We start from the raw sequence: 58,740 nt of genomic DNA, 5'->3' as shown, positions 1-58,740 counted from the left end.
TCAAATTACAAGTTTAAAGATGTTATGGTTGTCCTTGTAATTTAGAGGTATGTTTGCAATTTTCTTTAAAAGTATAAATCAGCATTCGACTTTTTGTTAACTTTTTGAGCTGTGACTATTTAATTTTTATACCTAATTTTAAGAAGTCTGTTTCTAACTTTTGTGCATTTTGGCTTTATCTATTTAGTTAGTGTACAAGTTATTGAATTTTCACTTTTTTTTATAATAAGTTTTTGTGGTTAATAATTTAAGGCATCTCGAAGTGACCTATTAAATATACAATGAAAAATTAATTGATTTTTCTAAAAAAAAAAAAGACTTATTAGAAATTTTAAAATGTATAAATTGAATATGCATATGTATAACTTTAGAGTGTGTTTGGGACGAGAACTATCTTAAGACTATAATAATCACCTCAATAAATATTATTTTGTATTCCCAATTAACTATCGTCAACACTATTTCAAAACAATGTTTACTATTTTACATTCATCATTTTTTTTATTCTTTACATCTCAAACACGTAATATTATAACTCAAACAAAAATAATCTACATTCCAACACAAACTATTATAACCCAACTATAATAATAATAACCAACTCCTTATTCCAAATGTCCCATAAATATTTTGAAAACTATTAAAAATCCGGAAGATTTTTCTTTTCACTTTCTTTTGATTTTTGCCCAAAAGATCAACATCATATTATATTTGTAAAAGAAGAAAATTGGAACATCTAACCAATGCGAAACTATGGTTACATAGAGTATAGTGCATTGCATGCAATTTTAATTTTCCTATGATTAATCTTTAAAGTATAGGTACAATTAATAGCCAATTTTCCACTTCTAGAGAGATTAAAGGTCCGTTTGAATTGGTTTGAGAAAAATGTATTTTTCAAACAAATTGTTTTTATTTAAACAATTTTGATAAAAAAAAATGATTAAAATACACTTAAAAAATTATTAGGGTGTGTCCTAAAGTCTCGTGTCCTGTAGTTTGTAAACAATTTTGTAAGAATACTTGTAATGTATAATATATATGATATTTACCTCATTTCTTGACTTTGCACGTTTAGATATTTTTTATTTTACCACAAACCAATAAACTTAATATCCTTGGTTGTCTTTATGTAACTTAAGCATGTATGTAGTGACATACAAGTAGATCATGTCTTAAGTGATGTCTTAAATGACAACCAAAATAGTCTGTAGTATATGGATATAGGAGGGAAACTTTATCCTGTAACACTACAGACGAGGCTCGCTTTGTGGAATTGTTACAAGTGTTGTAACTTGTCACAGATGGTCTGATCCTGATCATTCGTATAGTGGACATGCGAGCAGGGGCGTCCTATTTAAAGAGTTTGTATAAGACCTAACTTCGAAGTGTTAATGTCTCGTCATATAACTCTGTTCATGACTGAGACTTCATTTCACTAGGATGACCATAGGTAATATTGATGGAACTTATGAGGTTCCGTTCATGTCTCGTCATATAATCCTTTTGAGATTTATGTGGCCAAGTCTTAGGTGCCATAGATAGGCATTAGAAGAAACTTTTTGTCTTTTATTCTGAGTTTTGGTTGTTCTAAACATCTTAGTATTTAAGACAAATTTTGCTTTAGTTGGTTTTAACTTATACAAGTTGTTTTCAAGTATAGCAGAACAAATTTGAATACCTTTTCTGAAAATGAACGCTTCATTAATTTCAAAAGATATTTTATACATTTGTTCCAATATACATGTGATAGATATTAAATTATGTCTCATTTTAGGAGCATACAAAACATTTTTAAGTATGATATATCTATCGTTGAAAAACAACTTCAAGTCTCCCACTGCTTCGACTGAGACAACCTCTCCTGTTCCAACCTTGAGGGTGATCTCGCCTTCTTCAAGCTTTTTCCAGGAACTAGTTTCCTAAAAAGAGAAGCAAATATGATTAGTGGCTCCTGAATCCAATATCTAGGTTGAGGTATCATACTCCACTAAACATGTTTCAGCAACTAGTAAATCATATTTACCTTGTACTTCTTTCAAGGTAAGGGCCTAGGACATTCCTCAGTTAAGACAAATCTCAGGTTATCTATTACTAGTGTTGAATTCAGATTTATTTTCCATGTTGAGTAGTTGTCGTCGTTTAGTTTTTCAGAAGCTAATAGTTGAACTAAAGAGCTAGTCATGCTGAAAAGGATAAACATATTCTTTTAGGAAAAAAACTATAATCACAAAGAAACCAATTTAATTTAGCAAAAAAAAAAAAAAAATTAATAATGTACCCTTCATTATTATATTTTGCAACGATATTTCAAAAGTTTAGAGTAACCTCCACCGAAGGGCAGTCGATTATTCCTCTTTTGAACCAAGGCAATCTTGACTAGATGTTAACCCTAGAATAACTCTTTATTCTTATAGCACTTTAGTTATCGCTACTTTGGTCGAGAATTTACTAACACTTGGTAATTTTCGTAAGTGTGACCCTCCATTTTCAGACCTCAAAGATCGAAATCGTTATGCTCCCGAAGTTGGAAAGACAAGAATGAAAACGAACCTGAGAGACCCTATCAATTTCTAGAATTCGCGGAGTTCCAAATCCTATAATACAGCCCTCCGATTGGTAAGGTCGCTCCAGGGCAGACATGCAGGCGCATTATAGGAATCTCACGGTGCGACCTAATGGAAGAGACCATAGGATGTGTTGACACACTTCCTTCTCCCACTTACTATGAACAACTTCCTCTATTCACCTTGGTATTGACTCATGCAAACACTCTCCAAATGGAGTCCGCTCCCAGGGCGGCCCAAAGCCAAGCATGAATCTCACGGTGTGAACTCTTAGGGTTGCTAGAGCTAAAAGTACATTACTTCTCTCCAGCTGAAATGTTCTAAACGGTTAGGGTATAAAATACTTAGCGATACATTTCGGCTAACTTAAACATATCCTAAGTCTAGGTGATTCATCCGAGTATAACTTTTATACTGGATTTTTAACCTACGATGTCTATGTGATAAACAAATTTTATTACCTCACACCGCTCACGCATGCTCATAAAACCGCTTTAACCTAACTCAAACGCTAGCTCGATCTCCAGGTAATAGGTGTTTCGTAAATCGTAAACTTAAAAACCTTCAACTTTAGTCATTTTATCTGACTTTTTGCCAAGATCTTGCCCGGTGATTTTCTTGTAACTTCGGTTTTACAAGATATCGACCTATTTTCTATGAAATTTGGGATTGCTCGATGGTTAACCCTAAGTGAGCATGCATCTTATCTTTATTATAGATTTTAGAAGTCTAGGTTATTTTATAACAATTATAAAATAAATTATAACAATTATAACCCTAGAGCATTCATCTATAACATACATCCATACTCAATGATCATGCTTTAATATAACACTTTATATTAAAAAAAACTTAACATTCATACTATATACATTATAACAATTATAACATATATCAAATGCATGTACATGTTAACCTATGGTGGGATTTTAAATCTATATGGCATATTATATGCACAACAAGATTCAAAAAATAATTAAAGCATACATCAACATGCATAATTAATTAAACACCCTAAAATGGATTAGTTATGACTTTTAAATTAAGCTAACAACTAAATTATTACAATAATAATTTGGTGTAGTACAAAAAATCGCTCTCGAACTAGCTTCAAAACTTTTGAATCAACTCGAACTGGCAAAAAAAAAAACTCCCGAATCGGCCCAAAAATTCCAAAAACTAGGTTGAATGGTCAAACCGACTCAACAGAACCGATCCAGACTGGCTGGTTAACGCTCGCTAGCGCGGTCAACGGAAGCACGCAGGGGGAGGTGTTGACGAAAACTGCACGGACGCGCGGGTTGCGGAGGCGGGCGAACGCGCAAGGCAGCTTCGAACCGGGTCAGATGGAGCTGGCGGAGAAACTGGGTCGGGTCACGAAACGGGCCGGAGTGCTTCGTCGATAGCTGGCGCGCAGGGCTACTCCGAACCGGGTCGGATCTCGGGCTAGCGAGCGGGTCGTCGAGTCTGATGGCTGAAACAGGTCTGGAACAAAAAATTTCCTTCATTTTGAAGCTATCCTCTCTCCCGGAACCGAGTAATTACAACCTAATTTCAACTCTAATGACTCTAACAAAATTACAGACCATTTTTCACACATTAATGCTCATAAACATGTGAGTAATTACAAATTAATACTACAAAAAAAACTTAATTTAATTGCCAAAACCTAAAAACCATTTTAGTTTTCAATCTCAATTTTATCTAATAAAATGATACCCATCACATGCAATTGAGTAAAATTAAAGCATGCTCTGATACTACATGATGGAACAAGAGACATATGCAATGGAATAAGGATCTAATTATTTGCTTCTAATAAAAGGAAAATAGCATGCAAATATAGGGGAAAAAAAGTAAATTAAAAAGGGATATAATACAACGTTTGTAGCTCCCGAAACGCTTCTATCTCCGCTCGAACACGAACCAGACAACCACTAGAGCTGACCTACTATCCTCTGGACTCAGAACCAGGTTGTGGGACCCGATGGATGAAGAAACCGAGAGAGAGAAAGAGATGGAAACAAGAAATAGATTGGTTTTGGTTTTGGTTTTTTTTTCAGCCCAATTTAGAAACTAATTTTTGGCAAAATGTCAAAAGTTTTCTATCCAATTTGAAAGCCCCAAATTTATAGAAAAAAGCCATGCAAAATTTGCATGAAACAAATTCATAGAAACCCAACACCTTAAAATCGACTATCTAAGTGGGTTTGATGTCTCCACTATAAGCCAACACCTAGCCCACTATCTTGTTAGTGGAATTATCCAACAAAAGTTTGGATTTTCCCACTAACATTTTGACTTTTTATGATTTTTTCTGTGTTGACTAATTTTGACCTCCCGAGCATGAATCCGTATTCATTTTCTCAAAATTCAAATCACATTTGAATATAAGGCCGGTTAAAGTTTGACTTTTCAAAGTCAAAATTCAATTATTTGACCTTTTACATCTTTGACCATTTCCATTATTTTCGAGCTTTCGAATATGAACATATTCATATTCTTGATATTTAAATCACATTTAATCATTAAAGCTGGATCTCTAAACTGAAAACCGACCACTATATCACATATACTTTTCGGTTTCTCTCTTTTTACCTAATTCGAATCATTCTATCATACTGTTCTAAGTTTATTCCATATGAGCTAGTAGGGGAACCTAATGGACCTATAGATCATGGGCTCCAACGATCTGAGATTAGCGGGCTAAAACTCTTTTAGACGGAACTAATCAATATTCGTTAACTAACGGGTCATTCCACTATAGCACTCCCCTCATTATAGATGTATTTGTGTCCATATGATATAACCATGATTAGTAAGCTAATCCTTCACAAGTTGTTCATAATCTCGGCTGGGTCATAAAAACCGTTTTACCCCCAAGACTACATCTTGTTCCTTAAGTTCCACTGATCCTCTAATGAACAATTGGTTTAAGGTCCAACCTATAAACCGAACCCCTCTTGGGCCAAGAAGAGGGTGGGGCCCCTTGTTCATGACCTGGATTCAGTACTAAAGGGAACAACCTATCTACTATCCCTATAATGGGTAGGAGTGAATTCCGTCTTGCACCATATGTTCCCAACTATCCACTTGATCTTACCCCTGAAATGGGAGGCTTATTGGGCCAACGATAATGAGCTGCCCTCACCTATGAAGATCTAAGGATAATTTCGAGTGAACAAGAGTTCATAGTTAGCTCAGGATAAAGATTAAGTTACCTAGGTCATCAATTACAAAATAGTCAGTTTTATACATAAAACGGCGTTTAGAACATAAAAAGTGACTATTTCATGGTTCAGTTTTATGTAAACTCTTTACATAGGATGCCCACTTTCATGTCTCCATATGAACGGTTTAGGATCACATCGTTTGTACTAACTGCAAAATAGGCCGCATCCATAGTGTCCCGAGAATAAGCGCCCAACTTATTCATATACTATAACCATTTTGGCTATATATTTGAACTTGATCCCACATTATATCACTATATAAAGTTCAAACTTAAACTTAATAGCCTTGGATCCTTAGTTTATTGGATTCATGTATATAGAATTTAATTTTACTAGATTTTCAATAACAGTTTTATCAAAAACAAAAACAAAATATGTTTATCAATTTACAAACTACGAGTTTTAGGACATAAAATCCAACAAATATGTCCTCAATCCTGAGTGAGTTGGGAACTTTTGCCATTGAGTACGATTCTTTGATTTGCACGTGTGTGAGTGGCCAGAGCGTCGACTCAACCTACCACTTTGGGGATTTTCTAATTTGGGAGCTAGGAACTCAGCTTCACAAGATGGAGTTCACTCTTTCCTCGAAGCAGGGGTAAGTAGATAGATTGCTCTCTTAAGGGCTGATCCTGGCTTGAACGATGTGGCGCCACGCCCCTTCTCATAGCCTGAGAGGTGTTCACACATAGTAAGACTATGTTGTATTGTTCATTAGAGGGAGTGGTACTTAAGGAGGAAGATGTAATTACAGGGGAAAAATGGTAAATTGGTTGCTGTAATTACGAGCATCTGTGAAAGGTCATCGTACTGATGATTGGTTATATCTAATGGACATAGAAATATATCTATAGCAAGAAGAGTTCAACTATCATTCTTTAGTGGAATGTCTGGCAGTTAACGAATGATGGATATCGTGACTAAAAAGTTTAGTCAACTATTCACGTACCGTTAGAGCTTCGAGCCTTAGGTCCATAAGGTCCCACTGGTAGCTTGGATACAAGTTGAGAGTCAGTTTTTGGGTCAGTTTGAAATGTTTAAATTGACAAGAGGGAGTTTGATTATATATGATATAATTGAACTAGTTAATTATATATGATATAATTAACTTTATGTATGAGATACATTAATTTAGAGGAAATTGGATATAAATTTGATTGATAACTAGTGGAGGGAAAATACTATAATTAATGTATAATATTAATTTATATGTTATGAATATGATGTGATCACATTCATTGGACGGTTAAAAGGAAAATGAGGTGTCTCTTCTGTTTTAATAACGGATGAATGAGTTGAAAGATCACTTTGAGATGCATAAATAGCTCATGGTGTGTTAAGCATGAGATGCGCGGACATTGTGTTAAAAAGTATGTCATCGCTTAGAAAATCAATGTCTATACGATAGTGCCTGCACGATCGCTTACCTATATGATATTACTAAGCGATCGCTTAACGATTACACCCGCGCACGCTATTTACTAAACGATCGTTTACCTTTTTTCTAAGTGATCATTTAGTTCCCGATATTTACTAAACGATTGTATAGACGATCGCTTAGTTTTTCTACACGATCGTTTAGAAGATTGCTTACCTTTTTTCCTACACGATCGTTTAGAAGATTGCTTACCTTTTTCCTACACTATCGTATACTTCATCTAAACGATCAAGTATTTTGTCTATACGATGACGAGCTCATCTCTCACTTGCTTAATCGTTGTATACGATCCCTCTTCCTCTTTTCTTCTACCAAATCCGAACAAAGCCCACACTTTAGATTCTCACTCCAAGAATACTGAGGGCTCTGAGTGGTGGTGTCATCTCTATTTTCTTTTGTTCGTGTGGAGACTGTTCGAGGTAGACGATTGAGTATGAATGCATTTTAGTACGTTTGAATGTATATGTGGTAATTCTGTCACAATGAATTGGATAGATCCGCTTCTGCTCGTAGGTACTCTTGAATAAGAGTTCCTTCAAAAACTACTTTGTATGGTTGTCAAACACTCCAATTTCTTTCAAAATGATTTATTTTTTAAATTAAACAATTGAAAGTGTATTTCAAACACATTCTAATATTAATGGACATTTTTTAAAAATAAAATAAAATAAATATTAGACTCTTTTTCTTTTATGGAATTTTTAAAATCATTTTTAATGGGACTTGGATTTATGAGGATATCTGTTGTGGTAAGTCGAGAGGAGAAAGTATGTCAAGCCCAAAAATACTTAAGTGCATTTTGGGTAGCACTTATCTTTATAAATTTCACTAAATTGTTCAATCGTATTTTGTCACATGACAAATTCTTCTTATATTATGAAAGTGAGATGCATAAAGATGGGTGTACAAACTCAAGGTTACTGGTACATACTTGATATCAGTTGAGTTATGTTTGAATAAGTGAATGATTAACGTGATATTAAATATAACTTTTGGAATAAGATGGATATAATATTGAGATTAATACAAATGGTTTCTCATACTCTCTTTCATCTAATTTTTCTGTACTCTCTGGCATTTTGGAGGAATTATGACTTAGAATAATAATACCAAACTGATTTTGGGCTGATTTTTAATAGATTTAAGTGAAAATAGATGTTATAAAAAAACAAAATTAAGTGAAAATAGTTATAAATCAAATTCAATTTACTTATATACAAGTTTATATCTAAATTGATACGATTATTATAGGTATTAGTTTGAAGTCGGGGTTGATAAGATCCTAAATTGTTTTCAAATCTCAAAATTTAGAGGTACACATTATTATTATTATCATTATTATTTTTAAAGGAACAAAGTGGGGAACGAGTCGAAATTTAATATACATGTGCGTGTTATGTATAAAAGGGATGAAATCAAAATTAAATATGACTAAAATATGGTTTAAACTATTCATTTTGATCATTTTGATCAATTTTATTGTTTTTAGTGGTTGAAATTATTTAAGTCGCTTCATTTAACTTGTCTCTTAAGTCTTAAAATAACTTTTGAGCACTGAATCTAATAAAAAATAAAATAAAATAAAATAAACATAGCCTAATGATATAGTGTTTATATTATCGATTTTGAAGCTAGATGTTCGATTCCTCCATCTTGCATATTAAAAAAATAGGATTGAAAGCAAATCAATGTTTTGTTAAAGTATTGGTATTTAATATATAAGTAATTATAATATAATTTAAATGGCAAAGTTATTTTTGTTGTTAGATCCAGATGTTGAAAAGTTGCTCTGTCGTGGAAGAACCACTGCCTTGAAAGCAATTATGATGTGACCTCGGTGCTAATCTATACCGGTTACTCCCCAAGGTTAACACAACGTCCAATTTTAGGCGTGGACTCACTGAAAAATGGATTGAAATCAATGAAAATTATGCTTAGAAAAAGTAGATTTAGAGAATAATACATATGAAGAAAAGACAAAAATTGCTCTATCTCTTTCTTTTCAAAACTAAGAGTTATTTAAAGAAAAGGTTCTTGAAATTAATTTTAAGAACGATTTTAGAATTAATTCTTGGAATTAATCACCAATAATTAATTCATGCATTTTCTTTTGCTATGTTAGTCATTTGCAACAATCCTCCATGAATGAGTAGTATAGAAAACAAAACAAAACAAGAATATTTTATCAAACTTGTTTTCTAAGCAAAGTTAAGATACCAACGTAAACATCAATATCTTGATGATTTGAATTGATGCATAGTGAAATGGGGGTAACAACGTTGTTAGAGAGAGTGAACTACCTCTTGAGCTTTCAATAACTCTGGTTGAGACCCTCACAACACGTTTTACTCCTTAAATTTCCATTGACTCTGCATAAAAACGTTCTATATAAGGCCATGCACATAAAACCTCGGGTCAACGTGAAAGCTCTAGAAAAAGACCCTTAAACCTTTTCATAAAAGGCGACCACACCTTCACAATCACGTTAATTACTTCATCAAGTCTATCGCAATAAACCACTAAAAAAAACTGAGCTATAAGGACTTCACACCTACTCCATACCAAAACCAACTTCATCAAGTTTGTCAAAGACAAACCACTAAAAAACTAAGCTATGAAGATTTTATAATTATCCATCAAGTCCATACCCAGGACCACCCAAAGAAAGGGCTATGGAATTTTTTAAATATTTTAGTTATATCTATTAAGTCCATACTAGGACCACCCAAAGAAAGGGCTATGGACCATCTAGTTTATTACATTAGATCAACCAAATAAAAGAGTCATGGACCATCAAATCTATCTAATAGACCACCCAAATAAAGGGTTATAGACCATTATAAGGATTTGAGTCTCATAATTGTTGAAAATCATAGGATTACTCTCCTTGTTAGGCCTTTGGTTATAAGATCTGCCAAGTTCCTCTCAAACCATACAAACTCCAAGGAGATAATTCATTCTTTCAACAATTATTTCACAGCTCCATATCCGAAGCATTTTGTCATTATGCACACTATTCTTGACAACTCCTACGATAGCTTATGAATCACAATGTAAAGAGACTATTACTGATGCCCCCACAATGGAACATCTCCCAGTAAATTTCTAAGCCACTTTAACCTCTTTTCTTGCTAATTACAAAGCAATAAATTCACCTTCCATGGTAGACCTAGCAATTCAAGTCTGCTTCGCTAACTTCCATGAAATAGCTCCTCTGTTTAGTAAGAACACATATCCACTAGTGAAGCTTACTTAGTCATTAACTGTTACCCAATTGGCATCACAATATCCTTTTAATACGGTAGGAAATTTATCAAAACATAAACAGTATTCAATTGCACCCTTAAGATGCCTCAATAAACAACGAAGAGCAATCAAATAATGTTTATCAGAATTATGTGTATATCTACTCAATCTGTTCACAACATATGCAATATCAAGTTTGATGTAGTTCATTAAAAACAAATGCTTCCTATAATCTTTTCATATTTAGATTGGGAAGCACTATTGCCCTTATTTTTCTTAAGACTCATACTAGCAAGTGCCATCATAAGTATCACCCTTGTTTTTCTTAAGAGTCATACTAGCATCATAAAGTCTTCTTACAGGAACATTATCAAAACAATCAAATCTCTTTAACAGTTTTCAATATGTGATTAATATAAATGAAATCCATTTTCAATAACACCAAGTATCATATTCGCCTCATCTAAATCTTTCATTTCAAATTGTGAGGACATAAAACTTAGTACCATGCCTTACATCTATGTTGTACCAAAGATCATTATATCATCAACATGTAAACAAATAATCGCACAGTCAACTTAAATAATTTCGAGTAGTTTCACGTATTTTAGTCATATGAGATTATGCATAAAAAATACTTGAAGATCCATTTAAACCTAACTGGTTTATTTCTTCAAAATTTTTTTACTAAATGCATGAAGTTCAATTTTGATTTTCTCTTTTCAATATCCTAGATAGGATCAATAAAACAAAAACTTTATACTTTCAATTAATTGAAATTATACCCCCCACCCCTCCTTCCCTATATAACCATTATCATCTTCTTATCTAACCAATATGAGACTTTGGTCGCATTCTCTATTGGGGTTGATACCCTATATCTCGTGGTACTGTAGTTTGTAATTGTATTGTACAAATAATTTATTTATCTAATAAAATAAGAGATATTTTATTTGAAATTTAGTTGCATTAATCCGCAATAACCAATAAACTAAGATCCAAGGTTATCTTCGGTAAATTAAACATGTATATGGAGACTGCAGGTATATCATGTTTAAGTGATAACCTAAACGATATGTAGTAGATGGATAAGGTTGGGTACCTTATCTTGATGACACTACGAATACAACCTGCTTTGTAGTTGTTACAATTGTTGTAAAGTGCTACAAATGATCTGATCCTCATCATTCACGTGGAGACATATGAGCAAGGTATTCTATACAAAGAGTTTGTATAAGACTACGAAGTAAATAGTCTCTCTGTATAACATCGTTGCTAGAAGAGACTTGTGAAGTGAATAGTCCCTCTGTATAACATCGTTGATAGAAGAGACTTACATTTCACCAGGATGACCATAGGTGACTTGATCTTAAATCTTGAGTGAGTTGTGAACTCATGATTATGAAAACGGTCCTTTAATTTGTATGGATGAGATTGACCGGTTTTGCTAACTCAATATGCCTACCATTTCAAGGATTCGTCTGATTGAGGAGCTGAAAACGCAGCTATACTAAAAGGAATTCACTTATTTCCTATAGTTAGGTTAAGTAGATAAATTATTTCCTTAAGAGCTGATTCTGGGCTTGAACAATGTGGTGCCATACCCTTTCATAGCCCAAGATGGGTTCGGTTGTAGTTGGACTATAATTTATTGTGCATTAGAGGGATTAGTGGTACTTAAGGAGTTAAATGTAAGTACAAGGGCAAAATGATAATTTTGGTCCAGCTGTGCTTATGAGCAATTTATGAAGGATCAACGCGTTGTTGATTGGTTATATCCAATGTGTAGGGTTGAAAGCCCTAACACAATGGAAGAAGACATGACCATTATGTTAGGATTGGTGTCCTAATTCTCCCGGAGTCTCGTTGTTTTGTAAAGATACACATTGTTCAATGAATAAAATAAATGTTATTTAATTCTGGAATTTACTCATATCCAATAAACAAAGCTCCTTGGTTATCTTATGTAAACTTAAGCATGTATATGTGATATACAAGTGGATCATGCCTTAAGTGATAACCTAAGTCGGTCTATAGTATAAGGATTAAGGTGGGATACCTGATCCTGGTGACACTACGGATATGACCCACTTTGTAGAGGTTTGCAAATGTTGTAAACTACTACAGATGGTAGATCCTAACCATTCATATGGAGACGTGGAGCGGGGGTGTTCAATACAAAGAGTTTGTATAAGACCTGGACCACGAGATGATGAGACTCTGTATTATAACACCGTTGATATTAGAGACTTACATCTCATCTAAACGACCATAGGTGACATGACCTCAATCCCGAGTGTTTTGGAAACTCTTATCTTTGAGGCGATCTATTGATTAGTATGGGTGAGAGTAGCCAAATTGCCAACTCAACATGCCTACCTTTTTAGGGACTTGTCTGATCTGGGAGCTGGGAACTCAATCCACAAGATGGAATTCACTTCTTTCCTGAAGTAGGGATAAATAGAGAGATTGCTCTGTTAAGGGCTGATTCCGGGGCTTGAACATAGTGGCCACAACTTCTCTTTGGAAGAGAAGACTCAGTCATAATAGGACTATGACTTATGTTCATTAGAGAGATCAATGGTACTTAAGGAGATAGATATAACTACAGGGGCATAACGGTTATTGGCCCAGCTGTACTTACGAGCGATCTGTGAAGGTTGTCGCACTGCTGATTGGTTAAGGTGGACACATAATATATTTGTGGTAAGGAGAGTTCAGCTGCTGTCTCTTATACACATCTAGATGTGTATAAGAGACAGCTACAGGGGCATAACGGTTATTGGCCCAGCTGTACTTACGAGCGATCTGTGAAGGGTTGTCGCACTGCTGATTGGTTAAGATAGACACATAATATATCTGTGGTTAGGAGAGTTCAGATGTCGGTCTTTAGTGGAGTGCCTAGCAGTTAACGGATGGTGGATCCCGTGACTAAAGAGTTTAGTCAATTATTCACGTACCGTTGGAGCTTCGAGCTACAGGTCTGTCTCTTATACACATCTAGATGTGTATAAGAGACAGGTCTGTAGGCAACAGACCGAGCTAAACGATCGTATAGCTTTTGCTAGACGATCGCTGGCCCAAGGTAAACGATCGTGTAGAGTCTGTAGGCGACAGACCGAGCTAAACGATGAGCTAAACGATCGCATAGCTTTTGCTAGACGATCGCATAGCTTTATCTAAACGATTGGGCATCGAACTATACGATAGGTCTCTGCCATCTCCCAGTTGCCCAATCGTGTACGCGATCGTTGTTTCCTCCATTCGTCTGCCTCATACCAAGTCCGAACAGAGCCCACCCTCTGGATTCTGACACCGAGAATACCATGGTCGCCTTGTTGGTAATGTCAGACTCAACTCGACACCGTAGAGGTTTTCTGAAGGCCGTTCGTGGTGTTGTAGAGCCCGTTCGCTGTTGTGGAGGAGATCGTGACCGAGGTGATCGTTAAGGATAAGCACGAAGAGTTCGTGCTGTGTTCGTGCGGTGTTGCAGTCATGGAGATCAGGCGTTCGAGGTTGCTGTTGTTCGATCAGAGTCGCGCAACGAAGCGTGGAGACGCATTTACAAATGTGTGTAGAGTTTTCCTTTATTGCATTTATAGTTATTTATGTTGTAATTTCTGCATTTTAATTGTATAACCGTTTGTATTGAAATCGATTGTAAATATATGTTCATTCATGATTGTAATTTGGAATAGTCTTATTCCGCTGCTCATGGAAATCTCGCTTCCGATTTCCTTCAATTGACATTAGAGTCAGGTTCTCTGATATTCCAAATTACAGATCTGAATTGAACGCATTTGACAGTCGCGGTAGGTTGCTGCATTTGTAGTTAATTGTTTTCTGCATTTGTGGATGAATATGATGAATGTTTCGGGTTTAAATTGGCTTTTTGTTAAAGCTTTCGGTATTACAAAGTGTTAATTGTAAAGTCCCTTTTGTTTTTGGGCGAAATTAACTTTGGAATCGAGTCTGTAATTTGAAAAGTTCAAGTTTATCAAGTTGTTCGTGATGAAGCTTCAGCGCATGGCGATGCAATTCTCAACGAAGAAGAAGACCAAGCATTGGTCAGATCGTGTAGCCTCAGGTAAACGATCGTTGGGATTTAACTAAGCGATCATTTAGGTATTTTTTTTCTAATCGTGTAGTATTTTCTAATCGATCGTTTAGCTAATGCTAAGTGATGGGGTAAATCGTTTACCATATCGCATAGCGTTGGTTGCGCGATCGCGTAGGCACTGGAGGTAGGCAATCGTAGTGGTAGCATCCGATGCTCGTCGTTTAGTTAAGGTACACAATCGTGTAATAACTAAATGATCGTTTGGATTTTTCTAGACGATCGTATAGTAAATGCTAAACGATTGTTTAACTTTGGGAACGCTGGTAAGCGATAGAGCAAAGAGTTTGTTTTATTGTATAGACGATCGCGGGGTGCTTATTACACGATGGTTGGAGAAACGATGCTTTGTCAAGCAGTTCAAGACCCGGTTTGCCTATTTGAACCGGAGACTCCTTGCCTTTATAATAGTTAGATTTCCTTTTGTGTTTTTAAAGTAATTTTACCCGGTTCATCAACTTTGATTACTTATACATGTGATGTATGGTACTTATATACCAAAGTGTTTGTCATATAGTTAAAAACCTAGTTTAGGTTGTGCAATTATTCATGCATCATGTATTATAAATATTATAATATTGCATGAAGAAATTATTTGAAAGCATGCGCATGCATCATGAAATATAAGAGTTATATTTTGCATGTAGTGAGCATTATCATGTATCATCCTTTTATTATAAATGTTATAGTCTAAGGATGAATGGAAGCATGTTTTGTTTGTTTCATTGTTGTTTTGTATAAGTGTTATATAAAAGAAATCGCAATGAATGAACAATGCATTGAGCATGACACTTAGGCTGTTATAATTGTTATGAATGCCTTGCATGCGTTAGCTTAGCATTATAGTTGTTTCCGTTTATAAGTGTTATAAAGGAAATTAGACCTAAAATCAATAATTCAGAATTGCATGCGGACTTAGGGTGAACTCAAGTTTTTTAAAAGGATTTTAAAATTGGATTGAGATAGACCTAAGTTCAAATGTTTCTAAAGAGTTTAGTAACCTAGATTGATCTTTTAAAATTGGTTTAATAGGATTAAATTGGTTGAATAAAAGATTAAATTTGTTGTAAACCTATCTATAAGGGACCTTTTGTCTAAGGTGGGTTCTGGCTAGGCTGGGGTTCTTAAGTTGATGGAAACGTAACACTTCTACCTGAGAACCTACCTGGAAAGGTGAATTGGATAGATTTTCAACAAGCATGCGATGTTTTGGTCAAAGACTCCGTTAAAGAGTTTAATGGATGATGATCAAAAGTTGTTTCACTATCCAAGGTAAAATTTACTCTTGGAAAAACCTAAAAGTCACTTAGTTAAAATCCTTAGCTGTGTTTTTTCTAAGTAAACTAAGCCCTAGGTTATAAAATACTCAGTGGGAGGAAGAGGCATATTAGATACGTCTATGATTCCACTCACGTTTCTCCCTGTATGTTCACACCGTGAGATTCATGCTTGGCCTCGAGATGCCTAAGATGCATCCCCCTTCGGATGGTGTTTACATGAGTCAATATCAAGGTGGACGGAGAAAGTGTTTATAGTAAGTGGGTGAAGGGTGTGTGTCAATACGTCCTATGGTCTCTGTCATTGGTTCACACCGTGAGATCATTCTATAGGCTCTCGTGTCGCCTTCGGAGCGTCCCTCTTCGGATGGGTTTTGTGCAGTTGGTCAATATCAAGGTGAACTCCAGAAATGGATAGGATCGCTTTAGGTTTTGCCCCAATTGTATTTTTTTCCTTCGGATTGGCCTTTTGGGACGAACCTCTAGGGCTTAAAATGGCAGATCAAACTTACGGGAGATTGTTAAGTAAGTTAATGATCTTTTGGCCAAATCAATAATGGCTTGTCGTTATAGGAACAAGAGTTGTTTTGGTATTAATGACTGGTTGAGAACTTCTCAATTCAGAGGGGAGACAACTGAGCTCCCTTCGGCGGCTTTTGTCCTAAATCTTTGAAGCGTCATTGTGAAACTAGATGTCACACAGGGTTCATGTTAGTTTTGCTAAAATATTATTGGATGTTGTTTTGTTTTACAACAGGTATTTGCTTAAAACCTAATGTAGGTCAATGTGTTTTTTCTTTTCAGTAACTCGTTAGTATTTCTGTTTAAAGCTTTTAAAAATGACCGATTACTTACAATGGAAAGAATCGTGTGAAATGAATTTCGTGGCAAACGACCTTCATCCCACTACTCTCCAAAAGAGGAGACAAGACAATAAATATGATTTATTAGTCTTGGAGACATGTCTGGTAGAGAATGATGATTTTGCTTGGATCCTCGATTCAGGTGCTACTAATCATGTCAGTTCGTCTTACCAAATATTCAGTTCTTGGAAAACGTTGCCACAGGGAGAGATGACTCTTCGAGTCGGTGCAGGTAAGGTTGTTTCAGCTGTTGCTGTAGGCAGGCTGAAGTTATTTATTGACAAGAAATGTTATCTGTTACTGGATAATGTTTTTGTAGTTTCTCATATTAAGAGGAACTTGATCTCGGTTTATTGTCTCATTGAACAAGGGTATACCGACTCATTTTCTGAGAATAAAGTGTTTATTTTCAAGAATGGAATGGAGATTGGTTATGGTTCAATGGAAAATAACTTATATGTACTAAGGCCGTTAGTCATAAAAGCCTTGTATAACACTGAAATGTTCAGTACGGCAACAACAGCTAAAAGACCAAAGGTTTCTCCAAAAGAAAATGCCCATCTTTGGCATCTAAGGTTAGGTCACATCAACCTCAATAGGATTGAGAAGTTGGTGAAAAGTGGACTACTAAAGAGTTTAAAAGAAAACTCCTTGCCGATATGTGAATCATGCCTCGAAGGCAAGATGACCAAACAACCTTTTACTGGAAAAGGTTACAGAGCCGGGAAGCCTTGGAGCTTGTACATTCCGACCTCTGTGATCCGATGAATGTTAGAGCTCGAGGTGGGTATGAATATTTCATCTCTTTCATAGATGATTATTCAAGATTTGGGTATCTCTTCCTAATGCAACGTAAGTCTGAAGCCTTTGACAAGTTCAAGGAGTATAAGGCTGAAGTTGAAAACTTATTAGGTAAGAAGATAAAAACACTACGATCTGATAGTGGTGGAGAGTATATGGACATCCAATTCAGAACTATATAATAGAACATGGGATTGCATCCCAACTCTTGGCCCTTGGTACACCTTAGCAGAATGGTATATCAGAAAGAAGAAACAGAACCTTGTTGGACATGGTTCGGTCTATGATGAGTTATGCTCATCTTCTAGACTTGTTTTGAGGTCATGCAGTGAAGACTGCATATTATATCCTGAACAACGTTCCCTCGAAAAGTTTTTCTGAAACACCTTTTGAGTTCTGGAGAGGCCGTAAAGATAGTTTACACCACTTCAGGATTTGGGGCTGTCCGACACATGTGCTAGTGACTAACCCAAAGAAGTTGGAACCGCATTCGAAGGTTTGCCTCTTTGTAGGCTACCCCAAGGAAACGAGAGGAAGATACTTTTATGATCCGAGTGAGAACAAAGTGTTTGTTTCCACAAATGCTATCTTTTTAGAAGGAGACCACATGAGGGATCATAAGCCACAAAGTAAGCTCGTTTTACGTGAGATCTCAAGTGAGACTAACACTGCTGAGGGTTTAACAAGAGTTATTGAACAGACCGACAGATCAACAAGAGTTGTTGAGGTCGGGACGTCTAGTCAACTAGCTCAAGAGTTGAGACTGCCTCGACGTAGTGGGAGGGTTATGAACCCACCGGATCGCTACATGAGTTTGACTGAAATCCAAAATGTCATTACGAATGATGGGATCAAGGATCCATTGTCTTTTAAGAAAGCAAGCTCAGTAGCTTTCCTGGTACTGTATGTAGATGATATCCTACTCATTGGGAACGATGTAGAGTATTTGACTGACATTAAGAGTTGGCAAGCTACCCAGTTCCAAATGAAATTTGGGTGAGGCACAGTATGTTCTTGGAATCTAGATCATTCAGGATCACAAGAACAAATGGTTAGCCCTGTCTCAGGCATCGTACATTGATCAAATGTTGATCAGGTACAGGGTATAAAATTCTAAGAGGGGTTTATTACCCTTCACGCATGGAATCATTCTGTCTAAGGATCACTATCCTAAGACACCTCAAGAAGTTGAGAAGAGGAGACGGATTCCTTATGCTTCTGCTGTAGGAAGTTTGATGTATACAATGTTGTGTACTCGATCCGATATTTGCTATGTAGTAGGGATTGTCAGTCGGTATCAGTCCAATCCAGGATTTGATCACTGGACGACGGTCAAGACGATTCTCAAGTAACTTCGGAGAACGAGGGTCTACATGCTTGTATATGGAGATAAAGATCTGATCCTTATAGAATACAACGTTGTTGATCCCTTTACAAAGGCCCTCACGACTAAAGTGTTTGAGGGTCACTTGGAACTCGGGTCTGTTAGAATATGCGACAATCTTGTCTAGGGCAAGTGGGAGATATACTGGGGTCTGCCCTAGTTTATTGTATATTGTATTGTACATTAGTCTCCCAAGTCATTAGAACAGTGGAGATGTTGGGATTGGTTCTAATTCTCCCGGAGTCTCGTTGTTTTGTGAACATACACATTGTTTCAATGAATAAATAAATGTTATTTAATTCTGGCATTTACTCATATCCAATAAACAAAGCTCCTTGGTTATCTTATGTAAACTTAAGCATGTATATGTGATATACAAGTGGATCATGCCTTAAGTGATAACCTAAATCGGTCTGTAGTATAAGGATTAAGGTGGGATATCTGTATCCTGATGACGCTACGGATACGACTCGCTTTGTAGAGGTTTGCAAATGTTGTAAAATACAGATGGTAGATCCTGACCATTCACGTGGGAACGTGGAGCAGGGGTGTCCTATACAAAGAGTGTGTATAAGACCTGGACCACGAGATGATGACTCTGTATATAACGTCTTTGATACTAGAGTCTTATATCTCACCTAAACGACTATAGGTGAACACGACCTCAATCCTGAGTGTTTTTGGGAACTCTTGCCTTTGAGAGCGGTCCTTTAATTAGTATGGGTGATAGTGGCCAAATTGCCAACTCAACATGCTACCTTTTTGGGGACTTGTTTGCTCTGGAAGCTGGGAACTCAATCTAGAAGATGGAATTCACTCTTCCCAAAGCAGGATAAGTAGAGAGATTGCTCCCTTAAGGGCTGATTCCGGGGCTTGAACATAAGTGGCCACAACTTCTCTTTGAAGAGAAGACTCGGTCATAGTAGGACTATGACTTATGTTTATTAGAGGGATCAGTGGTACTTAAGGAAATAGATGTAACACATGACTAACCGTTATTGGCCCAGCTGTACTTATCGATCTATAAGGGTTTCGCACTGCTGATTGTTAAGATGACACATAATATTTGTGGTAAGGAGAGTTCAGCTATCGGTCTTTAGTGAAGTGTCTGGCAGTTAACGAATGGTGGATCCCATGACTAAAGAGTTTAGTCAGTTATTCACGTACCGTTGGAGCTTCGAGCTACAGGTCCATGAGGTCCCTTTGGTAGCTTAATGGATTTAGTTGAGGATCAGTTCTTGGTATTTATTTGAAATGTATTTTGATTATATGTGATATAATCGGTTTGATGTATAAGATACATCTAATGGAAGATTGATGTAAATGAAATTTACGTTAAGTACCATGGAATAGAAAAAGAACTATGGTTTATATGTTTCATGAGATGAAATATTAAAACTATAGGTTATAAATATAGTATGATAAACTGGTTATCATTTATGTTTATAATAATATTAATTATTAGATAATTAATTCTTTTTCTTTTAAATAACCAAAGTAGTGGGTGGTTATTTGATTATGGTAACTGTGAGTTTAAAAGAAAAATGGTTTCTTATTTTCAAAAAAAGTTTTTACAAACATTTGAAAAGGTTTTTGAGATTTCTCTCGCGAAAAAGAAACTCACGAAGTCGTCAAGTAAATTCAGATTTACTAAACAACGGCTGGACGAGGTAAACGATCATGTAGTGGCGAGCTAAATGATCGTGCAACATTTACTAAACGATCGTGGGCCCAAGGTAAACGATCATGTAGAGTCTGTACGCAACAGACTGAGCTAAACGATAGGCTAGACGATTGCATAGCTTTTGCTAGACGATCACATAGCTTTATCTAAACAATTGGGCAGCGACCTATACGATAGGTCTCCGCCATCTCCCAGTTGCCCAGTCGTGTACACGATCGTTGTTTCCTTCGTTTGTCTACCTCATACTAAGGCCAAACAAAGCCCACCCTCTGGATTCTCACGTGAAGAATACCAAGGTCGCCTGGTGGTGTCAGACTCAACTAGACATTGTCGAAGTTTTCTGGAGGCCGTTCGTGGTGCTGTAGAGGCCGTTCACTGTTGCAGAGGAGATCGTGACCGAGGCGATCGTTGAGGATGAGCGTGAAGAGTTCATGCCGTGTTCGTGCGGTGTTGCAGTTGTGTAGATCAGGCGTTAGAGGTTGTTGTTGTTCGATTAGAGTCACGCAACGGAGCGTGGAGACGCATCTGCAACTATTGTAACATTTTCCCTTACTGCATTTGTCGTTATTCATGCTGTAATTTCTGCATTTGAATTGTATAACCGTTTGTATTGAAGTCGATTGTAAATATATGTTCATTCATGATTGTAATTTGGAATAATCTTGTTCCGCTGCTCATGGAAATCTCACTTCCGATTTCCTTCACATTATTCATCAATAATTTAGGTATTCTGAAATACCAGTACACTAGGAAATTCCAAATAAACACAGAGATAAAAAAATACAGCTTACTGTATTATAAATCCTAGGTTAAGCATGCATAAAATTAATTCTACAGAAAAATGAAAGAAACTTTCATTGAAGACTCGATTAGAAATTACCAATTCTTCTTTGCATTGAAACTCCATAAATACTACCAAAAGAGTTTCCTTTTCTATTCTCTAAGAATTGTTGAGGTATGTGGTTTGTGGGAACCAAAAGTGAATTGGGAAGTTGGAAGAATTTTAGAGAGGGAGAGAATTTTGTATACATAACTCTTCTTGCAAAAAATCACTTGCATAAACATCCACTCTGCGTACGTTGTGCAGGTGTTTTATCAAAGGAGGGAGAGTTTGTGAAACGTGGGAGTCATCTCACGTTTCTATTAACTTCTTCTTCGTAACTGCGTACGTTTATGTTTTTCAGATCTTTGTAAATAATACATCAGCTCCCCTCTTTGTGGGTACCAACCTAGATCTCCCATCTTTCAGAACTTTGTATCTCAATGGTAACCAACCCAAATGTCAAAGTACGAATCATTAAATGTCTTTAGGTCCACATTAAGTCCCTTCGATGTCTTCAAATCCATCAGATCTCTGTCTAGATCCACCTAGATCTCTCTAGGTTCTTGATCAAAATTTTGGGTAATAAAATAAATCTCCTTAATTGCTTTCAGATTGTTAGATATAGATGTCAAAAAGTTGTTGTATTGTGGCAGAACAACTGTCTTGAAAGCAATTACAGTGCAACTTTGGTACTAATCCATGTGCCGATTGCTCCCCGGTTAACATAGTTTCCAATTTCAAATGTGCACTCACCGAAAAATGGATTAGAATCAATGAAAATTATGCTAAGAAAACAGTAAATCTAGAGAAAAACATGTGAATAGGAAAGATAAAAATGACTTTATCTCTTTCTTTTCAAAAGTAAGAGCTATTTAAAGGAAAGGTAAGATCGGTTTCTATAAACAAAAAATCATTTTGAAACTAATTTTAAAACAGTTTTAAAATTAATTAAAATTAATTTTTAGAATTAACCACCAACAATTAATTCATGTCTTTTCTTTTGCTATATTAATCATTCTAAACATTTGTTTAATCTAAAAAAGAATGTTATAATGCAATATCGATAATATTGATAACAAAATTGTTATAAAAAAATTGATGGATCAAATTTTAATTTCAATTTAAATACTATTTCAAGAAAAAAAACCAATTTAAATACAGAGTATAAACAAGATGAATAACATTTGTTTCATAATCATTTTGTCTTTTAAAATTAAGCCTATGAATATTACTTTCATCTCCAAATTTCTTCCTTGGTTATCTATTTTTCACTAATGATTTAAAAAACCAAACCAATTTTTTTAAAACTAAAAAAAGTAGCTTTCAAAAAGTTGTTTTTGTTTTTATAATTTGGTCAAGAATTCAACCATTATACTTAAAACATATGCAAATCATGGTAAGAAATGTTGATGAAATATGCTTAATTTGAAAAAAAATAAAAAACAAAATGATTATTAAATGGAGCATAAATAATGAAGATAGATGGAAAGTTTGATTTCAAGATGAGTAACATACATGTGCGAAAGCATAATTCAACTAGTATAAGATATGTATTAGGTAAGGAAATAAATCTAAAATCAAAGAAGAAATAGCTTAATCAACATTTAGTGGACATCAAAGTAAAAGCAGGTAAACAGAATAGCCATCGGTAGCGAGAGTAAAAAAAATCTAGAGATTTGGTGTTTATGTGTTTCATTGCCATATAATAATTAAAATAATTAAAGAGTAAACATAACAATTAAAAAAATCATGTAATTTTTTAAAATATAAAATTAGTAAAATTATCCAGCTCATTTAAAATATGTCATTCAATTTGTCATGCCAAATTTCATTTGTCTATGATAGTTGTTTACTAACAGTAATGTTAATTAAGGACCATTTAAAATCATTTTTCAAATCTCAATGACCAAATAGATATTAATTCAAAATCTTATCGATAAAAAATGTATTTTACCATAAACAAAAATATTTAAAAAGTTTGAGAAAGGTTAAAGTTAAGAAAAAAGGTAAATAATGTAAATGAGAAAAAAAAAAAGAAAAAGAAAAGTACATGTCGTCTCACAGATAAGGATGAGAATAGGATCGATCCCCGTTCTAGTGGAATCAGGAATATGTAAATATAGGGTGTATCCAAGGTTTAAAATATCGATGTCGACGAAAATATAGAGATCTTAATTTTACAAAAATTTTGATAGAAATATCGATAAAATGTTGAATTCGATGGATATTTCTGGAAAAAATTATAAAAAAACAAAAAATTCAAATTAGCAAATAAATATTTTATTATTTTCAAATATGTAAATATGCATATTACTTATATTATATTTATATTAGTGGTATTTTGATGCTTGTTTTTTTGTGTTTCGTGAATTTTTTGACGATTTAATGGAAATATCGATTTACCCTTCATATTGGTATTGAAATCATGTAAACATGGAAATATCAACATATCGATAAAAATTTAATCTATGGATGTATCCCATGTTTTATTCCGTTCACCATTCTAGTAAACATCATGAAATAAATAGGATCTCATTTTTTTTTTATTTCTATTCCTTGATATTCCCATTTATGCAAACTAAACACCAACTCCATTCAATTACATGGAGATATATTATTGGTTTAGCAATGTTTATTTGAACTTTCAATATTGTACTTAAAGCTTGTCAAATATTGTGTTTAAAGATCTCTAAATTTTAAAAGGTCTAATAGGCCACCAACTTTGAGTTAATATCTTTTAGATCCCTAGCATATTTAAAATCTTTAAAAATTAATTGATTTATTTGGCAAAAAAATTGCTTATAGAACTTTTCACTTTTCTGTGTCTTATAAACTTATAAATATATCAAATATCAAATTATACCATAACTTATTAGATTTAAGTTAAAAATTTAAAAATCTCTACTAAAAGTTGAAAATTAAAAAAAATGAAGAATTAAAAAAAATGAAGAAGGAACGTAGTTAAGTCAAAATATACCAATAGTCCTATCACGTATTTATTGTAAGGGATTGTTTAAGAAACTGAAATATAATCAGATTTATTGGAATTAACTGAATGTTGGAATACGTGAAAAATCGAGTATAAATAAAAATGACATCATAAAGTGTAAAAATAGAAAAGAAGATTGGATTAAAAACAGAATGAATATTATAAATTGAGATCAAAACTTTTAATTCAAACATAAATTTTAGATTAGATTAGATTGCAAACTTATTCCATTATATGTTCTGAATAAGCGTTGTTATCTTTACGGAAAAAGAAGCTATTTTTATTTATTATTTTTTGTGTAAGAAAGTGAAAGGATGGAAGAAAAAAAAAACTCACAAAGATACCAAAAAAGAAAAAGAAAGAATGAAAAGTCGTTACGTTAGAAATCCCAAGTCCAAGGTCTCTGTCGTTTAGCCATGGCGGAATGGCGTGGATTTGTGAGGTATATATACCAACCATCGTCGCTGTTCTTTTCTTCGCGATATGAACAAGATAATCATTTTCCTCGTTTTCGTGCATCATTTGATCTTCATCACCATCTCCATCCACTCTCTCGCAAGTGTTTCTCTGTAAGACGCAATCTTCTAATTCACCGTTCCTCTTCGTCTTCCCTTTGCAGTGCGCCTTTGTATCTCTTTCGCGATGGATTCTTCTGTCAAGTCGTTTTTTGTGGAATTCAGAGCCTCCGCCAATGCTTTCCTGTCCAAGTACGAGCCACTGGCTCTCGTTTTTGTCCCTCTTTTGGTCCTACTATTGGCTCGGTTGCTTCAGTCATTTCTGGATCTTGTTTACGAAAGAGGACTTAAAGCCACCTTCTTATCGTTCTTCATGGCCACGATTAAGTATGATCTTCGCTTTCGCTACTGGAGTTGTTAATTTGATCTTTTTGGAAATGTGGTGATGTTCTTGGTTGTCTGATTGTGTCTGTGGAAACAGGTTAATTCCAGGGGTGAAACGTCGGATCGATTCTGAGAAGCAGAAGGTTGGTTTTCGTGTTTATGGTATTATAGTTTCTTTAAATGATATGAAGTTGCATTTATGAGTTGATTTTATGTTATAGCAACCATGTTGATTTTACAGAACGAGATTGTACGCTTACGGTCTGCTGTATTTGTTTTAATTAAATGAGTAACTTTAGTGATATGGTATGCGTTGAGAACCTATCGGTAGGGCTGCTGGATCAGTTCAGAGCATTCCAAATTATTATTTCTGGGTGGCCATTTAGTTGGTCAAACTTTGACCCAGAGCGTTGATTCTTCTTTCTTTATTCCATGGCAAATTTGATACCGCACCGCATTTCCTTCATTCTGGTATCTGTCTTTGGTTTAGATTAGATGGTCACATCCTTGGAAAATCTGGCAATGAAGAACTCATCCATCTTCTGTGTAGGAAATATCAGTGCCATGTTTTTCCACCTTTGTCTCTACATGTACATATATGTTGATGTCCAGATATCTTTCGAAGGAGAAGACAAGAAACTTTAGACCAAATTGAATTCTTTTGAAATTTTTAAATGGAGAAATGATTTAGAATCTCAACCATTGTTTACTTGCTTCTAGTTTTATCAGATTTAAGTAACTATATCGTGGTGGATCATGGTGGACCTTGTGGTATTGTACAGTCTAGCCGTTCAATAGATTTAGTGTTTGATGTCTCCAGACTCCATCCTCTGGTGCTTAAGCCAAATCTTTATTGAAGTTAATCTGGAGATGCTTTTACACTTGGATTGTGCCTACAAATTGGCCTATGCAGTGCCTCTCAAAATAAGTACAACCAATCGCTAGCCATATAGGTTTCATTTATTTATTTTTTAGAGAAACTTGATTTTCATTGAGGAAAAAAAAAAAAAAGAAAGAAAGAATACACAGTCGTACAAAAAGGTGATCCCGAAAAAAGGTAGCCAACTACAAGATAGGGCTCCATTCAAGTACGATGAGACCTAGTGAATAATTGTTTTGTTCGATACAGGTATGAATCCAACTTGGTATTATTAAAACAAAAATGGCTAGAAACCAAGGTTCAAAGAGAACCAAAGAATCTAACACAGGACCAAACATCGTCAGAGAAAATCTCTCTACCCTTCAAGATTCTATTATTTCTCTTGCCCCACAAACTCCACCAACTAGCACAAATCCATGTCTCTCTTTGAGTTTTGATTACAAGTTTTTATATATATATAATTGTTCTCTTGGTAACATCTTACTTAGTTAGAAACCCTTTCTCTAGCGCCTAGAGAGGTTTTTTGTATGTCCTTGTATTCTTTCATTTTTTTTCCCAATGAAAGTAGTTGCTTCTATACAAAAAAACCATTTCTCAAGAAATGGTGGATTGAGGAGAAGTTTCTCGATCAAGTCCATGCAACGTTGAGGGTTGGCAAAACTAAATTCGAACACCTCAAAGAAACTCTACATACCACCCAAGCAAAGTCACACCTCCAAAAGATATGATCGAGGTCTTCTGCTGCCATCTTGCAAAGAATACAACAATGGGGCCTGACCAAAAAGGTCTGGCTGAGATCTGATCCAAGGTGTTAACTCAACCATGAAAAATCTGTCAAACAAAGAACTTGACCTTCCACGTAGAGGAGAAAATAGATTCATTAGCCATGTATGTTTCATGATTTCAGATACCTCATACCTTGAGTAGCTATAACCACTTCACAGAAATTGTTTTCCTCGCCATTATCTCTTTCCAATTTAGGCTAAAGAGAAAAACTATCATCATAACTGATAACTAATACTTGGTACTTATAATTTTGGTGATGATGTTTTGTTCAATGAGCAGGTTGTGGAAAAATTACAATCCAGCGGTAATTCTAAAAGAGAAAGTTGGAGGACGGAGTTGCCAATGGCAGGCCTAGGAACTGAAGTCATTGAGAAAATGAAAAATGAGAAACAAAACGATGTGGTTTGGCAAGGCAAATGCTCCGGTACAGTGTATGTTTGAAGTTTGCACAGGCATATTTACTGATTCAATACAACTTAATTAGAATATAGTTACACTAAGATTGATATATATATATATATATATATTTAAAATGTCAATATTCATGATTATTTTTCATTTCTGAGCAGCTACATTGGAGGATCTGAATCTGAAGGTCATTTTTCTCTCATAAATGAGGCGTGTTCAATGTTAGTAAGTTGTAGCTGATCTATGACTTTTATGTTTTATCCAAAGTCTCTACTGAAGTGCTGAAGTCACTTAGCTATCATGTAACTGGTGAAATTTCGTTATTTAGTCATAAGTACTGGTAGTAATTATGTGGGGTCTCATGTTTTGCCCGTGAACTCTCTTTTCTGAAAATGTTCCTGAGTTAGTGCCCCTGATGTCAAAGAACAATTAGCTTTCTACAATTACAAAGTTCTGTGGCAGAAACGAAGTATTTGTTATACTTAGATACAATTATGGATCAATAATGAACAGAGAGAAATTAATTAGCTTGAACTTAATTTGAACTCTTTACCAATTAGCTCAAACTTAACGGATCAAGCTCTGGAGACTAAAGTAATTTATAATGATATTGTAGCTAAAAATTTTGAGTTCAAATCCCTCAATGTCATTTATTTATTATTTATTTTTTAGACATCATCCGGGTTACTGATATCCTATTGAAGTGGAGTTTGGATTTTATTGAAGAGCTTCCTTTTTCGTTACAAATAAAACTCCTAAAGGATCATAACATGTTTGATAGATCTTTAACAATTCACCTTGGGCTGTTCTGGATATTTTTTTTTCAGGTTTGCACATACAAATCCTTTGCATTTGGATGTATTTCAAAGTGTGGTGCGGTTTGAAGCTGAAGTAGTGGCCATGACTGCTGCTCTTCTTGGCAGTAAAGTGGAGGCTTCTGGAGGGCAAATCTGTGGAAACATGACATCCGGAGGAACCGAAAGCATACTATTGGCTGTGAAATCAACTCGTGACTATATGAAAGCCAAGAAGGGAATTAAAAAACCTGAAATGTATACTCCCTCTGTTCATCATGTATGTTTTGTTCTATACATTTCTTGGCGACCTTAAATTTATTGTAGTTTTCCCTCAATGTTCAGGATAATACCTGAGTCTGCACATTCAGCATATGATAAGGCTGCTCAATATTTTAATATCAAGCTGTGGCGTGTCCGCGTAGACAAAGAATTCAAAGCAGATGTCAAAGCTATTCGAAAATTTATCAACAGGAATACTATCTTGGTATCTATTTTTTATTCTCTTCTTACACTTGTATTGACGGAAATTCTCTTTTTCTACATTTTCCTTATTTTTATTCACAATTTTGTATATGTTACCCCATTTTCCATTCATAAGAACTAAGAAAAGCTGCTTCACCCTGTTGTAGTATAAATATTTATATCTGTATGTTAGCTGATTGTACTTTCCTTATGCTCTTAATATTGCAGATTGTTGGATCGGCACCTGGGTTTCCTCATGGAATCATTGATCCGATTGTTGTATGTTCCTGTTTTCTTGAATTATTTAGTTGTTTTCTATGTGCTGGGACAAAGACCATCAATCTTAACTTACGTGGCATTTCTTAAGTAATTTCTGATCAGGAAAATTTTGTAATATTCTTGCAGGAACTTGGGAAATTAGCTTCTAGCTATGGTATTTGTCTGCATGTTGACTTTTGTCTTGGCGGCTTTGTGTTGCCGTTTGCGCGTAAGCTTGGGTAAGGCTGTTTGGGTTTATATCTGAACAAATTTTTTTATATGCACTAAAAAACCATAGCATATTCAAAGTTATCTTAATTAGCTGAAAGTTTTTATAACACACAAAATACTTCTAAACAAACCAATATGTTGGTCGTACTTCTAACATGGAAAATAGCTGTTTGCAGTTTTGAATCACGTCTGAATGGAATGCTAGGATCCAATCTTAAGAAAACAAATTGAAATTGTGTTACAATAATTACTCGATAGCCTTTCATGAGGGCTAGCTTCTCTTTCACAATCGACAATGGATTAATTTCCCAAATTCTACTCGATCCCTAAACCCCTAACAGGGTTCACACCTCTCTTTAGGCTTTGATTTGTAAAAGGTTTTTGTAATTATCTTTAGTTCTTATTTAGCTTAATTGGAGCCCTTTTTAGGTTGTTTCATTTTCATTTTATCTATTTTATGGTTCTTATACCTTTTCATTTTTTGTGAGTGAAAGTTTGGTTTCTCATTAGGAGGGAAAACCCAACTGACCCTAACAAACTAGACATAAAGTTCAAATTTAAAGTTTAAAGATTAATTAATTTCTTTTTGATGAAATGTATCATTCAATTTTTAAAAATTTTGAATTTGTCGGGATCTATTAGACACAAAATTGAAAGTTAAAGAACCTATTAGATACAAAATTGAAAGTTTAAGAACATATTAGATATAAAATTGAAAGCTTAAGAACTTATTAGAAATTTTTAAAAGTCCATAGACCAAATAGACACAAATCAAGTCAGGTACAAGATTTGTAATTTATCCTAACTTTAAATATGCCACTAACATTCCTTTTACGACACATTAATCTATCAGGAATGTTCTTAGTTGTACATTATCAGATGCTTTATCACTAATCTCTCTCTCCATGTTTCCATAGTGAGGATATAGGCCTTACTATGAAAGAACATAGCGATTTATTTCCCCCGTATGTGTGGGATCATATTACCTAGTACAGCACACCAAACATGCAATGATGAGTTATCATTTAGAATTTACGTGAAGCAATAGTGTCGCAATTATTGTACATTAACGATGTTTTTCTGTCCATGTTCGTTATTGAAATTTTCTTTTTATTCCTTATTTTCAGGTACCCAATTCCACCTTGTGATTTTTCAGTTAAAGGAGTGACATCGATATCTGTGGACGTACATAAATATGGATTAGCACCCAAAGGAACAAGTGTAGTTTTGTACAGGAATCATGAGATTAGAAAGGTAGTTTCTTTTACTGAACCATTTAGACTTTATTTGATTAGATTGGAATAATTGGTGTCCCTTCGGGGACATCCGGTAAGATTGGAATAATTGGTAATGGTTTTTTTTTTTAAAAAAAAAAAAAAATTATTTTTAAAAAATTTAAAATTTATTATTATTTTTTTGAGATAAGTAACCAAACTTTCATGGAGAAAGCTGAAAAGATACAATCTCAAAACACAAAAGTTTGGTTTCTTATAAAAAGAAAAAGAAAAAAAAAGGTTTAAAGTTCAATTGCTAGTAACTGGATATTAGATTAAATGACTCAGATGAAATCAAGATCCCTTTAATCCCTATCTTTTCTACAATTAAAAATCATTTTTATATTATTTCTGATTTCACTTGGCTTTATGGTTGTTGGTCGGTTGGTGTTATCTTCCGGCTGTGCCTTCCTGCCTTGATTTCAACAGCATCAATTTGTTGCTGGTAAGTTTACTTATCCTTGTTACTGAAACGTTGGGTTTTCATACCTCAAGTTTAAATCAAGTTTTTATTAGCTACTAATGTGGCAGCTATTGGGCCTCCATAGTTGTCATCAAAGTTTAACTTTATTTTAGGATGTATTTACAAAACTGTGATATAAATAATATGTTTTCTTGTCACGTTTCATAAGTGGAAATCTCCATGGAGACTTGTTACAGATTTAGGCTAATACTATTTCGTACTTATCCTTTTCATGCGAGCAAAGTCCTTGTACTGAAAAAAAAAAAAGAAAAAGAAATATGCTCCCTCGACCTTTTGTTGTGGTCGATTTCACAGAAATGACATTTCCTTTTTCAATTTTTGGTCTTTTAGTAAGTGAATGGTCTGGTGGGCTTTACGTCTCTCCAACAATAGCTGGAAGCAGACCTGGTGGCTTGATTGCAGGGGCGTGGGCAGCAATGATATCTTTGGGAGAAGAAGGTATCTAAGACATGAATGCAATGACACTGTTTACCTTGTATGTGGTTAAATACTTTGCTTTGAGCTCATTGTCATTCAATTGCTTTCCATAGGATATTTGCAGAATACAAAAGAGATCATGGAAGTGTCAAAGAGGGTACATAGAGGGTATCTTCTGTTTCAATATGCTTTCTATTCATCTATTTAGACTGGGAAGAACTGTAGGGTGTTTTTCTATTTCAAAATCCATTACTTTTGGTGCAGGATAAACGAAATTCCCGAGTTATTTGTCGTTGGAAAGCCAGACATGACAATTATAGCATTTGGGTCTTCTGTTATTGACATTTTTGAAGTCAATGACGTTATGTCATCAAAAGGCTGGCATTTGAATGCGTTGCAAAGACCTAGCTGGTGAGCTTTCTCACCGAGCATAAAGAATGTCATATTTGGATCAGATTTAAAATGTTGCACAATCTTTTTCTTTTTCCTTCCAAAATTCCACTATTCTTCTCTTGCACTCAAAATATGGTTTTTGTGCCCATTTCTACCTAGTTAAACGATTAAAGGCCTATTTGGACTGACTAGAGAAAAAAATATTTTTCAAAAAAGTCTTTTTTATTTAAATTCTTTTGATAAAAACGGTTTAAAATATACTTTGAAAGTGTTTCATAAGCTATTTTGAGTGGTTTTCAAACACTTATTTTTTCCAAAATGACTTATTTTCAAAATTAAATACTTGAAAAGTTAAACCAAACACACCCTAAGACATCTGTATTTCCTTTTGAAGGTCGGAATTTGAAGCCCCACTCATTCATTTGTGAGGGAATGCTGAACTGGAACAGATTTTGAAATTTTCGACTCTATACTATGCTCTGGTGTCTTTATCACATTATGTCTGATCCATCTTCTTCGACTTTAAAAGATTTAATTAAACAGTAACTCTAATTAGTGAAACAGATTTTTCATTCCCATTGCCTACAAAACTCAAAAGCTTTGAGTGCTTAAAATTCAGTACGGTGGAAAAAAAAAGTTTGATGGCATTGATTCAATGAAACAAGACAGGACCCACCTCTGAGATGGGTTCATGTTTTCTGTTCTACTGTTTTCATGCGTCAGCTTTAAAGTTTCCAGTTCAGTCCAAAGTTTTAATATTCTAAAAGACTAATCATCTCTCATATTGATTCAGTATTCACATCTGTGTGACGCTTCAACACGTATCGATAGCTGTCGACTTTCTCCAGGACCTGCAAGAATCTGTCAACACTGTAAGCTTATTTGCAACAATCCTCTTAGTCCATCAGATGCAATTTAACTAATATACTTATTTTCAAGATGCCTTATTGACTTTGTTGTAATGCCTTGAAATTGACATCTAGCGATTTGTATTGGAATTCGTATTTGTCATACTTATATTATTAATGAATTTGATCCTAGGGTTTAGAGAAGTACATTATAAACTCTCTAATCTTAGAGGCGCATCTGATATGTATTTTGAATGTTATCACTAATAAAATTGTTTTACCTCTACTCGTGGACGTAGCTAAATACATTGTTAGTGAACCACGTAAATCTGTGTGTCGATTCTCTATTATTTTACGTTTTCTGATTTCTTTGTTTGTTGATGACTTATTTATTTGTAATGATATATTTCAGGTAAAAAAGAATCCAGGTCCAATTAATGGAGGATTAGCTCCAATATATGGTGCAGCAGAGAGAATGACAGACAGATCTATGGTTCAGGAGTTGCTCATAAGTTACATGGATGGTACATGCTAGCAAGCAGTGGCATGCCTCATTTCTTCACATTGGTTTGTTTCATATAGACTTGATTTTATATTGTGTCATTTTCCAAAAAAACAACTTTAAATTATGAAAAGAATAAACTTTATTCTTCAAAGTTTACATAGTTTTAGTTGCTGTAATGTGTTGAATTATTGGCTCATTTTTATCGTCTTATAAACATGTATTGAATACTTTAGATGTATGCTCCAATACTAGGTGGTTGATGATTCTGATGATACGTTTGACCTTAGAAAAACTTTTAAGGGTGTGTTTGGTATGTGTGTGATAAAAGTAGAGAGTTGAGTTGAGTTAGTAATTATTATCTGGGGAGTTAAATTTTCTGGGGAGTTAAATTGTCTGTGTTTGTTTGCAGAGTTGAGTTGAGTTGAGTTGGTAATTATTATCTGTTTTGTTGTGCAGAGTTGAGTTAAGTTGAGTTAGAGGATCTGATGCAGTTTTTTTGTAAATGAGATTAGTTATATTTTTTTTGTTTGTTTTTTTATTTCATTTTTTCATTTTTTAGTTTTATGCTTTGCTATTGTTGATTAATTTTCAAGTATACACGTATTTTCTCAAATTATTTATGACATAAACTGGATAATTTCAATTTTTTTTCTCAATATGTAGAACATAATATATTATTTTTCATATATTCTTTTCAAAAACTGTAATAATTCTAATTCTCTTCAATCGATAAAACATACCAACAAAATATATTTCATATTGCTGCTCAATTAATTAGTATATTGTATATTGTATGTATATATATTGAATGTAATTATCCCAATTACTAATTGGTATATTGTATGTATATATATTGAATCTTGCTAACTTAATTTTATTATTTCACATATCATATAGTTTAATTTTATATAATATGGATAGTATATTTGGGGATCCAAATGGCAAAGATGAGGGAAGAGAGAAAGAAATGAAAATATATTGATTTTTAGAGTTAGTTTTGAGGAATAAAAAAATGGAGTTTTGAGTGGGTGAAAAATAGGTTTTAATAACTCATAGGTTTGACAATAAAAAAAAAAATCTGGTTCCAAATGGCAAAGATGAGAAAAGAGAAAGAAATGAAAATATATTGATTTTTAAAAAAAATCTGGATCCAAACGGCAAAGATGAGGGAAGATAGAAAGAAATGAAAATATATTGATTTTTAGGGTTAGTTTTGAGGGATAAAAAATGGGAGTTTTGAGTGGGTAAAAAAGGGTTTTAATAACCTATATTTTCTTTATGGGCTTAACAAATATGAGTAATAAATACCCATTAAACGTAATAATTCATATCATTTATCAAACATCTCCTAACTCAAGTTTTCTAAGGCTTTTGTTGTCTTTTCAATGTTGTCTCGAGTTTTTTATTTTATCCTATCTAGGTGATTGTTACTTATAAATTAATCATTAATAATTTTACACAACATAATATAAGAAAGTCGACAAGTTTGATGAAAACAAAAAAATGGCCGAATTGAACTATATATATATATTAGCTAATTGAATTACGTGGCCTCTTGCACCAATTTATCGAAATTAGTATTTAACTATTTCTCTTTATTTAAATTGTTTAAATTGGTCGAGAGTTTAATTTAAGTTAATTATCTTATTTTATTTTGATAACTTAGATGTTTCATCATATACATTTCCAAGTGATTAAAATTAAAATTTAATATATTTATATAATTCAAATATTGTTATAAAAATAATTTAAATATTAGGCAAACAAAATATCTTTTTTTTTCCCCCAAATTAAATGATCATTTCCTGTGACATCTAGATCGACCTCGTTGAGTCATATATAATCTACCGTTCCCATGGTCTCAAGTATTTTGATGGCTTGACCCTCATTCTTAATGTGAATACCATCGATACGAAATTGATGTCACATACTGATCTTGTACACCATGATAAGTATGCGAGCATTGATATTCTTCTATAGTGATTATATCTAGACTGCCAAAGGAAGATGAGGTTGTTGAAACTATTTTAAAGATAGAACTTTGTAGCACCAAACCTTTGGTAAATTGTTTAGTACATGATAGTTTGATTGGAGTTATAAGAGCTTTATGTTCATGTTGACATTGCCGAGTCATATATTATCCATGATTCCCATAAACTAGAACGACTTTGCTCGAGTCATAAACTATCTAAGATTTCCTATGATGTCTAGATCGATTTTGTTGAGTTATATACTATCCATGATTGCCATGACTTTGAATATTTGATGACGGACCCTCCTCCATAATGTTTATATGATACCGGAATGCAAGCATATGCATCGAAGTAATAAAATCCCAACTAAATTCGGGTATTGTTCTCAGAGACTAGCATGCACAATTTATCATAAACTTAGCTATTGTAGTTCCTTATCGATTTTATTTAGGCTACTGGAGGATGGTGTATGAGCAATAATTAAGTGCGAGTGACAAATAAACACAAGAGACAAATTAGAGGAGAACGAATTCAGGGTGTTGTTTCATTAAGAAAATCCTAATGGTAGTAACATGCAATTAATTAATGAAGATATGTTGAGGCTAGAAGTTCTAAATTCGGGAAATCATTCATCAAGTTCATTCCGTTCTAACCCTAGTTTATCAAGTTTAAATTTCTTCCCATCGCTTAAACTAGTATTGCTTTAAGACCCTTCAATTACACCCCTTATTAATCTCAATTCATTTCCAGACAATCTTGAGTAATAATCTAAATTATCAAATCCAGCAAATTAAACTCTTCTTCAAGCAGTAGAATTTACCTAAATTAATTGATTAATGGCCAGTTAATCAAAGCAATAAGAACAGATAATTTATAAACCTCATCAATAATTAAATATTTGCAATATCAACAATTCATTCAAGAAATTCAAAACTCTAACAACACCTTAGAATCTAGAATTTAGCTACACATATTTTCAATATCTATAAACCCTAAGTAGAAAGAAAGCATCTTAGACAAGGAAAGAGTTAGGGAAACAAAAATCAATCTTCCTTTCCCGTCACCTGATCACAATCTTGGTCTTCTCGACCTTCGCCAATGAATTCCTATATGATTTCCAACTGGACTGTCCTTTTCCAGATACTTTCGTTCTACCTTAGGTCGAAATTTCCCCAAATTTTTCTTCTCCCCATCACCTGACAGCGCTGCTGCTTTTTATAAGAAATTGTCGTAGTGTTGCAACACTGACATTCGAAGCAATCGCAGCGCGCACTTGCCATCCGAAGCGTCACAACGCAACAAGGCAGCATTGCGACGTTGGCCTATTCTCTGCTCTCGGGTCTTCAGCATCGTGCGGCAGCATTGTAATGCTAGGTCAACGTTGGCCCTCCGATTTTTTCCTTCGAAATTCTTCCTCTTTTCTTCAATTTTGGCCTCTAGCTTCCCTCCTAATTTTATAGTTGGCCCCTAGATACTTGTATTTGAACTTCTGCCTTAGGTAATGATCATATTTGCCCAATTTTCACCTAATCCTTAGTTTCCTTAAATCAATTCAACAAACCACATTAAACCATACCAACTAGCAATAATAGCTCACCCCAAACTTAAAACTTTGCTAGTTCCGAGTAAAGGAAAGAAGGAAAGAATGAAAAATAAGAAGAATAACAAATACCAAATAACCAAGGTCTTAGGTATGCATGCTCTCACTCAAATTTCATCAGCTTCTCAATACATACAACACATATCCAGAGAAAAATTCATACACATCCTAATCACTGAGCATTTCTAAAACCAAAACTTTTTATCCCCTATGTGTGTGACCCATCCTTTAATTCAAAACTCATTCACTGACTTAAGATTTAATTAAGTTTCATCAGCTTTCCTTATACTCTGGCTCAAGCACCAATCATTAAGCACCAACACACTCAAGATAATAATATATCAACTAAGAGGCTTGCATTACTCACTCTAAAAGGGTCCCTAAACTTGCATGATTTTACCTAAGGGTACTAACTTTCACATAAATACTGTAGGGACTCATCCCTAGTCAATTCCCAAGTGTCTTAACTGATCACATAAATGGCTGTTTTTTTTTTACCCCCATCCATGCATACACATTACTATTTTTTTAAAAAATAAAATTATTTTTTTAGAATAATGTTCTTTTAAGCTCATTTTCTCTCTTTCTTTTTTTCTTTCAGGCAAAACAACCTCTCTCTTTTTTACCTCACTCAGTATAACATTACCAATTATCATGTCAGACACTCTCTAACCAGTGGGGCCTTTCGAGGTGACAATCGAATTGACATAAATTAATTTCTTGTTCAGTTGAAGGTTCTAAATTAAAGTGGTTTGTGCTCAGAATAAACAGAGGATACAAAGAGGGATTTAAAGCAAAGAAAACTCAAGATAGGACTATGTTATCCAATTTCCATTTTAAAGCATGACATACATCAAGAGTGACTCATCAACCATCATCATTAGAACATGCAACCAAAGATCCCAATTTAATCAGTCTAGAAATTCCTCCTAACCAAAATTAACCCGTTTTCAAAACACCCTTTAGATTTTTTCATTAATTCCAAAATTAACAACTCAACATGCATCAATCATTCAACTCAAATTAACATGCATATACGTTAAACAGATAACCCAAGTACCAAGTACATAGTGAAGGAACTCTTATTCAAGAGAACCAGTGAGTGGAAACTAGATCTTTCCAAGCCCATTGTGAAAGAACAAAGCATTCACAAACATACAAGAACAGTTATGCATTATAGAAAAAATTACAGCATGCTTTCTTACTTAAATACAAAGGGAATCGAGAGACATACATTTGAAGAACTCTTTTTCACGTATTCCTTCGATCTGTACTGGTCAGGCATCCCAACAAAGTCTAAACGATCATGAATGAAACAAACATCCAGTGTAATCACGAACTATCTAATTCTCGAATGGTAACCTTTGACACTACCACTTAGTTACCTTGGTATTCTCGGAGTGAGAATCCAGGAGGTGTGGGCTCTGTGTGAATTTGGTAGAGGGAAGAAGGATGTATACGATCAAGTAAATGGGAAAAAGGTTTAGCCTATTGTATAGGCAGTGGGTACTCGATCTTTTAGTAAACGAGGAGCAATCGTCTAGTAAACTTTGCTTAGTCGTTTAGTCTCTCGAAAGGGCTATCGTATAGCTTTCTTTCACTTGATTAATTGTATTCAATAATCATGTGATTCTTCAAAAAATGAAAATTCTTTTCATTTTATTCTTCTGTTATTAAAACTGAAATTAACCTCCCACTTGCACGGTTAATGGAGAAAGGAAAATAACCAACTAAAACAATTATCTCATAATTATTTTTATTATAAATAAATATAATAACTAATTTATCATAGGGAGTTGCAAATATAGACATTAGACCTAAACTACTAGCAGATATAACACAATGTAAAAAAAATTGTAAATATGACCAAATTTAAATAGTCTATCAATGATAGACCATATTATTGGTAGGAGTCTATCAGTGATAGACCATATCACTGGTAAGAGTCTATCAACGATAGAAGTCTATCGCTGATAGACTTGTCTATATTTACAATTCTTTTTAAGTGATGTTACACACTTGGTTATTATTCCTAAAAATGCTACCAATTGCAATTGCACTTTATCATATTATATTTATAACCTATAGTTTTAATATCACATCATATGTAATATATAAACCATATTTCTTTTCTCCTTTATTTATTATAAATCATGTTTATATTAACCTCCAATTAATGTATCTAATACATCAAATCAATTAAATCACATATAATCGAAAAAATTTAATTATATCATATATAATCAATTTCACTCTTGTTAATTTGAACACTTCAAACTAACCCAAAAACTGATTCTTAACTTGAATCCATTGAGCTACCTAGGGGACCTTATGGACATGTAGCTTGAAGCTCCAACGGTACATAAGTAACTGACTAAACTCTTTAATCACGACCATCCGTCAACTACCGGACACTCCATTAAAGACCGATAACTGCACTCTTCTCATTACATATATATTTTTGTGTCCATTGAATATAACCAATCAATAGTACGATAACCCTTCATAGATCTCTCGTAAGTACAACTGGGCCAATTTACCATTTTGCCCCTATAGTTACATCTAACTCTTTAAGTACCACTGATTCCTTTAATGAACAATACATCATAGTCCTACTATGAGTGAACACTTTTTGGGCCATGAGAAAGTGTGTGGCGCTACATTGTTCAAGCCTCGGAATCAACCATTAAGAGAGAAATCTATCTACTTACCTCTGCTTCGAGGAAGGAGTGAATTCCATCTTGTGTAGCTGAATTTCCAGCTTCCCAATCAGACGAATCCCAAAAGTGATAGGTTTGAGTCAGCAATCTGGCCACTTGCACCCATCAAAATCAAAGGACCACCCTCATAGGTAGGAGTTCCCAACTCACTCTGGATTAAGGTCATGTTACTTATGGTCATCCTAGTGAAATGAAAGTCTTTGTCATGAACGATATTATATAATGAGACTAAACATTTCGTGGTCCGGTCTTATACAAACTCCTTTGTATAGGATACCCCCGCTCGCACGTCTCCACATGAATGATCAAGATTAGACCATCTGTAGCACTTTACAACGCTTGTAACATCTATAAAACAGGTCGTATCCGTAGTGTCACAAGAATAAGGTTTCCCTCCTTTATCCATATACTACAGACCATTTAGTTTATCACTTAAAGCATGATCCACTTGTATGTCTCCATATACATGCTTACGTTACAACGATAACCAGGGATCTTAGTTTATTGGTTTTTGGTTAATGCAACCAAAATATCCCATATTTCATAGACAACAGTGAAGAAAATATCTCATATTATTACATCACAAATGTTTGTTCATACATGTGTTTATAAATTACATGACCCTACGAGATTTAGGGCATCAACCCCAATAATCTCCCACTTGTCCTAAAGCGAGTGGGTATACAAGATAAATACAAATACAAAACAATAAACTAGGGCACTAAGGCCCAGTACAAAATCTCCCACTTGCCCTAGACTAGCCACAGACAGTTTCGTAGACCCATGCTCTAAAGGTGACCTTAAAAAAATGTAGCTGTGAAAGCCTTCGTAGATGGGCCAACAAGGTTTGCTCCAAAGAGAGCTTCGTGACTATCACGTCCCCTTGATGCACTATCTCGCGGATGAGATGATACTTCCGCTCTATATGTTTGCCGCGCTTGTGCCTTCTAGGCTCCCTGGAGTTTGCCACAACACCACTATTATCACAATAGAGGGTGATGGGCCTAGACATGTTTGAAAAAACTTCTAGATCAGTCAGGAACTTCTTGAGCCAAACGACCTCCTTAGCAGCTTCACAAGCCGTTACATACTCGGCCTCCATCTTGGAGTCAGTGATGCACCCCTACTTAGTATTTCATCATACTACAGCCCTTTCATTAAGAGTTAACACTAATCCTGAAGTGGATTTCCAAGAATTCTTATCAGTCTGAAAATCAGAGTCCGTGTATCCAATAAGGATCAAATCTTTAGATCCATACACAAGCATGTAGCCCCTCATTTTCCGAAGATACTTGAGGATGTTCTTGATGGTAGTCCAGTGACCTTATCCTGGATTAGACTGATATCTACTGACTATCCCCACAGCATAGCAGATGTTAGGTCTAGTACATAACATTGCATACATCAAACTGCCAACGACAAATACATAGGGGACTCGTCTCATTTCCTCAACCTCTTGAGGTGTCTTAGGACAATGTTCCTTAAACAATGTAACTCCATGCTAAAAAGGCAGTAGGCCTCTTTTGAAATTCTGCATCGAGTACTTAATCAACATCTTATCAATGTACGATGCCTTAGACAACGCTAACACTTTATTCTTTCGATCCCAAAAGATTTGAATACCAAGAAATCAAGTCTCTCCCAAATCTTTCATTTGGAATTGGGCCACTAGCTAATTCTTAACAGAAGTTAGTAAACCTACATCATTCCTAATGAGTAGGATATCGTTTACATATAACACTAGGAAAATTACTGAACTGTTGATGATTTTCTTGTAGACACAAGGCTCATCAACGTTTTGGTCAAAGCTGTAAGATTTGATCGCAATATCAAACCTTATGTTCTAAGATTGAGATGCCTGTTTCAGCCCATAAATGGACCGATTCAGTTTGAAAACCTTTTGCTCTTGACCTTAGGCGATGAATCTCTCAGGCTGCACCATATAAATGGTCTTCTCAAGATTACCATTCAAAAAGCTCTTGACATCCATTTTCCATATCTCATGGTCATAATATGAGGCAATGGATAGAAGGATGTAAATAGACTTTAACATGGCAACATGCGAGAAAGTTTCCTCATAATAAACTCCCTCCACCTGGGTATAACCCTTTGCCACAAGTCTAGCCTTGAAGGTTTGCACCTTCCCATCAGCACCCTGTTTCCTTTTGTAGATCCATTTACAACATATAGGTTTAACCCCATCAGGTTGATCTACAAGATCCCATACTGAGTTGAAGTACATAGACTCCATCTCGAGATCCATGGCTTCGATCCATTCATCTCGCTCAACATCCTCCATTTCCTTTTTATAAGCCAACAAATTCTCAACCTTGCCATCGGCTACCATAGCCAGGATTTCAGTGAAACCTATATAGAGAACAGATGGGTTTGCAACCATCCCACTATGTCGAGGTTCCTTCAACTCTTGAGGTGGATTCGACCTACTAGATGAACTTCCATCAACAACTCTTGTTGATGTAGCAGGTTATTCAACAACTCTTGTTGAAGTTTCAGTAGTTTCGTTGGAAAGTTCACGCAACACGATTTTACTACATGGACCGTGCTCCCTCATATGATCCTCCTCAAGGAAAATAGTGTTTTTCGATACAAACAATTTGTTTTCCTTAGGATCATAAAAGTAACCCCTTCGTGTACCTTTGGGGTAGCTTACAAATAGGCACAATCTTGAACGTGGTTCTAGTTTCTTAGGATTAGCCTCAAGCACATATGCTAGGCAACCCAAGATGTGGAAGTGATGCAAACTAGGTTTACGCCCGTTCTATAACTCCAAGGGTGTTCTGGCAACACTCTTGGAAGGAACACAATTGAGGATATAAGAAACAGTCTCCAATACAAAACCCTAAAACGAGTCCGATAAGGAAGCGTAACTCATCATCGACCGAACCATGTCCAATAGGGTTCTGTTTCTCCTTTCCGATACACCATTCTGCTGAGGTATACCAGGAATTGAGAGTTGGAAAACGATTCCATGTTTAATCATATAGTTCTGGAACTCAGAATCCAAAAACTCTCCACCTCGATCTGATCGAAGTGTTTTAATTCGTTTATCCAATGCGTTTTCAACTTCAGCCTTGAACTCTTTAAACTTTTCAAAGGATTCCGACTTTCGTTGCATCAAATAAACATACCTATACCTCAAATAATCATCACTAAAAGTGATGAAACATACCTTTTACTCATAGCCTCCCTTGGCTCGCACATTCATCAGACCACAAAGGTCTGAATGCATTAACTCTAAAGGCTCTTTGGCTCGATAACCTTTTCCAGTAAAAGGTCTTTTAGTCATCTTGCCTTCAAGGCATGATTCGCACACAGATAAATAATTTTCCTCTAACTCGCTTAGAAGTCCATTCTTCACTAACCTATCAATCCTATTGAGATTGATGTGCCCTAATCAAAGGTTCCAAAGTTGGCCATTTTCCTTAAGAGAAACCTTAAGTCGTTTATTTTGAGTTGCGACAGTTTTAAACATCTCTATGTTATTGAGGGAATTTTTTGCTAACATCCTTAGCACATACAAATTTTTTTTCCAGTTTTGCTGAACAAATTTCAACGCCATCTTTCAAAATAAACACTTGATGCACTGAAAATTTGATTTCTTCTCATTATGTGGTTGAGGAGCTGAAAAACCTAGAGGGCCCTGTAAGACATTTCTAGTGTTAGCATAGGAAAATTTTTCATGATTACGCAAACCTGGATGATAATGAGTGGGTTGTTGTGCTTGATATGATGGAAATTGAGAAAATTAAAATGGCCTTTTGGACGGATTAGCTTTATGCACAAAATTTTCCTGCTCAGGGTTAGACATCTCCAATGATGGGTTAGTATTGCATGCCACCGTACTTGCAATCGAGGGTTGATTACCTATAGACAAGTGACTAATTGTGTTAGTCAAAGTAACCATTTGTGCCTTTAATGCACTTACCTCATCAAGCTCGTAGAGGCCTTCCACTTGAGATGTGAACCGTTCTGATGGCCAGTTATAACTCATGACCACCATATCCTCCAACAGTGACTGAGCAACATCGTAAGTTTTAGAAAAAATGGAACCCCCTACCGCAACATCCAAAATGGATTTTGTTGTGCTAGTTAGTCCATTGTAAAACAACTGGATTTGAAGCCAGTCAAGATATATGTCTTGAGGACACTTTCACAATAACTCCTTATAGCACTCTCATGCTTCAAACAGTTGCTCACCCTCTCTCTATCTGAACGTTTTAATTTCTGTCCTCAATTTACTAGTTTTTGAAGGAGGGAAGAACTTGTTAAGGAAAGCCTAATGTATTTTGTACTTTATTTATATTTGACATTTTACTCCTTTAGCTTTAGGACAAATGAGAGATTGTTAGGATTGGTGTCCTAAATATCTCTTGTATTCTCATAGTTTGTCAACTTTGTAAACAAATTGTTATTAATAAAATAATAATTATTTTATGAACATACACTCTATCCAATAAACTAAGATCCTAGGTTATTTTATGTAATTTAAACATGTATGTAGAGATATACAGGTGGATCATGTTTAAATGATAACCTGAACGGTCTATAGTAGATAGATAAGGTTAGGTACCTTATCATTGTGATATTACGGATATGGCCTGCTTTGTAGTTGTTATAAGTGTTGTAAACTGCTACAAATGATTTGATCCTGATCATTTATGTGGAGACATTTTAGGAGGGGTATCCTATACAAAGCGTTTGTATAAGACCGGAACACGAAATGACTAGTCTCTATTTATAACACCGTTGCTAGAAGAGACTTACATTTCACTAAGATAACCATAGATGATTTGACCTGAATCCTGCCTATGAAGGCAGTCCTTTGATTTTCATGGGTGAGAGTGACCAGTTTCGCCGATTCAATATGCCTACCATTTTGGGGATTCGTTTGATTATGGAGCTGGAAACATTGCTACACAAGAAAGAATTCACTCATTCCCTATTGTTAGGGTAAGTAAAGAAATTGCTCCCTTAAGGGTTGATTTTGGAGCTTGAACAATGAGGCGCCTCGCTGTCTCCAGATCAGAGAGGGATACAGTTATAGTTGAATTATAACTTATTTTTCATTAGAGGAATCAGTGGTACTTAAGGAGTTAGATGTAACTACGGATGCAAAATGGTAATTTTGGCCTAGTTATACTTATAAGTAATTTGTGAAGGGTCAATACACTGTTGATTGGTTATATTCGATGGACACAAAAATATATCTATAGTGCGAAGAGTGCAACTGTTGGTCTTTAATGGAGTGACCGAAAATTAATGGAGGTTGATTAATTTAATTAAAGAGTTTAATTAATTAATCAAGTACCATTGAAGCTTCAATCTATAAGTCCATGAGATCCCTTCGTTAGCTTAATTAGGATTAATGAGAATCAAATTAATTTTGGATTAATTTGAATTGTTCAAATTAATAAAAGGAAATTAATCATATGCACATTATATTATAAAGTTTTGGTGGGAAAAATAAATATTTGAATATGATTCAAATATTAATTATATGAACATGATTCATATAAAAAACTATAGGTTAAAATTAATGTGAATTTGATTTATACTAATTCTATAGGTTGTGTGAGAGATTTATAAACTATAGTTTATATATTATATGTGATATTTATTATAATAACCTCCCCCCCCATTCCCCATCATCGCTTAGTACGTGGAGTGAGTTCCTTCTTTTCACAGAGAGGTGGTTTTTTTCCCTTGAGAATAACAGGAAAGCCTCGTGGTGATGCCCGAAAACCTTTGCTACGTTTTCTTGTTGAGATTGGGAAAATGTGTCAGTTCATGATCTTGTGGATTAGGAGATGATTCATGAAGATTGGTATTCTTCAAAGGTATTTCCCAAATTTCTCTCTTTCCTCTTCAAAGCATGATGTGTAATTTGATTTATTGTTTATCCTATATTTTTCATATGTTTCTCTAATTTTTTTGTTTGTAATCAAATTAAAAATTTAAAAGTACGACATTCACACGGTTCCTCCTGGTATTCAATCCTTTCAAGCTATACATCTTACAGTATGAACAAAATTTTTTAATAGATAATAGTTAGAGTTGAAAAAAATCCTCGTGGGGTCGGGTCCTCGTGGGTCCCTACCCCGACCCAGTTTGACTAGGGATGGGGCTCAAACCAGGGATCCTAACCGGGTCCCTAGTCAGGGATGGAGCGGGGACGGGGAGGATATCCCCGCCCTGTCCCTGTCCTCGTCCCCATCCCCAATTAAAATTTTTTATTTTTTTGTTATATATATACTGTCTCTTATACACATCTAGATGTGTATAAGAGACAGCATATATATATAAAGTCGGAGATGGGGGAGCCCCCTCGCCCCTACCCCGCCCCGTTGCCAATCCTAATAATAGTCACTCTTTTTTTTTCTTTTTTAATTTTAAACAATAAAAGAGTTCAAATAAAAATAAACTTTGAATTTTTTTTCTTTATCAATCCAAACCGCCCCAAAATGTGAACATCTTAATGTATTTCTCTCCTATCAAAATTATAAACATATATTAGTAGTAGTAAAAACTAATTATAAAATAACTTTAAAAATATTTTTTATTTTCAATTTATATTATTAATTTAGTTTATTAGATTAATCTTATTAATAAATAACACGAACATATAGTCTAACATCGAAATATGAGGGGAATATGAAGCTCCGAGGTTACAAATTTATTCAAAGGTGCAACATCATCAGTTTCTGGAGGGTCTAAGTGCGATTGAGCGGGAGTGATCTAGCTCTATCCTCTCATCAAAGTGTATTCAAATGCTCTTGAAGTTATTAAACTATTGAATGGAGTTGATTTTTCTTATGCTGAGATTGAGGTCATTATTGAGGATATTCTTTTGATTGGGAACATTGTGAATGTTGCCCAACTTTGTCATATTCCTTTAAAAGAGGACAAATCTGCTCATAATATTGCAGCTTTGGCCTCCTCTCAAGGTTGGTCTTGTTGGGTTGTAAGACTAAACATATTCTATTTGCAATAAATATGTTATTGAGATTTTGTCCAATAAAACTGTTATTGTATATGTAAATTACACTAAATCCAATAAAATAAGATCCATGGCTATTGTTTAAGTACTTAGACTTTATGTGGAGACATAAGAGTGGATTGAGTTCAAGTAGATAGCCCAAACGGTCTATAGTATACAGATAAGGCTATGTACCTTATTCTGGGGATACTATCGAATGCAGCCCACTTTGTATTTAGTACAAATGATATGATCCTGAATCGTTCATGCGGAGACATACGAGTGGGGGCGTCCTATTCAAAGAGTTTGTATTAGATCAGACCAAGAAATAAGTCACTCTTACTTTATAATACTGTTTACTGTTTAAGACTGACTATTTCAAAACGATGACCTAGGTAACTTGACCTTAATCTTGAGCTAACTATGAACTCCTATTTATTCGGGATTATCATTAGATTTGCATGGGTGAGGGTTTGCTCAACAGCGCCGGCTCAATAAGCCCCCTATTTCAGAGGTAAGACCGGGTAGATAGCCGGGGACATAAGGTGCAAGACAGAATTCACTCCTACCTACTTACTCGCTTTTAGGGATCGTACAGAGGCTGTCCATCATAGTTAAATCAAGTTGACAGAAATATATCTATAGTGAAGGGACTGCAACTACTAGGCTTTAGTGGAGTGACCTAGAAGTTAATGAATGTTGATTAATTCGGTTTAAAGAGTTTAGCCAATTAATCTTAGAATGTTGGAGCCCATGATCTGTAGGTCCATTAGGTTCCCCTACTAGCTCACAAACGAATTAAACCTTAAAATAGCTTGATGAGTAAATTTGAAAAGTTCAAATTTGAATTAAGGGAATCAATAATTATATACGATATAACTACACGTTTAATTATCAAATTAAATGAAATTGGATAATTGAATAATATTTAAATTTGATTTAAATATTGAATACATGAATAAAGATTCATGGTTAGGATTTGGTGTTTTAATAATTTAATATTGGATATTGAATTATTTTAATTAATTAAATAAAATTTATTTAAAACTAATTGCTTAAACTAATTTTATTTAAATTGAAAATTTGAAATTTAAGAAAGTTCAAATAATAAAATCAATTTTGTTTTAATTTAAGTTTTGAAAATTTTATTTTTAAATGACATTTGAATAAAATTGATTTTGAATCTATTTTTTTTTTCAAATTTAGTGGGTTTATCCCACTTTAAACACTAAAATTCCCATTATAGGTTGAGTTGCTTGGTGCCAATTTATTATGCAATCAAATTGCATGAGAGACTTGAATAAAACTGAGTCAAGATCAGTTGAGTTTTCAAGCCATGCAATTGGAATTTTCTGGTTTTTGGTTGAAGAAGAAGTTCTTCATCACTTGAACCACAAAACCACTTTTCCTCCATAAAAATTCCCTTGAATTCAAACTCATTTTAGATCGCACCTTCTAATCTAAGGTCCTAGAAGATAATAGGAAAGATCAACTAGTGGTTTACAAGTATTTGGAGTGTGGATTTGAAGATTGAAGGGTTCCTTAAAGGTATATCTTCAAAACTCTATTTTTAGTTTATAAATTTGCATGTTTTTATAATAAAATTGATGGAATTAAAGTGCTTAAGGTCCTAATTGCTTCTACATGTTGAGTATCTACATTATCAATTGGTATCATAGCATAATTTAAACACTCAATTCACATTAATTTTAACTTGGTGGGTGTTTTTCATAGGTTGTATGAAAATTGGTGCTGATATGGATAGTTTTAGTTTTGTCATTCGATTTCTCTTCAATTCAATGTTAATTGTTATAATTGGCTTTTTGTTTATGGGTTTTAATGTGTGATTAAGTGTATATAAATTTGTTAGACTTGGTAAAGTTGCAATTAGGTTGTAACTGAAGAAAGAAGCAAGAAAGGTCAGCGGCAGAAAACTAGGTGTAAAGCTTCGCCTTACAGTGTTGCAATGTTGCCCTTGGAGCATTGGAACGTTGTTCTTCAGCCAGCCCAAATAAAAAAGGTTATCCTCACAGCATTACAATGTTGTTCATCTCAGCCCAGAATGTGCGCGCACGACCCGATTGGCGGTTCAAGTGAACCAGTTCGGCCAGTTTGGGTCAAAGAGGTTTGGTTCAACTTGGATTTGACCTATTCAGCCTATTTTAGAGCCTTGGAGGTTTGGTTCGGGTAGTTCGGGTCTGATTTGGATCGATTCGTGAAGTCTAGAGGCTTTTAAAGGTTTTTTCAATCTATTACTGTAATAATTTAGGTTGATTGCTTGCTTAGGATGCCAAAACTGGTCCATATCAATGTGTTTAATTATTTATGCATTATTAATATATGTTATAATTAAATAAATCTTGTATATGCATATAGTATGCCATATAGATTTAAAATTCCACCATAGGAAGCATGTAACATGTATCAAAATTATGTTACAAATGGTTATAATATATAGTATGCATGTGTTAGAGTTTCATGTTTTAATATAAAGTTTTATATTAAATTGTGAAATGCTTGATGATTGCTATGGATTAAAAGTATGTCTATATTTTATAAAGTGAATTAGACATTTAAAATCTATAACAAAGATTAAATGCATACTCATCTAGGATTTACAAATAACAACTTGTTTTAATAGTTTAAATAAGTCGCTATTTTGTAAAACTTTAATTACAAACTCAACCAGTCTATAATCCTTTCTAAGGCTTGTGGTATTTAAGTTGACAGTTTATGAAACACCTGCCACTTGAGGATTATAGTCGAATTATTGAGCGTTTTTAACCCGGTTTTATGAGCATGGTGAGCATGGTGAGGTTTTAAAATTAGTTTATCACCTAGACATTGCAGGAGAAATCCAAATATAAACGTTATACTTGGAAAATTACCTACACTTAGGTTGTTTTATTAGCTGGAAGATACTTAAGTAAATATTTACCCAAAAAAAAAATAGAACACTTCAGTGGGGGATTAATAACATATACGATATGTTTTTCTTAGCTTTCACGTCCCAAAGAGTTCACACCGTGAGATTCATGTTTGGCTTCGTGTCACCCTGTGAGTGACCTCCATTCGGAAAGTGTTTGCATGGGTCAATAGCAAGAGGAATAGGGGAAATAGTCCATAGTAAGTGGGCGAAGGATGAGTGTCAACATATCTTATGGTTTCTTCCATTAGTTTGGACCGTGAGATTCCTATGTTGCGCCTGCTTGTCATTTTTAGGCGACATAAGTTAGTCGTTTTACGGCGGCTATCCCCTCAGAGGGTTGTAACATGGAATTCAGAACAACTCAAACACCAGAAATGGATAGGATTTCTTAGGTCTATTCCCAAACTTGACTTTTCAATTCGGTAGCATGTTGGGGTCGACTTCTGAGATCTGAAAATGGGGGGTTACACTTATAAGAGTTACTAAGTGTTAGTAAGTTCTCGACCGAAAACGGTAACTAATTGACTATAGGAATAAGAGTTATTCTAGAATTTGTATTTAGTTAAGAATGTTTTGCTTCAGTGAATGAGTATTTGACTACCCTTCAGTGACATCTATTCTGACTCACTAAAGTATCGTTGCAAATAAACAATAAAATTTGGATATATTATTACTTTTGGTAAAATTTGTTTGGATTTAAAAGTAATTTACTGATTAGAACTTGCTTATATTTTCAGCATGTCAAATTTTTCTAAAGTACTCGCTTCCAACAAGTTTAATGGTTTAATATTTCAACATCAAATATAAACACAATACTAGCAGATGATAATTTAAAATTTGTTTTTAATAGAGAAATGTCCTCCATCTCCTAGCTCATTTGCAAACCAAAAAGTTTGAAATACATATGACAGATGAATTAAAGCACATGAAAAGGCCTGAATCCATATATTAGCAAATATATCCGATACTAGCTAAGAAATTCAAGAACATGATTTCTGCTAAGAAATCATGGATCCATTATAGATATTGTTTGGACAATTGGTTAGCAACATTATTCCTGAAAAATGTTTATAACTATAACATAAAAGATAGAACCTCTGTTAACGAACAAGTTATAGATATGTTAAAAGCAATAAACACAAATGTCATAAATGAGGAAACTAAGAAAGCACAATAAAGTAAATATGATTTACTTGTCATTGAGAAATGTTTAATGGAAAATGATAAATTAACCTGTATATTAGATTCAGGTGCCGCTAATCATATTTACGCTTTCGCTCAAGAAACTAGTCCCTAGAGGCAGTTTATAGAAGGTGAAACAACTTTTAAAGTAGGGACCGGAGAGGTTGTCCTAGCTAAAGCAGTGGGAGATATGAAGTTATTATTGAAGATAGATTCATTTTTCTTGAAAATGTTTATTACATTCCTTCCATGAGGAGGAATTTAATACCTATCTCACGTTTGCTGGAACAAAAGTACAAAGTCTCTTTTGAAGATAATGAAGCTATTTCAAAAGATATTAAAATATGTTTTGCAAAACTGGAAAATAAATTATATGTGTGAAAACCAACTGAGGTAAGAGTTGTTCTAAATATAGAGATGTTTAAAACAACTGAAACTCAAAATAAAAAACGAAAAATTTCTCCTATTGCCTATCTTTGCCATTTAAGACTTGGCCACATTAATCTCAATAGGATTGAGAGATGGTTAAGAGTGGACTTCTAAATTAGTTAGAAGACAACTCTCTACCACAATGTGAATCCTGTCTTAAGGGTAAAATGACCAAAAGATCTTTAATGGAAAAAGGTTTTAGAGCCAAAGAACCTTTAGAGCTCGTACATTCAGACCTCTATGGTCCAATAAATGTTAAAGCCTGAGGAAGGTATGAATATTTCATCAACTTTATTGATGATTATTCTAGATATGGCTACATTTACCTAATGCATTATAAGTTCGAAACCCTTGAAAAGTTCAAGAAATATAAGCTAGAGGTTGAGGACCAATTAGGTAAAAAGATTAAAACACTTCGATCAGATCGAGGTGGTGAGTATATAGATGTAGAATTCTAGGACTATTTGATAGAACACAAAATTCAATCACAACTCACAGCACCCGGTACACCTCAACAGAAAGGGGTAACGGAAAGGAAAAACAGAACCTTGTTGGACATGGTTCTTTCGATGATGAGTTATGCTCAGTTGCCTAGCCTAACTCTTTTTGAGGACATGCAATAGAGGCTGCTGTGTATACTTTGAACATGGTTCCCTCAAAAAGTGTTTCAGAACATCTTATGAGTTATGGAGGGGACATAAAGGTAGTTTACGCTACTTCAGGATGTCCAACACATGTGTAGCTACAAAACCCAAAGAAATTGGAATGTCGTTCAAAAGTATGCCTATTTGTAGACTACCCTAAAGAGACAAAATGTGGTCTATTCTATGATCCTCAGGAAGATAAAATATTTGTCTCTACAAATGCAATCTTCTTAAAGGAAGATCACATAAAGAATCATCAACCTTGCAGTAAGCTAGTATTAAATGAAATATCCATAGAAACAATAGACAAATCAACTAAGGTTGTTGATCAAGCTGGTTCTTCAACAAGAGTTGTTGCTGAAACTGGTACTTCACATTCTTCTCAAGAGTTGAGAGTGCTCCAACGTAGTGGGAGGATTGTTCAACAACCTGGCCGTTACGTGTGTTTGACAGAAACTCAGGTCGCCATACCTGGTGATGGCTTAGAGGATCCATTACCCTTTAAATAGGCAATGAAAGATGTGGATAGAGACCAATGGATAAAAGCCATGGACCTCGAAATGAAATCTATGTAATTCAATTTGGTTTGGGAACTTGTAAATCAACTAGAAGAGGTAAAACTCATTGGTTGCAAATGGATCTACAAGAGAAAACGAGACCAATTTGGTAAGGTACAAACCTACAAAGCTAACTCGTGACAAAAGGGTTTACCTAAAGAGAGGGGGTGGACTATGAAGAAACCTTCTCTCCAATTGCCATGATCAAGTCTATTAAAATACTCTTATCCACTGTTGCTTTTTATGATTGTGAAATATGGCGAATGGATGTCAAGGCAGTCTTTCAGAATGACTATCTTAAAGAGAGTATGTATATGTCTCAACTAGAGGAGTTTATATAGCAGGGTTAAGAGCAAAAGGTTTACAAGCTTAAAAGATCTATTTATGGATTGAAACAAGCATCTCAATCCTGGATTATGAGATTTGACACTGCGATCAAATCTTATGGCTTTGAACAGAATGTTGGCGAACCTTATATTTACAAGAAGATTGTCAACAAGACTATAATTTTTTTTTGTTTTATATGTTGATGATATTCTACTCATTGAAAATGAAGTAGAATTCCTAGTTGACGTTAAAAGATGGCTAGCGCAATTCCAAATGAAGGATTTGGGAGATGCACAGTATTTTCTTGGAATCTAAATAATTCGGAATCGCAAGAACAGAACGCTAGCATTATCTCAGACATCTTATATAGACAAGATCTTGTCTAGATATAAAATGCAAAATTCTAAGAGAGATATATTATCTTTCAGGCATGGAATTCATTTATCTCAGGAATAATACCCTAAGACAGCTTAAAAAGTTGACGTTATGAAACAAATTCCCTATGCATCAGCAGTTGGAAGTTTGATGTATGCCATGTTGTCTCAGGAACAATACTTTAAGTCTAATGCCCTAGTTTATTGAATTTATTCTCTCATACTCAACATTGTATATAATTGTTTATATATAAACCCACTGAAGTTTTAATTCAAGTGGGAGTTTGTTAGGTCGTGTGTCCTAAAACTCGCAGTTTGCAAGATTAAACATATTCTATTTGCAATAAAAATGTTATTGAGATTTTGTTTAGTAAAACTGTTATTGAATATGTAAATTACACTAAATCCAATAAACTAAGATCCATGGCTATTACATGAGTACTTGGGCTTTATGTGGAGACATAAGAGTGGATCAAGTTCAAGTATATAGCCAAAACGGTCTATAGTATACGGATAAGGCTGGGTACCTTATTCTGGGGACACTATCGGATGCGATCCACTTTGTATTTAGTACAAACAATGTGATCCTGAATGGTTCATGTAGAGACATGCGAGTAGGAGCATCCTATGCAAAGAGTTTGTATAAACTGGACTAAGAAATAAGTCACTCTTACTTTATAATGCTGTTTACTATTTAAGACTGACTATTTTAAAGCGATAACCTAGGTAACTTGGCCTCAATCTTGAGCTAACTATGAACTCCTGTTTATTTGGGATTATTCTTATATTTACATGGTAAGAGTTGACTCAACAACGTCGGCTCAATAAGACCCCCATTTTAGGGGTAAGACCGGGTAGATAGCTGGGGACATAGGGTGCAAGACGAAATTCACTTCCACCTACTTTTAGGGATAGTAGAGAGATTATTCTCTTAAGTACCAATTCTGGGTCTTGAACAAGGGACTCGGTTTGGTGATTGGATCACAAACCAATTGTTCATTAGAGGATTAGTGGGACTTAAGGAGCAAGATGTAATCTCGGGGGTAAAACAACGTTTGACCAAACCGTTATTACGAACAACCTGTGAAGAATCGACTTACTAAACATGATTAAATTAAGTGAACAAAAATATATCTATAGTGAGGGGGTGCAACTACTCGGTAGTTAACGAATGTTGATTAATTCGATTTAAATAGTTTAGCCAATTAATCTCGGATCTTTAAAGTCCATGAGCTGTAGGTTCATTAGATCGTCTACTAACTCACAAATGGATTAAACCTCAGAATAGCGTGATGAATAAATTTGAAACATTCAAATTCAAATTAAAGGAATCAGTAATTATATACAATATATTACATGTTTAATTATCAAATTAAATGAAATTAGAGAATTGGATAATATTTAAATTTGATTTAAATATTAAATACATGAATAGAGATTCATGGTTATGGATTTAGTATTTTAATAATTTAATATTGGATATTGAATTATTTTAATTAATTAAATAGAATTTTAAAATTAATTATTTGAATTAATTTGATTTAAAATTGAAAATTTGAATTTTATGAAAGTTCAAATAATAAAATCAATTTTGTTTTAATGTAAGTTTTGAAAATTTAAATTAAAATTTGAAAATTTTATTTTTAAGTGACATTTGAATAAAATTGATTTTAATTTTTTTTTTTTCAAATTTAGTGGGTTTATCCCACTTTAAACACTCAAATTCCCATTATAGGTTGAGCTACTTGGTGTCAATCTATTATGCAATCAAATTGTATGAGAGACTTGAATAAAACTGAGTCAAAATCAGCTGAGTTTTCAAGCCATGCAATTGGAATTTTCTGGTTTTTGGTTGAAGAAGAAGTTCTTCATCACTTGAACAACAAAACTACGTTTCCTCCATAAAAATTCCCTTGAATTCAAACTCATTTTGGATCCACCTTCTAATCTAAGGTCCTAGAGGATAGTAGGGAAAATCAACGGGTAATTTACAAGTATTTGGAGTGAAGATTCAAGCTAGATTTGAAGATTGAAGGATTCATCAAATGTATATCTTCAAAATCCTATTTTTAGTTTATGAATTTGCATGTTTCTATTATAAAATTGATGAAATTAGAGTGATCTTAATCGCTTCTGCATGTTGAATATCAACACCATCAGGTCTTTGTCCTGGAAAGATATTTTTCTAGGATGTGTTCTCTTATTTTCTAGGGATTGCCAATTTTGGTTGTTTTCAGTTCTGTTGTTCTCTACCTAAAAAAAGAAAAAAAATGTTTATAAACTGTTTTTTTTATTCCATAGATTTATTCTCCTTGTTTTAACATATTTGGTATACTTCAATAAGCTTATAAGTATAATATACAAGTGAAAGCATGCAAAGTTGCAAACCCAAACAAATAAGAACACTCAACTTTATATAAAAGTTGTTTTTTTAATCTTACCTAATATTCTGCAAAAAAAAAAAAAAATTAAAAAAAAAAATAAAATAATAGTATTGGTTTCTCCTTCTTTTTATAAATTTTTTTCCACCCAAACAAAAACAAATGTTAGGACAAATATAAAGATCAGTAAAATTTTTTGAGAAAAAACAATGATGTAGAAGATAAACACACAACCAAAAAAAGTGGCAACTTGTTCGTAGTATATATTATCACAATCAAAATTATAAATAGTACATAATAACTAAAAAAAAAAAAATCTTATAATAAATAATTAGAAACATAACCTTTGAAAATCTTTTTGAAACAAAATGGAAGGAGATGAGTGAGAGCTGGCTGCTGGAAGAAAATACTTTGCAATGGCCGATGGAAATGGAGAAGATTGGTATAGATGGAGAGGTGGAGAAAATGTTGGAGCTCAATAGCCATCATTCTCTGCGTCTTCTCAGGTCAATGCGCGGCGGACGAGGTGGCAGGTGCAGTGGCGCGTGTCAGATGTTGGCGGGACTTCACGACGGCGCGTCAGGTTTGACGACTGTGTCTGCCGTGACTCCATCCGATTCCCGTTCAATTTCCGGTCAAAATTACTTTTGAATGCATGCTCTTTGAATGCATCCTGTTTTTTGTATATATATATATATATATATATTCATTCATTTTTTTTACATTGCAATTTTAGCTAATCAGAATGCCGATGGGTATGGAAATTTTCTATTACTGCCTTTCTGGTCATCGGTAGTTTTCTAATTGCAGTTGAAATCTAATGCATTTTTCCCTGTGAAGCTAGGTTTGGTAAGCCAGACTGAATATCCCTTTTCAATTTCTAGAGCTTTCATGTTTTTAGTTTGCTTTATTAACAAACTGGTTCATTTGGTTTCGTTCTCTGAGAAATTTGTACCTGTGCTAGAAAGGTCTGAGATAGTGAGATGAGATGTTTGGTGTATTTTGTTAAGTATATTCCTTGGTTGCAAATTCTTTGTTCATTTAGAAATTAGCACTTGAAAGATCAACTCATTTAATTGTTGCTGTAGATGTGATACACTTGAAAGATGCATCGTGTTCATGTTGATGAAACAGAGGTTTGTTGGTTCTTTCCTTCGAATGAAGGTTTATTTGGTCTGGAATTCATCAATTGCCAATGTTGTTTTCTGTGTTTTCTCCATCAGGCGAACCTGTTTAGTCTATTTCCATTGATGACTAATGGATATTTATGTTTAATGGATATTTAGTAGATTCGTGAATTTTTTAAAATATCAAAGTTGAAGAACTAACTTTGACTCTTTTGAAAGTTCAAGCACAAACAGACACAATTCTTAAAGTTCATGTTGAAATGAGTATAGTTCAATTGGCACGGTGCTTGTGCTATCAATCTCGAAGTCAGAGATTCAATTCCCCCACCACGTATTTATGAAAAAAAAAAAAATCCTCAAATTCATGACTAAACTTGCAATATAACCTATCTTATGTTAATTTAATACATTGTATTAAATACTATTTCTCTCACTTTTATATTTATTTTGCTTTAATCCATAAACTTTAAAAATTTATCCTGGAACTTTATACGAAAATTATTTTAGTCTTGCCGTTCACCTTTTTTTGTTAGTCATTTAATTGAATAGAAGATTTTGGTCCATTTTAAACCTACCGTTTTGACCTTGTGTTTGAATACTTGTCCATGTAGACATTTACAATTAAATAAAGGATCAAAACACATGTTATGTTAGATCTTAAATAAATGATTTATATAAAACTAATAGAAAAACTAGAATGAATTATTATTCAAAGTCTTGGGACTGCAACATAACATTTAAAAATTAAGGGACATTAGATTGTGTATGAAATTTTAGGCTCAAAACCAGGTTTATACCTAAATATGTTTGTACTGTGCTTGGAAGGTGAACATATGGGGTATTGATCTGGTGGTAACTGTAGTAGAGTTTTCTTGGACTTCTTGGATAGATGGGAGTTTAAAACAACTTTTGCTGACAACCTGCTTTGATTAGACCGTTTCTTAGTATCGCTTGATCCTATCTCCCTTCTGTGGCAAATTTCATAAGTGCAGGTTGAAAAATGAGAAAAAATATCGGTCTTCAATATGAATTTAGTAGCTTTCTCTACCTAGTGGTTGTTGCTTTGTCTAAATCACTTGTATGAGAGGAGTCTTTGACATGCATCCATAAGCTTCAGCAGTTTTCTTGCCTTGTGGCTCTCGGCAGAATTAATATCGATGATCCCACAGTGCTTACTGAAGATCTTTTAATTCTCATTTGTGGCCTGAGATGTTAAGATGTCATGTGATGAATTTTAATTAGATTTTGCCCCTTTGTATCAGAGGAAGATTGTATTGCCCCAAGTCTTAGAGAATTTTGTACTCAAAGCTAACATTTGATTTCTTCCTTATTCGGAAAAGTTTTCAAGTAGGCATAATAATCCTTAATTTCTTTTTTTATAGCTGTTTACAATATTAATTAAATTTATCTTTGAAGAGGTACAAAATATAATAAAGATTCTTGAAAGGCAATTAAAAAAAGTTTTGGATGTCAGAGAAATGAAATTATAAATTTAGCTTTGAAGGCAAATTTCCCTAAAACTTGGGGCAGTATAAAGAGTCTCAGGACAGTTAAATTTTGTTGCCGTTCTATGGATTATTTGGTCAGAAAGAATAGGTGGATACTTTGGGTGTTAGAGGGCACTTGGCAGGAGGTTTGGAATTTAGCTATGTTTAATGCTTCTCTTTAAGCTCATTCCAGAAATTTGTCTGTTTGATTGCAAACAGTTGGGGTTCTTTTGTATGACTTGTGTACTTTTGGATAGCGCTCTTGTTCTGGACATGGCTTTTCTTTGTGAGGTCACTTATTTTCTGTATATATATTTTTGAAACCTCTTGCAGGAAGCGGAAAGTTTAAGAAATTGAACGACATAATCAACCTGCTGGAAATTAGCAGTGGAAAATAAAGGGTTGGCATTTGCAAATCGTGCCAATGAAAAGGGGTTTTGTTTAGTTACTCTCCATTAATTTATGGCCAGTTTACCAGATAAATACACTATATCAAATAGGTGAGTAACTGAGTATGTTGAGTACAGAATATCAAATACATGTGCATTTGATAGGTATGCTAAATCCAACTACTTGGTTTCTGCCTAAGGAGAAGTTTAGTTTACCCGATGCTTTTACATATATAAAATACGTCTTCTTCATGAAAGAAGACAAAGTTGTATTGTATCTACATCAGAATTTCGAATTGTGCTGATAAAAAGGATGAGTCGATGACTACCTGTTTTGCCAGACTGTTTGGGGGGGTAGAAACCTATTGCTTTTCAACCCAAAATTCTTTGTTATCAACAAGTAAACTTAACCAGGTGCACTTGCCTACATGAGGAGTGGATGAACAACGATGGAGAAGTATCCTTGATAAGATGGCAAATATTGGCAAGTATCTTACCAAATCAACTTATACTAGGAAAGGAAGAAACTGAGAAGTTTTTATTCTTGAACGCAGATTGTATAGGATCCTTCGCTATTATTAGTGTTTTACACCCCCTGTCCCCCTAGAAAAAAAAAAGAA

General features: G+C 34.3%; 2 protein-coding genes and 1 long non-coding RNA gene across 4 annotated transcripts in view; 2 read left to right on the top strand and 1 right to left on the bottom strand.

Annotated features, from left to right (window-relative positions):
- The first annotated feature begins 24,724 nt into the window (after positions 1 to 24,724).
- Positions 24,725 to 33,276, top strand: LOC120068171 (sphingosine-1-phosphate lyase). 2 transcript variants are annotated; one of them, XM_039019877.1, is made up of 16 exons: positions 24,725 to 24,864; positions 25,042 to 25,264; positions 25,359 to 25,404; positions 27,207 to 27,358; positions 27,497 to 27,556; positions 28,163 to 28,387; positions 28,475 to 28,616; positions 28,823 to 28,873; positions 29,000 to 29,091; positions 30,211 to 30,337; positions 30,787 to 30,802; positions 31,172 to 31,279; positions 31,372 to 31,426; positions 31,523 to 31,669; positions 32,445 to 32,523; positions 32,912 to 33,276. In XM_039019877.1, exons 2-16 carry the CDS (start codon positions 25,065 to 25,067, stop codon positions 33,032 to 33,034), a joined length of 1,623 nt encoding a protein of 540 aa, XP_038875805.1. In that variant the 5' UTR covers positions 24,725 to 24,864; positions 25,042 to 25,064; the 3' UTR covers positions 33,035 to 33,276. The 2 variants fall into 2 exon arrangements, with proteins under 2 accessions (XP_038875805.1, XP_038875806.1); XM_039019878.1 differs by lacking the exons at positions 24,725 to 24,864; positions 32,445 to 32,523; positions 32,912 to 33,276 and adding an exon at positions 32,046 to 32,431 and having other exon boundaries at positions 24,887 to 25,264.
- Positions 33,277 to 55,426: 22,150 nt separating this feature from the next.
- LOC120067022 overlaps positions 55,427 to 58,740 on the top strand; it is a 3,387-nt gene continuing 73 nt past the window's right edge. Inside the window, exons 1-2 of the long non-coding RNA XR_005478904.1 lie at positions 55,427 to 55,700; positions 58,065 to 58,740. The exon at positions 58,065 to 58,740 is cut by the window's right edge and continues 73 nt beyond it. This is a non-coding gene — a long non-coding RNA (uncharacterized LOC120067022). The remainder of the gene's footprint in view (positions 55,701 to 58,064) is intronic.
- The window catches only part of LOC120067020 (protein LAZY 1-like), a 5,986-nt gene continuing 3,052 nt past the window's right edge, over positions 55,807 to 58,740 (bottom strand). Inside the window, exon 5 of the mRNA XM_039018393.1 lies at positions 55,807 to 58,740. This exon is cut by the window's right edge and continues 639 nt beyond it. The gene's annotated coding sequence lies outside the window, so the exon portion shown is untranslated.

The sequence above is a fragment of the Benincasa hispida genome, chromosome 12 (assembly GCF_009727055.1).
Source record: "Benincasa hispida cultivar B227 chromosome 12, ASM972705v1, whole genome shotgun sequence".
In the NCBI taxonomy this organism is placed as follows: Eukaryota; Viridiplantae; Streptophyta; class Magnoliopsida; order Cucurbitales; family Cucurbitaceae; genus Benincasa; species Benincasa hispida.
This window is presented reverse-complemented; position numbering and strand designations above follow the sequence as displayed.

Coding starts and splice junctions, on each gene's coding strand:
- LOC120068171 (XM_039019877.1), top strand. CDS start 25,065: ATGGATTCTTCTGTCAAGTCGTTTTTTGTGGAATTCAGAGCCTCCGCC. Junction 27,557..28,162: donor ATAAATGAGGCGTGTTCAAT/GTTAGTAAGTTG, acceptor TTTTTTTTTCAG/GTTTGCACATACAAATCCTT. Junction 29,092..30,210: donor CCGTTTGCGCGTAAGCTTGG/GTAAGGCTGTTT, acceptor CCTTATTTTCAG/GTACCCAATTCCACCTTGTG.